This window comes from Varroa destructor, unplaced genomic scaffold (assembly GCF_002443255.2).
Source record: "Varroa destructor unplaced genomic scaffold, Vdes_3.0 BEIS01000002.1, whole genome shotgun sequence".
In the NCBI taxonomy this organism is placed as follows: Eukaryota; Metazoa; Arthropoda; class Arachnida; order Mesostigmata; family Varroidae; genus Varroa; species Varroa destructor.
The window spans coordinates 30,089,719-30,161,807 of record NW_019211455.1 but is presented as its reverse complement, the minus strand read 5'-3'; the positions used below and the strand labels follow the sequence as shown (position 1 = coordinate 30,161,807).

General features: G+C 41.3%; 1 protein-coding gene and 2 long non-coding RNA genes across 11 annotated transcripts; 1 reads left to right on the top strand and 2 right to left on the bottom strand.

Annotated features, from left to right (window-relative positions):
* Positions 1 to 17,093: 17,093 nt before the first annotated feature.
* LOC111245453 (uncharacterized) lies at positions 17,094 to 45,344 on the bottom strand. 5 transcript variants are annotated; one of them, XM_086979728.1, is made up of 3 exons: positions 44,859 to 45,344; positions 20,529 to 20,811; positions 17,094 to 19,448 (listed from the first exon to the last, which is right to left on the bottom strand). In XM_086979728.1, the coding sequence occupies exons 1-3, from the start codon at positions 44,897 to 44,899 to the stop codon at positions 18,411 to 18,413; spliced, it is 1,362 nt and encodes a 453-aa protein (XP_086835854.1). In that variant the 5' UTR covers positions 44,900 to 45,344; the 3' UTR covers positions 17,094 to 18,410. The 5 variants fall into 5 exon arrangements, with proteins under 5 accessions (XP_086835854.1, XP_086835856.1, XP_086835855.1 ...); XM_086979730.1 differs by lacking the exon at positions 44,859 to 45,344 and adding an exon at positions 27,024 to 27,138; XM_086979729.1 differs by lacking the exon at positions 44,859 to 45,344 and adding an exon at positions 26,843 to 26,975.
* A 13,847-nt stretch (positions 45,345 to 59,191) lies between these two features.
* On the bottom strand, positions 59,192 to 64,886 carry LOC147757648 (uncharacterized). 5 transcript variants are annotated; one of them, XR_015320711.1, is made up of 5 exons: positions 64,593 to 64,824; positions 64,235 to 64,325; positions 62,576 to 63,666; positions 60,032 to 60,242; positions 59,192 to 59,489 (listed from the first exon to the last, which is right to left on the bottom strand). It is a non-coding gene; the product is annotated as an uncharacterized LOC147757648 (long non-coding RNA). The 5 variants fall into 5 exon arrangements; XR_015320712.1 differs by lacking the exon at positions 60,032 to 60,242 and having other exon boundaries at positions 64,593 to 64,810; XR_015320709.1 differs by lacking the exons at positions 59,192 to 59,489; positions 60,032 to 60,242 and having other exon boundaries at positions 61,801 to 63,666; positions 64,593 to 64,879.
* Positions 64,745 to 71,034, top strand: LOC147757647 (uncharacterized). Its single transcript, XR_015320714.1, has 2 exons — positions 64,745 to 65,092; positions 70,391 to 71,034. It is a non-coding gene; the product is annotated as an uncharacterized LOC147757647 (long non-coding RNA).
* Positions 71,035 to 72,089: the final 1,055 nt, after the last annotated feature.

Sequence of the window (72,089 nt, the reverse complement as noted above, 5' to 3'; positions counted from 1 at the left end):
TACTAGCATAAATGCGTACGGCTGTTAAGCGATCTTTGCCACACAACTTCTTTCTCTAAGGTCTCTCTTAATTGACTTTAGAGAAAACCATGACGAATTTCCAGGAAAGGTCTTCGAAATCCAACGAGGTCTACAGATACGTGCGTAAATCATTTGCTGAAAAGGCCAGATTTTATGCAGGTCCGCTTTCGCACAATTTGAAATCATTTATTCGGTTGCCGCTAAATATAGTTACATAATTGGCAATGATTATCGAAGATCACTACGCGTATTGCAATGTCGCGTTGGGTCGAAACAACCTATATCAGTATTTGCTATTTTTCTTTTTGACTTTCGCTCAAAAGTATTAGCGCGTTGTTTTCACAATTGCTGTAGCTTATAGAATATGCGATTCGGATCAGAACAACGTATGTGGGCTAACCGGGTATTTGGATCCTTAGTTATACCTATAGCTATATGGACCTCGGATACCGAGGATACTTCTTCCATAACCGCCATAGCTGCCATAGCCTAGATGGTTTGCACAACCGCCATAGTGTCCGTATTCACCGTGACCCAGTCTTGGGCCATCAAGACCGATATTTAACAGGGCACTTCCTTTGGCCCGACGACTATTGGCTTCAGCCGAAAGTAGCGTTGTTGCAATGTGTGTAGGTGTTTGTAAGGCCAGTCGCGAAAGAATTGCCGCCATGGCTAGAACAACCAGCAACACGTACCCCTAGAAACAGAATAAGACGGTATAGGCTATAAACTCTATGCATGACCATATACATTGTGTTGTCGAAAACATATTGATGGTTTTAAGCCGAAACTCGAGTAGCATCTTTTACATTTCTAATAATATAGCACTACACTAAATATAAGCCATTTTGATCGATGACCTTCCGCCATTGTTCTGGTAACGCTTTAATCCTATCAGTGTAGAATTTGTGGGTTTTCTGGGCGAAAAAATTTTGACAAGTGATTATGGCATTTTCTATTCGCGAAATGAAATTCATGCCGTTAAGGGAGTGTTGACCAAAACGAGTAATAGTCTAATGGTGTAAATATCAGGCTAAACAGCCATTAGAATTTCCCATCGAAGCTATTTTAGCTTTTTCTGGGCAGCAAAAACGTATTTGGCCTGGCATTGTTACGATGTTCACGGATTTCAGTCAGCTTTTCTCAATGGTTTGTTGTAATGTTATTTGTTGCTGACGGCATAGGTCTGAACTAATCGGTTTACTCGACTGCGGTAATCCATAATACATGATTCCTTTTCAGTTTTCCCAGGCTCCTTTGGCGACAGTTTGGGCTCTGCCATTAGGTCGTGGAGCACCTTGGTTTTATACGAATTATTGTTTCATATGGTCGACATGCTCTTGTTCAACTTTCTCACTGACTGCATCAATTTTCCTGCAGACAGTGGACTATTGTAAAAAACGTCTTCCACGTTGAAATTTGCAGAACAAAAACGACCGATCCATCTTTCGATTGTTCTTTACGATAACGTATTTTGACGATAAACATCACGATTTTCACAGGCGTAGCCAGTGTAACAAAAAAGTAGCTCACCCTAAGGGCGCTGTCGAATTTCAGCTTTCAAACAACACCAACAACGCTACGCGAAGCGATCTAACCAAAATTTACCGGTGTATATATATGAACGCGAAACTGAATTTTATATTTTTTGATATCTGCAAATAGTTCTTCTCTATGGGCTATGGAAAATACAAACAGAGGTTTTTATACTCGTTTCCTGCCATTGCAAAAAAAAGGCTTGGCGCCGAGTATTTCGTGATTTTCGTAATCGTACTTTAACGCCTATTCCACACCTCAAAATATATATCTATCTTACTAGATGTACATGTGTACGTTTTTGTCAATCCGATTATCACACTTAGGGCAATGCATCTAGTAACCGTCTGGAATTGCACACCTTACACTGCACTTTTCGATTATTTGGCTTTCGATACGGACTGAGGCCAATACCGAATGAATTGAGGCTTTTTGGAAGCGTTGCCCCGGACGGATACGAGCTTCCACCGCTCTCGATAACGTCGTTGGCATTTCATATCTCCTAAGTAACGCTATTACCGAACTACACAGTTAGAACCACTTGACTGAATTGGCTTTGGTTTCTCTTAGCGGAAAATCACACATCTTTACAAAGATCTTACTCAGTGCTTGTCGTGTCGCATTCCATAGCGGCCCTTAATTATTGCCTCTTCGTAACGCGATGTAATTGCCCCACGTCGTATCGTTCTTCCGGGGGCTTGGCTAGTTACCGCGCTCAGAGGACAAATCGCGTGCCAGCATACACACACCAAAACGACAACCACATGGAATAAACCGCTGACAATAGAATTTCGTCGTCTTGAGCCCGCAACGAAATCATACTTATCATCTTGGAGATAGCAAAAGATAGCCCTTGGGTTCGTTTAGAGCTTTACTCATGGACATCATCACCGTGTGGAAAACATTTGGATACCTTTAAGTGTAACCTGTTTTTATCAAACTACAAGTGCATAGAACAGCTCAATGATCAACTGTTTGTATGTTTGCGTGTTTCTCACATCGGACAACGGAGTTTCAGCGCGAAGCGAAATGTGCCTATGTCAGGATTCGAAGCTAGAGAACGACGTGCCCTTTGGGTTGTCACCCGAACACGTAACCCAGTGAACATTTAGTATATTATTAATAATGAAAATATAATTAATAGTACGATAGCGCAGAGGCTCTTCAAAGCGCGTAAGCTAAATATATATGGCGTACGGCACAAATATCAATATAATATTATTGCCTATTTAATGTAACCACCATATTCTACTCAGCATAACAAAATAGACAGCTCTATTCGTGACATACCACTATACCCTGTAAATAACGAGACATTCAAGGTTGTTCAGGAACGAAAGATGATTTAAGGTAATCGCAATTTGTAAAAAATTATTCGTAGAAAAATACTGAACATTCAGTCATTCAGTCAAACGTCACATTTGAGCTTTCATCACGCCATTGGAAAGGGACATCGCTCTACAGGTACAGCTACATAATTGATCAACGCTGGAGTAAAAACCACTAGGGTACATCAGTCCTTTGGACCTTGAAAAAAGTATATCAACGGAGAGTATTGCTCCTGCAATTTCCTGTTCTAAAACACATCAATATAGATATGCGTATGTATGTAGTGTTGTATTTTAAAGTCTTATTTTTTTGTGTCATTTTAATCTGTGTACGAATGATCCCTAACACCCACTAAAAAAAATACAACTAAGAAAAAAAGATGACCAATACATAGAACGCTATGCAGGACAATGTATATTATATATTTGATGTGGCCAAGATGAATGCCCCTAGGTAGCTATAAATTCAGCGCCTCCTAAGCAAAATTGTTGCGTCAATCGTTATAGCAAACGCGTTATTGCTGCCCTATTGGGTTAAGCTAAATACGATATTGTAAGATGTAATGCTCCGAACCGGTCCAAAGCAGCTGGCCTACGCATTTGAGATAAAAGAAGATGATTTCACACCTTCTGCGATACTCGAATCTATTTTTTTTTTCTAATTTAATTTTATTCTCTAGATTTACTGCTTGTGCTAAGACTCATATAGATTTTCAAGTATACTATAAACGCGTAAGCATAACAGTACATTCTTTCTTTAGTTGAACGATGCAATTCGTTATAAGTCTTCTTTGAGGGCAACATATCTTCCTATGGTGAAAGATTCGAGTGAAAAGGGGTCTTAGAAGGAGGCCTAGTGTCTTACCTGGGAGGAGACGCCGCAAGATAAGTTTCTAAGTAGCGTGAATGAATAAATAAACAAAAAAAAACATCACAATGGCATGCACTGTTTAAGAAACATGTTTAGCATATATTTGAATTAGTACATGATGCGAGAAAGACAGAATGTGGCAATTTTGGTAAATCATTAACCGCGTACGAAGCTCCTTATAAGCTCTTGTCTTCAAAAGACTGGCCCTATTTATTCCGCACAATTGAGCACTTTATGTTCTTGAAGACATTTTCGAAACATATGTAAACTACGCTTGAGAATATCTGAGATGTCTAGATAATAGGACCCAGCTTTTGGGACCTAGCAAAACACCGGCAAATATCGGCCTTCGATGTGGCATCCGGCTCCGCAACCTACCAGAAAACATGTTTTCAACTACAAGAATTGGCAAACCATTATTATTACAATGAACAAGTAATTTGCAATCGGTTGCGTGTTCCACATACGTATATCGAGCTAAACAAGTGACATTTTGGCAGATATTATACACATTAAATAGTTTTCGTGAATTCAGTGATTTCGTAACCGACAACTCCCGATTATTCATTTAGATATTCGTAAACAATGTATTAACTGAGAAAAATGTCGCCTGCTAACCAATTCTGATAGGTTTCCAAGTAGCTTTTCCTGTTTACCATGTCTGACCGGAGAACAACAACCCCATTCTCCATGTCGTAGCTGTGGAAAGCTAACTCCCATAGGTGCCTATTTTCGATCGTAGCAAAGAGGAGTGACACGGGCAAAGCCGAAAGCATAAATTGTCTCGACCCTGTGAAATTAACCACATTCACAATAACGATCCACTTCTAGTACCGGAGGGCAAATTGCCCTCAGTAATATTTCTAATGGCAAATCAAGTGAAGTTCATTTCTGGGTTCGTATTGTAGCGTACGCGCTGCCGTGTTGTGCAGTAGCAAATCAAACATCTTTATTATTTATATTCATTTAGCTTGTTTTTGATTAGCGAGCCCAATCGATTTTTTCGTTCGTACACCCATGTTGCGGTCAGCAGGCACGTCGTTCATTAACTTAATTTAATTAACTAACTTAACTAAAATAAAATATATAATTTGACGCTCGCGGTGCGACCATAAGATGATGTAAGCAGTCTTCTTTGTCGATGCATGCACTCCTTCTGGCTGGAGCGAGCGTGGGGACGGTTGTAGCCATCGTGGAGAAACCCAGATCATGGACTATATGGTCGTAAAGGTTGGAACTGCTGTTGGTGCGGAACAATAGCGCTACCCCATTCTATTAGAGGAACTGGAAAAACGGCTCATAATGTAATTATGAGTCAAGACGCCTGTTTAAAGCGCTTGGCGTTTCGAACTTCGATGATGGAAGAAAAGACTAGTGACATTGTCGTAATGTATCTTACCTGAGATATTGAACTAGAGTTAAATGAAGCCAATGTACATTTTTCTATTGTTTGCCCTAAAAATGAGATTTTTGTGTTTCAGCCAAGTTTTTTTTTTTAGGCAAAATAACGGAAAATAGGCATTGTAGTTGTCCAGTGTTCAACCCGGGCTAACTGATATGATAAGGGCCGACATCGAACTCTATATTGTGCTTTCAACTAAGTAATTTTCATAGATTTAGCGTGTTATTTATTATAGAATTTCCTAATAGCTAGCGACTAAGTACAGTATCTATGATTGTCACTTCCGATCTTATACACAGTCATTCAACCCAACCTACAGCATTAACTTCAGTAATGAATACCAAAAATCAATCTCGTCAATATTAAAAACGGAAAATATAAACAAAATGTTGTTTATTATATCTTTCTAAAATGGTATAACGGCAATCTTCAAGCGTGCCGATAAAAGCTATTGAAAACTGTTCCTGTTATTGGCCAGAAGTTCTGATGGTCAAGTAGGACAACAAAGGAATTGTCGAGGAATATCACACTTGATTGGTGAGGTTTATAATAAAAGATCAATACAAGTGCAGCGGTCATCATAGACACGATGTCTTGCCCTGCGCCCTCGCCAGTTATAGTTCGTTTTGCCTACTCTGAGGTGTATTTTCAAATGAAAAACCGTAATGATATGCCGTCTTTTCGATATCAATTATTCGAAATGTGGTCAAATGTATCACGCTTAGCTACGAATCGTGTTTACGTACTACTACTACTACTACAGCAAGCAAAGTTTAATAAATCCAATTAGATAGACAAAATAACTAGTAAGATAGGACGCGGACTATTTAGAAACATAATCTGACTTTTTGGGTAAGGGACATGGCACGTATTTCTATTATCACCGTGCTGAAACAGGATCAAGGGTTATGACAATTTTATCAACAGCTGACTCCTATCGAAGTCGTCAGAATCAATGTAATGTTATGTTGCGAAAAAAATCAGCGGATATTCTAAAAAGGTCTAATAGAAACACTTGAAGATCATACGATATCACGAATGTTATATCAGATTCATAGACTTAGCGTGCTATAGCTGGTTTAATACACTGTAACACTGCTACAGGAGACGCGTCTGAATTTAAACCGAATATTATTACGTATTTAGTCAAAAAAAGTCTATAGAAAACCGATCTATATGGGGTAGAGTAAGTTTTATTTTGTTTATCATATAGTCCAAGATTTACCGTATGTCCTTGATCCTAAAAAAAGAACCCTCTACGGCAAGAAACGGATTGTTACGACCATGATATTAACGTACTGCCTGCGTATTTCCGAAGGAATATACCACGGGTGGACCCGGCTAGTCTTTGATGATGATCTATATAAGGTACATAGACATTATTATTTTTTTATACTATATTTTTATATTATAGAAGTTATTAAAGTACATACATGTCACAGGAATGCCACAGATTTAATAAAAGTTGCATTTCTAAATTCCGTAGAGTCATCATAAAAACATAAAATAAATAAATCGTTTGAAAAGTCCGTTGAACCTGTATACACAATCACATTTTATAAGACAATAATGTTGCATACGTATTTTAGCACATATTGTATGCTTACAATATGTGTACATAATACATACAATAGCACAAAACGTATAAAATACATCAATTCTAATGTATGTGTTATATTGGCGGTCGACTTTGTTACCCAGAACGTGGTACGGTCCTGTCCAGTTGGCTGTTGAATTTTTATAAAGTTTCATATGAAATTTCTTTGCTTTGCATGACAATGTTCGATAGAACACAAATTTTACTAAACTTCTGTTAAGGAAAGATAGACGAAGCGTCCGTCTCCGCCGATCAGCAACGCACACCTGCCACCTCGAGTCGCTGTGGCGGACCAATATGGCTACGGCCCAGGTGGAAACCGCTATCGCCACCACCGGAAGCCTTTACGTCTATATAAACTAAAGTTCTTCTTTGGCTGATCCATAATTGTCCCGGGCCTGAAACCGCTAAAATTAAATATAGTGGTAGCTAGCCTAGCGAATAATTTAGAAAAACCGATTATGTAAAATAAATTGAGTACACCAGCATAAAAGGGATCAATGACATCGGGAATCTTATAAATTTATGCTACACACTAAAAACTATAATGGTTAATAATAATAAAAAAGTAGTTAATGATTAACAAAGTGTTTGCTTTATAATGCAGAGCTTCTGTATATAGGTCTAGATCATCGCGGAATGACGAAAATCACGAAGCATTATTAGCGTTTATTAACTTCGGTAATGAAGAATCGCGTTTATATTACAATCATGCACAAATGACCTAATTTGGGTCGAAATAATAAATGCGCCACTTTTTTTCTTTGGAATAAGTTTCAGCGTGCCATACACTTGCATACATATCCTGATGCTGCATGACCGTCTATGGCAATTAACGAAGTACGTCGCACTCTATTGATTGAGACCTAAACTATGCCACTAGCGATGCCGTACAAATAATTGAGTGTTGATATATAAAGAAATGTACTGTTTTTAAATAAGTCACTTGACATATATATATGTCGAGATGAGTTATTTTATATAGTAACTCAGCTAAAAGGGATCGTCCTTTTATACAATGATAAAAAGAACCCCTTGATAGTATATAGAAGCTTAACCGGTCGCCATCTCATCGATCAGCTATTGATGGTCTTATCATGACAGATAGCAAGTGCCCTAGATACTTTTTAATGATAGGTACCAATGCGGCGGCGGCGGCAGCAACTTGCACCATGGCTCCAACGCCCCACTGCCAACTGGGTCGGCCTGCCGCTTCATATTTAACATGATGATACCGTTATGGACATAACCAGCCTACGTATAAGATATAGGCACGATCTTCCGTATTCAATGAGCGTTGCCTATAAAATCTATAGACGCACTCAAATGTTATTTTTCGATTAATAGTCAATTTATGCGTCATTAGCTTTATTGGCAGAAACATATTTTAGCATTGATATTTTGATTTCACCCTTTAGCGAGCCCTATTTTATTGCTTTATTTCCTTGTTAACCATTGAAGCACGCTGCCCTTCATCATTGCCGTCTCTCCCACCGAAATCATTCTCTGATTCAGTGTCATTGTTCCGCTACATTAGCTTCCCGCCTTTTTCCTCTTCGTTCCTCACCTTTTGCGAGATTGCCTGGCGCTTTGTTCGAAGTGCACCCATGACGGCCACGCTTCATTCGCACATTCAGTCGAACCAGTTACGAATTGTCAGTCTTTACCCCACTATCCCACCGCAGCGACAACGCATCGAGTAAAGCTTAAAGTAGTACGACTCAGCCAAAGTCCATGAAAATTGATTAAACATAGTTATGTTTTTTGACTCCCGCCGCGCGTCTCATCAACATATGTCAACAGAAAATAGTCCAATTACCGAGAGGGTTATGTAAGTCATAGCTAACGTTTTTATAGATCGTACTTTGATAGATCCTTTTTCCCTATTTTCCATTTGATGGTCAGTATTCATTATGCCTTAGTCTAGCTACTGGAGAAGAGGACTACTAGAAAACTTTCGACACGTACGGGTTGCTATCTCGACTGTTAGTCCGGCATTTTTTGGTTTTCCATCCGTTTGGTATCGAAACAACCACAGGGATTTCCGCTTCCACGTAGCTGCATGAAAAAGTCGATTTCACGGCTGGAAGCAGCCGGACCAGAGCCAATTATCCTTCTATGAAAGTGATGAAAAGCTACGGTCTGGCCTAATATTCAACTATAGGCGATTGATGCGAGATTCAAATACTAAGGAATGATACCATTAGTTCAAATATGAAAACGCTACAACGGGTAGAAATTTCAATGTTTCGGTAAATCGATTAATATGTGCATGAATTTTCGCTTAGATATTATGGCAACGGAATTGCATTCTAAGGGATTGTTTACGAAAGGCTGGCTGCCCCATTCCACGCGAATTATCTCAAAACGTTCATTGCTCTAACTTTGTGTTCGTTGAAGTAAAGAGGATGATGAGCTCTCATGAAGACTGATTCTGCTTTGAACAGGGTCTTCGGTAAAGTGAATATGTTAAATTTCCCTGAAACGTGTGAAACGGTGCATAGCAGGTGTGCTCATAATGCGTTTTACTCGACGCTTACGGAAAGGCCATAACAAAAGACATCAGCAACTATATGTCTTTAGACCTTGTTGTTCTATTTAGCCCACGCAAAATAGCTCTTTTATGAATGCCGTACAAGGGCTCTTCAAATCCTAGCCGAAAATAACGTCTGATTTTTCTGATCCCTAAAGCGCAAATACCTAACGTGATCAAATTTACGGATACAAATCAAATTCCATTGACGGCTGTGGTATAAGTGTCAATTCCGGCACATCCTGCCGCCATTAGCCGTACGCTTTTCACACACGATGCCGACTGAGAGAAATTGGATAGAGTTGATTACTATGTCTTCAATATTAAGGGATCAAAGGTCCACACTTAGCAAACATATAATTCAAAATATACGAGGACCTAAAAATATCATCAAGATGAAAATCTACTTTTAGACAAGTCTTCATAACGAGCCAACAGAAATTTTGCCTGAAGCACGCCCTAAAAAAGAAAAAAAGTTTATTACACCTAGTATTATTTTAGTTTGTTTGTTATACACGATCACTTGGGTATGATAGAAGGTCTTTACTGCTAGACCGGTACATCAAGCTCCCATGGATAAAACCGCTTCATCAATAATAGCCATTTCCCTTTCGGCGAGAAATCTCGTATTTTTACTTGCAACATACGACTAGTGCGGAAAGATTGCCTCTAATTCTTAATCCAGGTCGTTTAAGAATCAATTACTGAAAGTTACCCAAACGCACGTTATGAGGATTGTTTGCAATATGAGCTAGTCTGCAGGTCGGGTCTGATAGCGACACTTTGGTTTTCTGCCTAGTGCCACTGCTGCGTTTAGCTACAAATGTATCATTACGTAAAAAGGTATAGCCAACATGTAATCAACGAAGTAAATTATTTTCTCTAAGTTTGGTGTCGAAGTTATTTAATGCCGTCGGTGGCTTTCCACAGGAAACTGTTCCCATTTCAGGGAACGAATAAGCGCGTCGCGCGTAATGGAAACGCAACAGGAAGTGAGTAAAACGACGACGGAGACAATGGTATTCTCTTACCAAGTTAACCTCCAAACATGCGCGGTACACATAGATGCACATACAGACACGCAGGTCTATATACAGACGAATGCTAGGAGACAAGACCGATCGCCCCCGGACCAACTCAAGCACGCCTTCGGCTCGGAACGCCAGTAGCCCTTGTTTTGGCATGTCGCATTTGTTACAAGAACTTGTCCGTTTTTTGCTATAGGTGTCGATTCCGGTTACGCAAAAAGCAATTGGGTCTTGTGAGGGATTTTAATTATCTGCTTTTGTACCAACATGCATTGAACTCAGAGTGCTGCTAGTAGGATGGCTCCACGCATACGGTCTTTAGGGAAGTCTCCGCTGCTTCCGGTTTACCACAGCAGGGCGATGAAAAGAGCAACGAAGAGGTGCCTCGGCGGTTGGGTGGCAACGAGAACTCGAACCGGAAAGTGAGAAAGCGTGCACAGCAGACAATTTCGTAGTGGTATGCTTCTCAATTTCCTGTAGTGCTTGGCACACCAAAAGCTGTTCATAAAGCCATGATGGCAATATGGCACAATTTATCTCATTAACCGAGTAAATCAAGCCGAGTTACATTTGTTACAAGTCGGGAACGATCAAGATCATGAGGGAAAAGGAGAGAACTTACGCCAACACTGAGACGTGCGCACCAGCTAATTTTGGTTTAAAGGTCCGCTTGTATACTGAAACGTTCGAAATACTTCCTGGAGGTCATGGAAACGTGTGGTATTAAGAGCACAGTGGCTTCTTGCTAATCCCACTCTCTATATTATATCTCGTTGTGATAAGTGAGTATCTTTTCGTGGAAGCTCTAACGATTCTTTTAAGGAAATGTCCTGTGTATAGTAAGAGCTGGGCTTATGTAAATAGATATAATGGGTAATGAGATCCAACAGGGTTTACATATAAATACTTCGTTCGGGGCTAAGCAAAACTTACTTGAACTGTTGTTGTATTTTGCCGTATTTCTAAATAATTATTGTAAAATAAAGCACTTAATAGAGTCATATATGTTATGGAAGCAATGCATCCAATCGTTTTTAAAGTTTTTGAGATGCAATCGTACCAGAGTCCTCAACCTGTTACATTTATTGTCTGTTTATTTATTTCTTATTAATTGTATATATCGGCTTATATACAATTTTTACCTCCCCTCGTGTCCTGTGTACAGAAATAAGTGTCATTATTCGTCCTCTTCACCTCGGGGCCATTTTCGATTATTTGTATTTATATCGTTCAATTAATCTAGTTGTATACCTATAGTACATAATGTGTTTTTAGAATTGCAGATTAAGCAATACATTCTTATTTTTTACAGTTATTCACTGCAATTCTCGACTCCGATGCTATCGATAAGATCAGTCGCCAAAGTCTATTGAAACAGGTGGAAGGACTGGAGGGACTATTCTGGAAAAGCGTATTGTAATTTTCGATAGCTTAACCTTTAGCTATGTTCCGCCCACAGTTGCACCACTTGGGATCCATTGATGTGTTCGTCTGTGTGTTTTCGTGGGCTTCCTTCTTAGACGTAACTCGGAGAAGTGAGTTGGTTGGCCAGAGGCTGTTGCTGTTTGCAAGAAGCTATAACTCAATTCCTCTTCTTACCGCTTGCCCCCCACATCTCTGTCTTCCCCTTTTGTCCCGATTGCCAGCCACTCAGTAGCTCGATAGCCCCGATGGCGTGAGAGCTAAGAAAGCCGCGGTCATGCAGCTAGTGTTTGCTGATGCCTCTTGCTTCCTTAGGTCGGCAAGTCATGAGCCGTTTCTTCGGGATAGAAGAGCGTTCAGGATCAGGCGTGCATCCTGATTCTCCACTTTGATCTACCCTTCTCTACTGCTAAGCTCGTACCTTTCATTCTGTCTTACAAACACAAAGATCTTCTTTGGAGAGAAAAAGACCTCCGGGACCTCAACATCGAAAGCTAGCGAACTTCCCAGTCAGATTACTGAAGCGAACTCTTCCTGTGAGTTGGTACAATAGCAAGCCAACTAGCTAACGGGAGAACTCACTCATTGAGGGTGCGTCCCCAGAGATATTACACAAACTAACATCGAATTTAAACACAAACGCGACAATGACAACGCTTAGAATCAGCACCATTTCGTCTCATGTCGCCGACTAAACCGAAATAGCTATTTCTTACCCTAACCCCCAATTCCGACAGAGTGCAAACCCGATATAGTTGCTTATCCGATGAGACGAGACCGCATGACTGCGATAGATTGCAAGCTACTCCGGTGCACGTCGTCAACTCCCTGTCCCGCAATGCCTTTCTAGCTTTCCGTTTCACACAGACGAACAGTCGGCACCGTAGACGATTGAGTGAGTAAACTCACGAAAATAATATTACGACGAAATGCGATATCGAATGATCTGTGACTGCACCGATTTTCCGCTGAGTTTAGTCCTGTAGGCTGAAAAATCTCATGCCTGATATGCTATATATGACAGTAGGGCACATGATAAGTTTGAAATAAATTGAAATAATTTTTTCATTGAGGGAAACATGGCTTCCGTAGCCAAGTCTAGTATTTATTGAAAAGCAGTTTAAATTTAACGTTCAGGTTACGTACAAAAATAGTAATCTCAGCCATCGAAAATAAATGAAAATCATATTTGAGTCACTCTTTTAAAGCACTACATCAGATTCGAATAAGAAAGAACAGGAAGCTGTTTTTAGCTGCAAGCATACCAGAACGGCCGTTCGAACGTGAAAGCCATGCAAATACGGTAAGCCTGTGCTGATTCGTGGAAATGTGCCAGGACGGCTTCGCTACGAAGAGCCCAGGCCCGCTGCGACAATGATATTTGTTCGCGTGCAACCTGCACATTTCGAACGCAGGGGAAAATTTTGCCGCATTGAGCTTTTTTTTCCGGACAATGTCATTAGTCTTAAGTTTACGAGTACGTAATTGAACACGGTGTGTGTCTTTTCTCTACGAAGGCAAGAGGCGTCGGATCATTGCGTCCGCAAACGCAAGGCAATGGATATTTTATGCCGGAATAAAACAAACGCACATTTATCGATAAAACGTTATCTCACACATAACTTTTACTCATCCGTCCTAATTATGTAGGCCTATTGATCTAGCTATAAAACAGGAAATAGCTGTGCTTTAAACATAATACAAAAATGATATTAGGACGAAAATAAACACAGTTCGCAGACACCACCTGCTGTAAGGCTGTTTATGATCGAAAATATTTTCATTAATTTATATATACTTCTGCTAAATGAAATTGTATAGAAATTATACAAAATTCTTTATTCGAATGGCTAAAGACTACTAGTTTTTGCTCGACAGTTAACGTTCTTCAAAAAGTGTTCGCATTTGGTCGTACGGCCGCGTACTCCAGTAGTTCTTCGATAAGCTTCGATTTAGGTTAATCCGTCAGAAACACTTAGAAAACGTCTCTCTCCTTTCTTCTCTATGGGCATCGATATCGTTAAAAAAAAAAAAAAAAAAAAAAAAAAAAAGTCTTCTCCACTTAATTTCAATCAAAATGAAAGAGAAAAATGCACATGTGCTTGTTTGAGCCTTCCTCCTCAGCAGTTACGTATCGCCTTTGTCGTGTCGCAAACACTTGCAATAGGAACGGGCGAACTGGCCTACCTATATGCAACAATATCTATAGATAGCAGAGAATTTTTCTGACAGGAAACTTTAACATGTGTAGTTTGTCGTGGTTTCAGCAATGACATCATCTAAAGAGTTTTTGATCTCTGCTTGATTCTTAGTCTGGAATGCCTTTCAATTTTTGGCTCTGAAGGACATCACTATGGGCTGCGCGCAAGGTTTTCTAGGTGCGTAACATACGCGGGTGTTTCTCCTATTGTTGGTACGTATCCTTTTTCATACGACAGAGACGCTTCGCCTTCTCTGTTTTTCTGTCCGTTGCGGATGTTTTTGACGAGAATTTCTACGCTATTGTATCATAGCGTATGCGAACCAATGTTGGTTCTTACGACCCCGTCGTAACCATCTTTTTATTTCCCGTAGCTGCGCTGACAGGTGATTATGTTTATCACGGTAGAAATAACAAAGAATGATGGGGTTAAGAATAGTTGGCGTTGTAGTTTATATTTGAGTTTTGTGGTTGACTCTTGATTTAAAGTGGCTCAAAAATTTAAACTCTGTAGACTCTGAACACCAGAGAGCTATTGCGAGAGCCTTATAGCCACGCGTCTTATTTATGTGTGATTCTTGCTCTGTATCATAATAACCTTACTATTGTCCTTTCTATTTAAGGTACATCATTTCATAGTCTAGTAGACGCTGCCGAGTCATCGCCTCCACTTGTGTATATCGTCGACGGGCATGCGTATGGTGATTTATTGCCGCTTGTTGTTATTGCCGTCAAACGAAAGCCATATCCTTCTAGAATACTACGACAAACTCGACATGGCGAACATATGGCGTTGTTTTGTGTGAAGATGAGTTACGGCGTAATGTATTCATGTGGGTCAAACTTTCACCGAAATAAGAGAAAAAAATCTTTGTCAGAAATAGGCAATCTACGTTCTTGCTAGCCTTCATGCAGCTTCTATCGAAGAAAGAATTTCCTAATGCAAATCTAGAGGTCTTCAATGGAATCTAAATTTAAAGGGCTTGCAAGTTCAGACTGGCCCAAAAAGATTTCAGCAATCTGAATTTTTTATACAGGGATTAAGGTCGCTTTAAGAAGAAAGCATATTGTCTGTTGGGGTCGTTCATATAATCTCGAAGGATAAGACCGTGAAATGAGCCCTTGTATTGCCATCGATTATGTTCACAGTTCCTCTTGTTGAAAGAAAAAAAACAAAGCTATCGCTGAAAAATTCTATCATTCGACAAGTGACTTGCCGTATTTAGGCTATATAAAGCTCTTCAACACGGACGGTAATATGCAATAACGTTATAATCTACTTTTTGAATCAGTTAAGGAAGCATACAACACAATTTATTGGCTCGCCTATTGTGCGCACAGTTTCAAACAACTTCTACAAGGCCTGCGTATGGGTTCTGGTAAATTGTCATGTCCTTGTGGGGAGGTCGATGCTTCAAGGCTCGCTGAATAAGGTGCAGTATCGTCGTACAATACAGTAGCTAAGGGTCGGCTCTAAATGTTTTGAACACTACGAAACATCGCTGTTAAATCTTGACCTTATCTTGCCTATACCTTGTGAGACTTGTGGTTATGGCATCTTCACGACACGGGCATTGATGTCAGCAAATCTTAGACGTACGAGAATAAACACAAATCATAATCAACATCGGACGCCATAGCCAAAACTTTACTAACAATAGTTTTTTTGATCTAGCTACATTCAGTAGTACATTTCAGTTCCATTAGAATTATACTTTTAGCGCAATGCGATGGTTGGCTTATCGCATGTCGAGTGGTTACCTTTAAAGCAGTAACAAAAGTCTTGCGCACAAGTTCTGAACGATTGAAGTTACATCACAACTAGCTGAAGTGTTATACCCATTCGACTCTTGTCGTTTTCTGCTTCGGATGCCACTTGCATTATACGGTATGCGAATTCGTTGATATCTCTGTATCACTCAAAATACAGACATATACGTACAGGGTGAAACGTGACTTTAGTTTGATTAAATATAATATATAATTTGTCTGTCATGCTGACAGCGTAGCACTGCGTAACCGGTTACATAAACAGGTGCTTGTTTAGCTACTATTGGTGAACGTAAGCACAATGTCATAAGTACGTATGGGCTAGAATGGAGCAGGTAGTAGCACCGAAGGAGCTGTTAGGCAGAGGAACGTACCACATGCGATGATGTGACGTGGATCAAGACCGTTACGGTTGCATGTACTATGCACGAAAGTGAACCAAATTTTGAAGCTTACGCACGAAGAGTATGGACGCTGAAGATTATGAGATCGTGCACCATTTAATAGGCACGTTTTTATTGTCTGGAAAAGTAGTACACGTTCCGTCGAATCGGTCCGTAAAATAGCAGCTATCTTTAAGATGTGGATACTTGCGAGAAACACAGTTCTCTTGCGGCACAGCAGTTTCATTGTAGCAGCTCGTCCAACGCAGTCCGGGTTATCTCGCATCCACTGCGACCTATCTTTTACAAATCTACAAAACAGCTAAGCTCAGTCACAAAGGAAAATACCAGATAGTGCTCACGCATAGCTTCCGGCCAGCATCACCACTGCCTGACGATGGTTTACTTATATATACATCTATATTAATATATATACGTATTGGATATATATATATATATATAGTAGTACGAATAGGTGAATCGATAACTGTCTATGCAAGTAATACCAACCAAATACTGGTAGCGAGCATATCTATTATACGTTACTTAAACATGATGCGTCCCATTGGAGCCATTAGCCGTTATGAAGTTTAAATTTCGAGTTAAGTTGAGAGCTTGTGCCGGTTCTTTCGATGTAACAAAAATCTAATTATAATTTTACCGTCTAGATCCTTGAAAACTCTTTTACTCTAGAAGTTTGTCGTTTAGGATGCACCGTTCTCTATATCGCATTTAATTATGATTCTTCAACAAAGCTATCCCCAGAACATCTCTTCTTAGCTCAATGGTATTTGTTATAATGTGTGAAAAAAGTTTATTTCTACCATAAAATAAGGCCGTCACACTGATTCAGATGAGTCCTTGCTTTCGAAATATTTAAGTTATGCATACATAATTAATAATAATATGGCCACCTTCGCCCGGTGACTTTTCACTACTCTACAAGACGCTGATTCAAGCCTCACTAATAACATGTCATCAAATAAGGAAACAGACATTGACTCTATTACAGAGAGCTAACAAACAACCCTTTACTAAGCACATATACAATAACAGTGGTTTGTCAGTTGGATCTCATGGTCGTTCTGTGCGTACTTAATTACCGAAGTAAACTTCAACGATGTTAAATAACAGAGTGCACAATACGAAATGTTTTAGCTTTTATTCGGTTTGACAGGATTATATACTCATGTGATAAAATGGCATCATAATATATCCATACAGAGACCACTACGAGGCTTCGACGTATCCGAGGACTTCCAAACTTGAAAATTATTTTCCAACGAAGAAAACCAAATTATTTAATCTCTTGTTTGAATAATTTCTCATTGATTATTTTGGCCATCTTCTAAACGTTTTCCACGCGATCCACAAGTGTCGTCGATGAACTTCAAATTTTATATATATATATATATATGTATAATCATATGTTAACACTAATCAATCTTTTTCTATAACATTTAAAGCAAAAAAATGAATTTTTGAAATATTTTTTTTGGATTCGAAATATTATGAATTATTAGCGTTAAATATTCTTAGTTGAGTTTATATTTGTAGCATTCAATATGAAAAACCCTACATACCGCATCGCACTGGCACCCTCAAACACCAGCGTCGTTTAGGGTAGGCTCTGTTACTTTTCATTTAAAAGTGCCTCCCTTTACGCTGTGTCCTCTGGTAACTAGAACAATTTCGAATCGGTGAATGACGTCCACATATACAGCGTTCTATACATTATATTATATAGCGGCCGGATTCGCAGGTGCACCGAATATCTTAACCCTTATTATAATAGTCTGCGTGAACCACAACCGCGGCTACATGGCTTTTCAACATTAACGTATAGAATAATGTATTGAAGTATGTAGTCCTTGAACGTAGGCTTTCAGCTTTCCTTTGATAACTATCGTTTGTTCGATTAAATTCTCATCTTTTTCATTTACAGAACGAGGTAATTTAGGGACCCTAGGTCATAGGAACAAAGCAATGTCGAGTGGTTTCGGAGTCCGTCCGTTAAATCAGTCAGTTCTCAATCAGAGAAGTGAACGCCACGCAGGAGGATCCTGCGCGACTCGTCCTGCTCGACTCGGAACAACAATAGCATGTCCTTCTACTAATGCTATCGTATGTCCTTCCCAGTACTATAGTAGACCGCTTCGGAACGCTGTGGGGTATCTGTATATCGTCCTCTTCAAAACCCCATGAACCCCGGCAATATGTCAGTTTTAGTCTTCCTACTACGTCGATAACTTTGTAATCAAATCAGCCTAAATAGAATAATTTTTATTCAAACATCGAAGGACAAGCTAGCATCCCCAGTTAAGGATTCGTCTGGGTTGAGACGTCAGACTTCTCTGTGCTCTCGATGTTATCAGTACTATAAGGATAATCAGCATCGAAACAAGCAGAATCTGGCTGATCATAGAATGGTAACTCGTCGCCTTTACGCTTTTTTTTAACGAACTGTGTCACAGATGGTTTTGTCTTTCGTTTCTTAGAGCTAGTAAGAGCGCTCGATCCATCGACATCGGTATCGCTAGGATTACCATCGCCAGAATCAATGTCTTTTCCATTTTTGACGGAATGTATATCAGAACCTTTCGTCTTCTTTTGGCGGCTTTTCAGTTGGTTGGCCTCGTTAGGCTCATCATCGTTGGAAAAATCCGATGACGAGGAATCGCCCCCTTTATGACTTTCGATGAACTGCGTTACGAACGTTTTCAGCTTGCGCAAGCTGTACTTCTGACTGGCAAATTCGTAGCATCTTTGGTAATACCTGCAAACATCGTCGGTGGGCTTCTTCCACTTAACCTTTATTACAACTCCATATTGCACCTGAACGGACTCCTCAGCACTGATATCCTTCAGCGGTTCCCTCAGTTTGATTTCATATCGGCCTTTCTCATACGATGTCTCCTCTAACACTAGCGAAAAGTACTGCGATTCTCCGGTTTTGCTATCGGCTCGTCGCAGAGTCGCTGCGCTGGGCATTCCTGAGGTATCCCAATTCCAGTTAGACGACTTTGGGCAGAAGCTCTCCCCCAGGCTAAGACACGCAATATGTAGCGCTCTGCGTTCGCAATAAATATATAGGGAATACTCAGAGGCATCTTTGATATATATAGTTCTCCCTTGATATCGGTAGTTTAGTGATTTCCATTTAAAAGTATTATTCTCCACTACTGCTTGGAATACATCCATAATTTCTCCTACAGCTTGATCGTTTACTCTTTCTTTCGAGTTATAGAATTCGGTCAACGCTTCCACGTGCTCCTCGTTTTCTATAGTAAGCTTCTCAACATTCTCAATGTCTGTGTATTGTGCAATATGTCTGAAAAACCACTTCACCCATTTCGCCTGCAAAAACGAACGGTTATGATAATTAGAGGGCGTGCGGATTGGGAGAAGGGTAGTTTGTTTTACTGGTTTTTGCTTGTCTAACACACAACTCACTACCTGGACACCTAGAATCCAGAGAGACGTTGTCTGTGTGTGTGTGAACGAAATGCCATGCAACTTCCACGTGCTGGTGGTAGGTAAACTCACGCGCATCTACGCCTCCGTGAACTTCCGTAAATTAACTAATTATTATCATTAACTTACGTAATTTATAGTGATGTTACTTATATTAATCTATTATAATTATTTTTTATATAATCTATTCTCGTTTGCTTTTCCGACTCGAAAATGTAGTTTATGTCAAACAAAGTCGTTAGGTCGTCCCATTTTTTCCTCGGCTCGTCATTTGTTGCATGCATAACTGTTTGAACTGCTATGCGAATATGGGTACGAGGTGGAAAAGCTGCTGAGGCTTCCCAATTTGTCTAGTGTTATATACGCCGATAGCTCTACGGCTGCCCGATAATAATGGCTTGCTCGCTCGTCAAAGATGAGTTCTACAAGCGGGAGAACTTATTTCACTCCAGTCGCCCCCTAATAGAGGGGATGCCGTTAAATCGCCGACAACTGTACTGATAGGACGATCATGATCTGCCTATCAGATTTAGCCTAGAATTTTACAGTGCCAATTCTCGAGTTTTCTATAGTCCGTGTTTAGAAAAAGTGCACCAAGTTTTTCCCATCGAACCTAGAAGAGCGATCGAAGCGTGGTTCATTCCTCACGTTGAGGTTGCAGTTTTCTCCACTTTAAATTTGCAAATTGACAGAAAATGAAGGTTAGTAAATGAGAAGCGATTCAAAAGAGCCCTACAAGTTTCCCTCCTCTAATTGCCTGCCATGCCGTGGTGATCACCTAAGGAAAGAAGCGATCGCGTCATACAAAATAAACCATACAAAAATATCTATTACAAGCGACACCACGCAGTCAACAAATAAGCGGACCTTGTACCCTACTGTTGTATTGATACCCCCGTAAAATTGCCCACCGGCTGACCAAGTGATTATATTATAGATCAAGTGCTATGATGGCCTACGTACCGCTTTCCACTTCGATGAATAGATGAATCGAGAAAACGAAATAACGTGAGGTAGAGCTCGTTGGAAGAACTTCAAAAAAGCGTCTATCCTTTCCGGATTATGTCCTTCACTCTGAAGGAGTTCTATCTTGTGTTGAACATCTGGTACGAGAAGCTTCGTACCGCCTCTCAATGAGATGAGACGGCGCTGCGTCCGTTTCAAGTCCACCGTATCGCTTTCATTGTAGTATTGTCTACGTCGTATTCCGTTTCTAGGCTGTAATACGTCTTCAGGTAACATCATTCTTCCATAACAAATAAACACGTTGGAGGTTAGATAGAATACAGCTTAAAAGCCGACACAATCAACTTTCACCTATTAGAGCGGCAGCGCGGCAACTCTGCGCGCTGAATATAGTTTGATATCCAATGCATCGATTGAGATATGTTTAGCTTAGATATATAAATTCTGTGTATTTAAATGAATCACTAAAATTAGACAAATTTTACTATACCTTTCTTGTGGAAACTATTATGTAGAAAATATTTGTCGTATATATCCGACTGGCGAAAGACAGCTCATAGTATTTAAATGTTATATTCCATAATTATATTTGGTAATACATTGTTACTGCGTGGGCAAATCTTTAGCTTCGTCGCTGATCTGTTTTAAAAACGGAGGGAATTCTGCGTGTTGGGATATTGCAACGTACCAACGGTACTTCTTCGAAGGGGTACTAAGTGCGGTAACACAACGTAAATTGCAAGGAACTTGTCAACTGCATAGTCAAAAGGAAATCTATCTAAGGTATTCTTTGAAATAAAAGAAAAAAATGTTTTCATTAAAATCGCAGTTTACAGTACATAGTTCACTGAAGACAAGCCTCCGTGGTAACTATTTCCCACGAGAAGACGACGAACAATTATAAACTGCTGTGTACAGCAGACAACTTATAAGTGCAAGCGATTATTAGTGAAACGTAAGTTAGAAGCTATTTACAGGAGTTTCGGGTATGCTATCATTCCTGTAAGTAAGTTGAAAAGCATCGAAGCGCCGGAACTGCGCACTTGAATTTTCAAGTTGTATTAATAATTATTCATTTCAACTAATAGCGTCTGTCTGTATAAGATCCGATTTTGGAAATCTTTTTTTTCTTTGCAGTTTTCGTTCGTTACTTGTTATGGGTGAAAAAATCGCCACTGATTAAAGGAACTATGTCTTGACGCAAGTCTTTGATCCGGATCCATCCTCCTGATGGAACAGTATCGTGTTGACCGCGAAGGGATTTATGTAGGGGATCGATTTGGGTCCCAATCGACTGAATAAGTCTATATTACCCCTATAATTTTCACAGTTAAATTACGCCGAAAAGTAGCATAAAGGGTAATTGCGTTTTGTCCCTATTAATACCAATTGCTTCTAAAGACAGCGTCACCATGCCGTTGTTGAGCGGACAGCATTATGATAACAGCCACAGACGTTTTCTTACGTGCCTTAGTGTTTTGTCGTGTGATTTTTCCCATTAATCAGTGTTTTTAACAGCCAAACATCGTTCAGACATCATTAAGCTGTCTGACACTCGGCTGTTCGGCCAGGGTTCCTAGTGCAGAAATTAATTAGTAGTAATGGACGCCATTAACAGGCGTTGGGTATGAATATTTTTTACACAATTTCTCCTCCCATCCGGAAAACATTGTTTTGTCTTATACTCAAGACTACGCAGGGACACTGGCCAGCAGTGTTAGCGTAGGAGCCGTGTCATCATATCTGACCACAATTGATTATTACTATTTCAATGTACACAGATGTACAAGCCAAACAAAAATACCCAAAATTGACCTACCAGACATTTTGCTTTGTTTTCTTTCAGCTACAGCTTGTACCCAGAATCAGAAGAGTAGCTTATAATTATTGTGCCTGAACGAAAACACTATTTATTAATGAATCGGAGTGCCAGTATAGCAGTTATATATTTCACTAGTTGGCAGGAGCTATTTGCTCAAGCATTTGCGTCGTTTATTGAAAAACGATATTGTACAAAAATGAAGTGATGATGTGCTGTGAAGCGGTCGATTCGGCATGTGTTTATCAGTACATTTTTTCCTCATTTGTTAATTATGTTACACGGGCAGAATATAGAGGTAAAAAACAATGTATGTTCAAACTTGACGGAAAAACCTCCTTCGGATCAAATCCGAAGCATTCCGCCTACATTGTCAACTTCAGCTACATATCAACTGAACGGACAGAAAAAAGAGACGAACGGGAAGGTAGTCGTGCAGTATAGCGTGTGCTGCTATCGAGTCAGTTTACTATATAAACCACATAAATAGATTTTACACTTTTTTCCTGATACAAAAGGTCTTGCCGCCACAGGAGTACCGATTTAGAAAGTTCTGCACCTTGATAAGTTGTGTAAGGTAGGCGATGGATGTTGTACAGGCAATCAATTCTTATCAGTTATCTAGTTACCGAGCTTGCATAACATGTAACTTAACAACATACGCGCAAATAAACGCCTGGTGCTTTTATCACTGATGAAGTCATATTTAATTGTAACTTTTGCCATTACGAATCCATTCCTGGTGGCGATCGGTCGTAAATAAGAATATTTTTACTCCACCTAAGTCGTAATTAGACAATGTGTTGCATCTGCCAAGTCGAAGGTATTGAAATTGTTAAACTGGAATAGAGGACATTAGAACTTGTCTGAAGCAGGTGCGGATGGGTGTCGTTGCATCCTCATGGTAGAAAGTTTTTTGTGCCTCTTATCGACATTCCGTTAACAACGGCACTCAGTCTCAAAAACAGATATACCCACAGTGAGTTATACTCGGGCTTCTTGAGGTAACCCGTTTCATTAATTAATAATATTGAGTATCATACTATTAAATACGAGTATTTAATAGTATGATACTCAGCCATTTTTGCTGAACACAAGCCTCCTCGAGGCAGGTTTAATTGTAACAGGGTGACGTGCGGTGATTTCACAATTAACCTTCTAGGCGATCTGCCACAATACAAAAAGCAGAACGCGTTCTGTGTTGCCTTCTGGTGTCATGCTTTCCTTTGGACCTCCATCAGACCGTTGCGAGAGAATTTCCTGTGCTGCTTCTCAAATCTTAACGGGAAAAAACTATCTAGAGTTTTTTAATTTTTGTAGTCGTAAACTGGCTAATTTATTCATCATCAAATGCTTGCATGACTTAAATATTTGAGGATCTAAAAAGATTCTTCAGGATCCCAGAAGCGTCGCACTTTCATCATCTTTGCAATCAACGACTTGCGCGATTTTAGAAGGGGATTCATAGGGCTTTGCTTGTACAATCATATATTGATTGTTTTTTTTTTTTTATTGAACTTTTTACCCCAGGATAATTCACGAATGGACTACTACAGGCGACCCTGGCGGACTACAAAATTGGATTAACTCTCAAATTACGGATCGGTAGCGGCCGAAACTTAGTTCGTGAATATCCAATCTCTTAAAAACTTTGAGTGAAAACCAGTTGAGTTCGCTCCGGAAAACATAAGAGTAGAAGGACATTTTTTAGCCTTGAAAATTAACGATCAGTGGTTAAGTTTTTGTTCCTCGTAGGTTAAAGCGTTGCATAAGTTTGTCGAAGATCGGTGAAGCCGTCAGGCAAAAAGGCCTTAAGCGAAGGCACAGTGTTTAAATGGTACAAACGTCTCAAGAACGGTGACTGGAGCACTGAGGACCAGCGAAAAGGTGGGTGGATGTCAGGAGCCTCAGGACAAACGTGCATCGCCGAATTTGAGGAGGTTTTTACGACAGCTGAGCTAGAAGCTCAAAGGCTCTGTTGGCCAACATTGGCGTTCCACACGTGTTACATAAGTATAACTTGAATGCTGAAAATGAGGAAACTGCGTAAAAAATGGGTCTCCCGTGAGCTAACTTCAGGCCAGTTGTGGATGCCAGCAATGCATTCCAGGTGCAATTTGAAGAACTTAATCAGAACTTGAAGAACCCGCCAGGAGCATACGGTCGCCATGGACGAGGCATGATTCAATTACCGGGTGAGAGAATGGCGTAGCCCTGTAGAGAAATGGAGTTCGGTGCTAAGTGTTGAGTAGGTTGAAACGCAAGGTGATTATAGTACCTGCAGTGGATATAAAAAGCACTTGCTATTATGAGATACTTATGATCAATGAAATAATGAATGCAATCTTGAATTTCTCAAAACATTTATGAACAAAAACACGTAATCTGGTTGCTTAACGACGCCAAACCTCATCGCCATGTCCTAATTACTTCTTGGCTCGAGCAAAGACATATAGAATCTTGGCTTTAATGGGCTTCTTCTCTCGGTCACAGCCTATGTAGTTTGGGGCTTTCAATACTCCAAAAAAAGCAACTGGTGAAACAACATACTCGACTGTGAATTTAGTTGGAAAACATGAACAGGTAGGTACATGGTTGTTTCGAAGCTGCCAGAGCACTTCAAGTGTCTAAAAGTAAATGAGGCCTCTAATACATTAAAAATCATCGCTCTAGCTGGGCTAATTCAAGTTATTCAATTTCAAAATGTGCCAGGTTCACTTTTAACAGCTCAATAGATTATACTTGCTCTTGAGTTCTCTGCCATGACAACTGACATGAGGCTTTCGCGATATGAAAGCCGTCTATCTGTCCTTCTCATCATTAATCAATGTGTATATAAATTTATTTATTGTAGCAACGCCTCAGAGAAACGATTATAGGAGTATTGGGCCGCTTATCGGAGAACAGCGAAATTGGAAGCGAACGGGTCAGCGGTTATGATCAGAAACGAAAATCATCTGAGGATGTTTTTTGGGCGAAAACTCACAAACAAAGAACAAGTTTCGCATTGAACAAGCAGATATAATGCGAACTATTTCCAATAGAGAACTCTGAACAGCGTTTGAATAAGCTTAAGGAACGATCTAACATGACGTTTGTTCCCTTGAACATAAAGGATAAATATTACAGAGCTCCTAAAATGAAACAGTGGCTATGGGAGGCCAGGCATAGAGGACCTCAGACGCCCGACTTCCTGAATTTTTTTGAGGTTTAACGGCCGATACTGCTTTTAAACGGCTGACTCGCAGAAAGAAACGAGATATGTCCAGTTTTGAATTTAGACCACCTCGAGTTTTATTAAGTTTAGTAAGTATATACGTTCCCCTGTACTGTCACAAGGACACGTATAACTTGCCGATGTTTCACATGGATGTGAAAATGAAGAACCATATTATCGGAAAACGAAGATCATGCGTGCTGTCTCAATTTTTTTTACCTGACGGTGGTTTTTACCTAACAAGGGTTAACTGTTGAACCAGCGATGAAAGAATAAAGCGTGGCACTAAATGGAGTAAACGAAATAGTGGGGTATCTGGATGGACAACTTCCTGTGTGTCTCTCAAGAAAGGAAAGTAGACAAATGATAGACGGATTTCCTAAAATAGCCTCTAAGATTTTATTTCCAATGAAGAAATTGTGAAGGCAAGATGCGTTCGATTCTAAAATTTCCGTACATACCAAGGAGAAAAACACACATGCTGGCTAGGCCAGCATTGCTCCCTTGTTCTGTACGATAATGGAAACTGAAGGATGAAAAACATAATACAAAAACACCCCTTAGCTCTGCAACATTAAAATCTTCTTAGATTTTAGTAGGCAAATTAGACAAATTGTTTTAAGTAAAACAATTTAAGGTGCCTTTAGGTCAACATTGAAGAATCCCCATTTATTGATACTAGTGTGTTACCGCCCATTATGGATGGAGTCACGCAGGCTCCATAGCAGATAGATATAGATATAATGTGAAACTGTGCATTCAGCGCAGTAAAACCGCAACAGAAACATCATTTTCTAATTCACACCGGTTGAAATATTTTTTATTTTCCTTATCGATAAGAAAATTTTCGCTTTAATTCAGCATAGTTTGAAACGGTGTTTGGACTCTTAAGTATCTAATGGATATTGCAAAAATGACATACCGTTATCACTCTAGTGAGAAATCCAGTTAATTACTTTCTTATCTTTGCATACCTGGATACCTTTCAGTCGCCTAAATCAACGATGTAGTCGAAATAAGATCACGCAGACTTGGGCATACGCTCAGAGAACAAAACAGACACTTTTTGAGGAGACGATAGAAATTACTACAGTTTTTATAAATGAAGTGAAAAAGACAGCAGCTTCACATCAGCAGACCCTATGTTGTATGTTCCAAGCTAATTATGTTACGCGTTTCGAACGTAAGCTTCCAAAGGTCCCTAATACAACAAGTGCATCTATGTACATCTATAGGTATTCATCATAAAAAAAAAATAAGTATAATAGTACACACGTTTGAAAGATGCTTTGAAGTGCATCGGCAAGTTGCCGTTGAAAGGCTCAGGTAACAACAATTTAAATATGGAATTACGCACTCGATAATACGTTAATATTAGTAATGAATGTTATGATAAATTACCGGTCACGTCTGCAACAAATTAGGGCGTCATTATTATCTATTGCTTTGGACCTACCTATTTGCTTTCTTCTATCATGCCGATGCAAGGATGATTACCATTGGCGGTCTGCATGATGTGCAGGAAGCACATGTATACCTGCGCATGTCATTTAGATTAGTTCTTGATTGCCAACTGTCGCACATCATTTATGTGGCATACGTTGCGTACACATGTCAGCTGACCGTCTCTTCTGATAGAAATAAGGCGAACTTTAATCGTCAGAGAGTAGAGAACCATCAAGTAGCATCTCATAAACAACATTCGTAAACACTCATCATCATAATGTCGTTCGGTGTACACTAGTTCTAGTTCTAGTTTCTGTGGTCAATGCTCTTTTCTTATATGTAACACGTTCTGAGCACACCCCATCTAGATCTTTCGGACCTACGTGCGATTATTCTTGTGCGAACGATTACCCACGTCCTGCACAACAAATTACGACCAACTATCTTCTGTGAGTTTCTGTATTTAGCTATATTACGTATGTCAACTGCGACCACTTCGGACCATTGTATAAGTTCGTACGGTTGATCAGTTCTGATCTCCGTTACGTTCAGTTCCATAAGGGAGGGTATCTTTCAGCGCCCATGTCACTATCGACGGTTCACGCCTCCAGGAGAGGCGTCCGTAATCTTGCCTGCGGATAGACCCACGATTATACAGACAAACTCATATCCAACCATTTTGTATGATTCCCATCCAGAGAGTGTTTGATACTGCCTGTTGTTTAGTGGAAGCGAAGACGATGCGTTGTACTTTGTATGCAATGCAGTTCTCATCGCCCGGATCTCATCGACAGATGCCGATTGTTGAGTCGAAGGTGTCCGTTGGGTACCGTCGGGGAGTTGCCGACAGATGGGCTAGACAGCTATAACGCAACGAATGTGTATGCGATGGGATGACAATCTCAGAACAGTGTGCTCAGTGTTGAATATGGCAGTTTCGTCCACGCACAGAAAAGGAATCCATGCTGTCCTGCTGTGCGAGTCCTTTCGAAATACAACGCGATACTGGCTGAACGTATAGATTAGGCTGCATATCGAACAAATTTGATCTCGCTGACAAGCGGCTCATAAGGGGTATCTCAGAACGTAAGTGGGGAGGGTACATCCTGCCCGACGTACATGAGCCTATGCTTTATTCTCCCAAGGCGGTGGGTTGCATATTGTTGAAAGGCAGTGGGTACATGATGTCTGCACGATATCCAAATGTAAATCTACTTTCCCAGGCTACAGCTCCCATTCGACTAATGATCCCCGTCCAATCATACGTACGAGCGTTTGGGAGCCGTTCTTTGCACGCCTTTAACTCTTGTACATATTTACCAAAATCGTAGTTTCTAGCAATGGTCTACTATCAGAAGCGGTAGTGACATAAATATCGCCAATTGGGATCCTCTTATATTGTCTATATGTACCCATACGGTCATTTGAGTGTGTCTTAGTGCAGCAGAATGCTCTATGTACGCTGGATTGACGTAGCGCCTGTCTGAAATTAAGCAGAACCATGTTATCCAAGAAACACGCCTGGGGTTAGTGCTGAATTAAATAATGCAGTACGTCGTATACAACCCTTAAAGTTACTATTGTGTTTGAACCCATTAAGATAAAAATTGTTTTGTTATCAATCGTTGTCAACGTGTGCATTGATAAAAACGTTGTGCTTTACGAGCACAGATTCATTTAGAGGGACTAGATCGAACTCGATTGACAAACTGTGTTCTCTGTCAAATATGTTGAAGAACTGAAACAGTGTAATTATTCCAATTCTTTCTACCAAGTAACATTTCCGATTCTACTATAATAATAAATCGTTTTATTCACTTAATAAGAAAGAGTACCGTTTTTTGCATACGGGAGCATTTTTAAATTATCTAAACAAGTTAGATAGCATATTTACCGGCGGCGACTTTTCACCCGAGCGCCGCTGTGCGATACATAGCGCAACGTGAGTCATCTTGCGCTACAAATGTAAATTTATCGAGAAAACGCTTGTTAACAACTTACCCTCTTGGTTAATCTTGTTTTGAAACTATAAGTGGCAGCTAATCGTTAACGGCTTACTTGTCTGAATCGCACTTTGAGCCAAGCTACGTATCTCAACTGTATCCTGCCGCTATTTCAAACAGACTCCTTTTTTCCTCATTCAGATTTACGTATTGGCGTCGATTCACTCTCCTTCTTCGAGGTGGTTTGGTTTCAGCATAGGCTGCATCCATCCTCTTTACTAAACACAGCATCGCTTTTCACCTCGAGTATGCCTTGATCTAAAATCGTTTTTTAGTTACGACAGACAAGCCCACCTCTTCGCAGAAAACCAAGCAAGTGTTTTTACGCAAGTATCCATCCGCCTGCGTACCGTGCTGCTTATTTGCACACTCGCTATGTCTGGGATCGAATGTATACATGCTACTTTGCTCTCAGAAGCGCGACTAACTCCGTTTGGCGACCAGACGGACATTAGCGCTAGAAGCAGAAGATCTTATCCTATGTTTGTTGATCATTTGCCTGCGCTGTCTTCCTCTCCCCCAACCTCCCTCTAGCGCCTTGCCATTCCGTCTAGAGGTTCTCGTGAAACGACGAGTCGTTGGTTTACTCCCGACGCGACGACTGCCGGTACTACTCGCCGTCTTCAAAGCAAACACTACCTCTGAGTCTACTACTTCGTCCGTCCAAGCACTGGTATTCGAACGATCGGCCGTCCTGTCCAGTCTCAAAAGCCTCAGGCTTCGAACGTCGACTCGCCCCAAATCGAGTCTTGCCGCAACTTCGCACTTCTCTTAGCCTTAACTGATAAAAGTCTGTCTTTACCGGTCAACTGAAACCCTTATTTCCACACTTTTGCCGATGCCGTTTTCATTCGGGCCCACGCCGCACCGCGACGGGAATCCTCAAGAGTCCCCTAAACACTTCAGGCACTTTTCCTTATATTCGCCTTTGATCAAAAGGGAGACTGGAGCAAGTAGGTTCACCAATTGGCTCAGGCCAGCTCTTCTGTATTGCGAGAGACCGATACTAGTCCCCATCAACAACGCTACTATCAACGTACAGCTTTTTCGTTTTTGTGGTCTCGTACTACGGCAAATTCACCTCGACGACCGTTTAAAATCGAGTTGAACAGAGAGCAGACATGAGCTGAACCACTCGCAAGTTCGTCGACAAAAATTCAACTCTTTTCCAGACTAGAAGAACGCAGACATACGAATATAAGGCCTTCCATATGCACGGATTGCATGAATCACACAATGCTGACTTGTTTCTCTATACTCACGGCAAGAGTGCGATCGGCGTTGGTAGGACAGGATACGGGGCGTGTGTCTTGTCATTTGAAAGACACAAAATGGACAACATTCATAAGAGGAGAGGTTTTTTGGGAAAGAGAACTTCGTTCCAGCTCGTTATCATTTGACTTCGTCAAACCCTTCTCCATCCCCTCGAAACCTGTAAGGGTCCTCCAGATAAGGTCTTTCCCTTGTCGGCTCCATTATAGCATAGTTCGTAGATTTGATTTCACATAACGCGGTAGTTCTCTAAGACTGCCACCGACCGCTTTAGCTGACAATTCACAGCGACTTTTACACCAGTACGAGTTAAACTAGCCTCTAATTCAGTACGAGTTTCGGGAATGGTTTGATAAGAATGACGCACGTAACAATTTAGTGTACATATATACACAATTGAGCGCATCTTGATAGCAGGAAAAGTGACGGCTTTTACGGTTTTAGCTTACACTTTAGCAGATTTGTCCTATGTTTAATATATCCCATACCCCCAAACAAAATTTTCTACCAATACATCATTTCTCAGCTTCTAAATCGCTAATCTAGTAAGAGATAATATTTGTGGCAATGTTAATAAGTTATTTCCGAGCTCAGTCACAAAACAGATATGTCTAACTTCCGTACGCTAGGCGTGAATTAGTGTTCACGCTGAAATAGACTAGTTATTCAATTCAAGGAGTTTAATGGGCCTGCTTTTAACTGGATAAATTTAAAAAGTACGTATCGTGCGAATACTTTTCGAACAACATTTAAACGTTTGGCGTGATAAGGCAATACTGTGGAATAAAACTGTAAAGAGGTGTTGCCGTTTCCTTGAGTAAATTCGCAAGCATGCTTATACAGACAATACCTAAGTGTCCAAGATGATCATCGACCGACACTCGCACTATGGTGATAATGTGTAACTAGCTCGTCCAAACGACAACACTGATTAAATCCCGGCAAAGGCAAGTACGTCACTATATAAAGTATCCTCTATTTTATGAAATCGCTCGAAGCGGGGTGGTCATTTCGTGGCGGAAATGGAAGAGGAAGTGGTTTCCGCACAAAGATCATGGAGCACACCAACTTAGGCCAATTTGAACTGACGGAACATTTGTGTGGAGTTCACCTGTGCTCCTTAAAGTATCCTAGCATGAGTTTTTTTTCTACATTTTAATTCTACATCAATTCGACGGCTATCTCTGTTATATGCAATCATATTATTTCGTACACCTACGAATCTTCAATCTAACTCATACAATACTAAATTTCCTTTAAGTTGATTTACCATGTGGATTCCTTAGCCTCAATTAGCCGCTATTTGGACGATTAATTATTTCACGCTAATTTAGCTGATTGTTAGCTGGTGAGTAGTAAACATAATCTGAGGGCAAAGTCATTCCAAAATGGCTTGCGTTTTCACAGGCAAGCTCCAACTGGGAGATGGTGTTGTTTAGGTACTGGCCGACTTCGTAGCACTGCTTGTTAGCAGCATCACGCATTCTTACGCAATGCGCATCGCCGTAGGTCACGGTCAGATGCTTTGGACTAAGGTTCTGTCGTCGGGAATTGTGCTCACGTCGGCGGTTTTTTTCTATCCGACAGGCGTTGCTTTTGTCGCTTCTGTATTTCTATGGAACGGGGGGTCGAGCCAAGCTTGAAATGGGTAATGTTCTGTGAACGGGCAAAGAGCGAACGAGGTGATATCATGTCTCATCTAGCCCCGGCCGTAGCCGGGACCTGTGTGCCTGCTCAACCGGTCAAACTTTGACCCAAAATTGGCCCAACGTATGTACCTACATACACAAGAGAGCTCTGCTATTGATGGCTGCCCTTTCTGCTTAATAACAAAGAATGCTATTGGGATCGAGACCACCTGCTGTTTCGCTGCTGTTCTCGACCCTCATTCGTCTGTCGTTCAGGGACGTCGTCCTAGCCATCCTCTATGGTCACAGGCCAGGGTCCTGCCTTGCGGCCGTGGTTGCCGCTAGCGGCTAGCAGCTGCTAGCGGTTATCCCTGCCTGACAGAAACCTCTCGGTCATCCCCCGGTAGATCTAGCAACGGTCCACCTGCAAGAGCCCTTTACGTCCTTTAGTCCATTCGTCGCTTCGCTTGCTCGTCGTTCGTTCGTTGACTATCACCGATGTCCCTCTGCTGTTGTTCCCGCTGTAGTCGCGGGCCCTGCGGCTGTTGCGTTATTTAATAGCCGCGTGCCTCTGGGCAGCCGTAGGTGAGGCGTAAGCTTAGACATTCAGCCGCATTGCAGACACTGCTGCTGCACCCGCTGCTGTCGACCGGTACCACCTAGCAGAAGATGGCATGAAGGGTCAAACTGGTTGAACCGGCCAGGATACGGCGTCTACTGCTGATGCTGCCTGTGCGGCGAGAGAAACGGTCTGCTGATTTCGTCTCTGTGAATGCCCAAGGCATTGTCCACGGAGCCACATGGAATACTTGTCCACATACGCCCAACTAAACGACACGGACGATGACAGGATGAAAAAGAAAGAGGACATAGACAGCGGCACGACTTAGTAGTATATGCGGACAGAAAGCTTGGACACTTGTTGGCCGGAATTGCTGTTAGAGAATCGCGCTGCGAGCGACTGACTTCCCTCCACAGACGTTCAGCCAGAAAACAGTAAGAGAATCTCTACTGACGTAGAATGCGAGCACAACCGAAGACAGCTGAAATTGTGTAGGTAGCGAGTTGAAACGTATGATTAATATGAAATGCCAGAATGTCGAAAAATGCTTATGGAATGAAAGTCCCCTTGTTGTTCCGCATTCATCTCATGCAAAGCCTATTCCTATACGTTTTTAAACTAGCGTCGCGCTCTTCGTTTCCTCTCGGTGAGTGGAGAAGTCCGCTTAAACTAGCGAACAATATATTCTTCGGAACAATGAGCCTCTTAATTCTTGTCACAAGATTTATGTAAAGGTATCATGTATCCGCACTCAGGTATGTCACAAGACTGCTTTCATATGAAGGCAGTCGTTCTACCATCAACTGAGAATAGTGCTTCAACTCCTTATTATACGAGAATCCTGCCAAGTCTTGCGTTACAGGCGTTTTGCTGGAGTTCCGATGCTTCGTTACGTATTAAAGTGCTTTTCGTCGTCCATTAAGTTTTTACATAAACATTATCCGCTTCTCTTTTACGATTTTGAAAAACGCTTTCTTTAAGGCCGTTATTTTAGTTTTTGGTAGATCACAGGATTTCATCCTTATTTCGAACCCCAAAGAGATTGGTATATCGAATACCCAAAAACAGCATTTTCGGCAGCATTTTTCGGTTATTCACTCAAGTCATAAATCCTGGTAACTTGGGACCAGTGTATGTATAAAATGAAGACTATAGCTGCCACCACTACATACATGTAGTTTTAAAATGGCGTCTCAAGCAAAGCTTTTTTCTCGCCTTTTGATTTTTCTAGTTCACCGAAAAGCCAAAGGCAAAATGTTTTTTGGAATGTAGAATATGCTTCGCCACACAGTCCTTGCCGCATACGAAGCACAAATATCTCACGTAAGTTTTAGGGTTCCTCGACAAAGGGGAAATGTAAAATTATGCACGCGTCAAAAATGCTATTTTGGTCATTCTGTATACCCGTAAATGCACCTCATAAAAAAGAAAACTTTGTGATATCTGGCTGAACCGGCTAGACCAAAAGCAAAATAGGTTCAGCATTTTAGAACAGCTCACTATTAGGGATTTAGAAGGCAGACAATAAGAAAAACAAAAACTTGAAGTTCTTGTGCACCCACCTCGGCAAAAAATAACTTCCTTATTATACCTCATAAACAGCTTTAGTAAAAGGAATACTAGTAACCCCACACTTTCTTACAGTAAAATTAGTCTTATGCTTAGCTTTCTCCAGCATAGTCGACCAGCGCTCCCCCTTTTCGTTGTTTTGGATGGACAACTCGAACTACACAAAGTATATATCCATTGACATCCGTCGAAACTGCTTAATTTGTTTTAGTCGTGTTCGTTTGAGTAATCAGCCTTTGTTTTTATTCTATTTTTAGTGATTTATGGGTATTGGTTTAGTCTGCACAAATGACACACGGCCGCCTTAGTGCTACATCATCTTCAATTTTAAACTATTTAAGAAGCCGTCATTTAAATAGTAGAAGCATAATCATGCGTATTATTTTTACACACTATGACATACGCTCCTGATTTTTCGATGATGCGTTTGCGATATAACGCCAATGAGCGTTCTATTTATGAGAGGTACCTTGTAGGGCGCTTCGGCCATATTTGGTCATGTTAGCTCTATCGGCCGTGGTCAGTTACCTTAAACCGTTGCCGCGTAAATATTACTACGACTGTTATGCCGATTAGCACCTGTATGTTCTTCTTCCCCATTTTGGTACGCTGGAAGGTGGCTGCGGCAACCGGGCTTTCGGGTATGTCCCGAAAGCGAAACACGCCACCCCCACTTGAAACAGGCAGAAAGAGGCATCTGTTCCACCGTCACTTCGAACCACCCACCGCCTCCTAAACGTTGTTTTCTCTCGCCATTTCTCTCGGGTACCCTCTACTCCGGCTTTCGCTGGTAAATCGGCCAAATACACTGTTTGACCCAAACAGCTTCCTCCCGGGCCTTTCAGACAACTACGCGAACGACCAACGACAACAGACAACTAGGGGACGCGGTCGGCTAGGAATAGTTTCCCTCCTACAGCTTGACCCCGTGGCATTGCGCCGCTACCGACAGCCGTGTTTGTTGCCTGTTGGTCGATTCTTCCGCTTGGCCGTCCCACTTCTCTATATCCGCTTGCTTTCCTACTCGTCCTCGGTGTGTAGTAATGTCCTCACGGTAGTTCCGCGTGACGGCAACACTCCGCCATTACGTGCTTCACGGGCGACACAACACGCCGCCCGGATCTACTTGCCTTATCTTCTCTGGGTTCCACTCCCTCGCCTTTCTTGCTAGCCTTGCGCAGACCTTTCTGCTATGCCCAGGGGCCCTCAGGCAACCTCCCATTCTGCGACAGGCTTTCCGTCGCAACTGCTGGACTCCTACAGTATGCTTAGTGCGGTGGGCTTTTCTACAACAAATGACAACTGGGGCACGGAAAGCATCGACACTGTGAAACAACTGCTATTAGAACAGCGTTAGCAGTAATAGCTACATTTGTAATGTAACTCAGTTCATTTGCGAACAAAAGCGTAATGTACACAGATATAGGCAAGGTAGACACTCCCTAGGGGGTTAGACAGACAAAGCTGCTAGTGTTCAACGCTAAGGGAGACTAATCGCAGTTTAGTGGTAAGCAAGGTGACCTTACGTGTAGTATTTTTCGTTTCTTTTTTTTTGCGTATACAGATTGATATAGAGTATCTTACGGAAAAGGAAGGAAATAGCCCACAAATAATAAGTTATTTACTCTGTGTCTTAACCCATAAAAATATTTTAATCAAACCTTACATTCTGTAAAATACCCTTTAAGACTGGATGTTTAGGTTATATATCTAATTCTATACTATCTTGGATCTCCAATGAAGTTGTGGGACCTTTAAATACATTGTAGCATAATGGCGCACGAGGCAAGCTATGAAAATGAAAGAAATTCCATTTAGAATGTGACTTTAAGGTAGGTCTACGAATCGCCTTTCGTTGCTTGGTTACAAAAGCAGGAGATAAAAGGAGTTACGGTTGCAAAGAACATTGTGGCGACGGTGCGACTGTGTACGGCAATAAGCGGGGTTTACCCTTTCTATTCGAGGATCTGGTGACAGAAGACAAAGGGATATAAGACGGTTACTACAACGGAAACGCAGGCGGAAGGGCAGGTAGTAGTCGCCCAGAGGGCGTGCCCTGCAGTAACAACAGCATCTCCAACAAGAACGCACGTTGTTACATTCATTTGTTTGAAATACTGCTTTAGTTATTATGAAATACAAAAGTGTATAAAATGTATTTCCGTAATATGCCCTCTACCTATGCCTATAGCATACTCGTTAAAACTCTGGATTCAAATAACATTGCGTTTGAGATTTGTCGCATTTTTTTAGCCTCGTCATTGATATTTCCACACTATTAAAGCTGTCTCTTCAAAAACTCTGTTGAATAAAAACAACTCTACGTTTTGAGATCATTAAGTTCTGTATTGTATCACTGTCAACATCTATGCTGCATAGGACTAAATAACCTCAACTAGTTAGCTCCATAGGCAAGGATTCAAAGATCGGTTACTGCCCAGTGCTTGACAATGTCTTGAATACATGGTTTTAGGCAAGGTTACTTATTGAAATTAATTTAGGCCAGCGAAGGCCAAGAAAAGGCCGATTTCCATTATTTCGAACGACTTGCTAACGATTTTCCTCTAAATACTACGCGGGACAGCACTGCAATATCACAAGAAAGACTTCAAAAGACATCAGCGTTGTGGAGACGGAACAAAGTAGATGCAATGCCTTTTTGGCTTTGTGCTTCTTTGAAAAACCGTCTCATACCCCACTTCACAGCTTTCTGTTGCAGTAGATCGAAAATTAGTGACAACATGAAAGCTTCACTCTATCGGTATCGGCATATGACCTAGCTAGCTAAAAAGTAACTAAAGCTAAAAAGTTGACATTAAGCATTTAGAATGGAGTACCTAGTTCTGTAACATGACATAGACCATTAATGTTATTGATATACATTGATTAGAAGACGAATCATTGTCCACGTCGGGATGAGTAAGTACTGTTGACAGAACGCTACACTGCAACGATGCGGAGGCCTCGGGAACCTCGAAGAAGATGCCATCAACGGCGTCATCACAGTACGATAAATGATTTTTCTTAATTGAGAGATGAGTCGGTGGATCCGGATCGTAGAAGTCTATTATTTAAGCTTACTGAAAAAGCGAACTCTTTTCGTAAAAATCCTCCATTCCCCACACGTTTTATGCGCTTTGTCACGAGCATTCTTCGATTCAGCGTTGACTTCTTTCACAAACGCCTGAAGATCAGTTCTCGAATAAGGTGGTTATCATTTTCTGTTTTTTTTTTTTATGTTTTAGATATATATGTATTTCGAAGTACAGCAGTTTGTTTGTGGCTCTTACAATTGGCGAATTTCTTAAACCTGTCGAATAACTATGTTTTCAATGCGGCAAACGTAATATACGCCAGAATAAGGCACGCTATCGTTTTTTGTAGCGCATTTATGATTAATGTAATACAATGTTCAGGGACAGTGGGCTAGGCTAGCGGGAAGTGCTTTGTAAACACCAGTCGTCCATGGCCATAGCATAAATAATAATAATAATAATAATAGGTATTCTTATGTTCATTACCGCGGGGATTAGATGCAATCAGCAAATCGTTCTACTCAGAGAAATTCGTTGCGTCGTTAGCTAGTTGAAACTGGTCGACGATAGGCGCATACTGTATCTGCTTGCGATAAATTAAGCTTGAACGCTTCTGCAAACGCTCTATGTACTGCCCACCATAACTTTCGGCGATTTAACTTCAGGCAGCCCTCCAGACACCTTGTCTCAGCCCACTAACGCCGAGCACCTAACAGGAACCAACATGATTTGGTGGTACACAATAGAATGTGTGGCGCCGCTGATTCTAGGGTGGCCAGCGGCTGATGCAACATTTCCTGCTATGAAAGTCCCTACAATTAGATTTGCGTTAACAAACCAGTTTACCATCAGGCTGTACCTATGCAAGAGCTAGCTCCAAATTATAGGTTCAGCGCGATCGTGTTATTTCCCAAATATCAAAGCTTAAAAAAAAAAGCCCAAGGCACGGATGTTTGACTATAACTGCTTGTTTATATAGGAAAATGCGTTCTTCTCACGATGAACTTTCTCTTCGGTAGATATAGATATCTTCATATTGATTACCGAAATTGTCTTGTACAACACAGTTAGCCACTACTGCATTACTCTGCCTAAACGTAAGCAGCCATCGTTTACCATAGCAAAACTGTTTCCAGCATAGAAATTCTATAGTAGAAAAAAAAGAGCAACCAAGAACCGTTCATCCAGAAGGTAACCATCGATATATGCTGTGCTACATGTACAATTAAATGAAAGGAACAGCGACGTAAGTGTAATTGAAAGCATGCACTGTGTAACAAAACACAATAGCTCCTTCGTGATCCGCAGTGTTTTGTAGCATTTCAGAATCGGTCCATATTCGGTAGTTTCATACCGTCGAAGTAGGATTATTAAGCAACGGAAAAACAATCATCGGACCTTGAAATGGAACAAATTTGGTGTTCGGCGTAGTCTATTCCATCGGTATGGGCTAATTTGCATGGGTATCTCGGAATGTGTGTGTGAAGAAACAAAGGCCTTCTCAACAATATAGCGTGCAACAAATAATTATTTAGGCTTTTGACTCTGTTGCCCACTGTAATCTGCAAACGTAGAATTAGCCTGATCTAGGAGAAAGGCTCTTACGCAAGACCGAACCAGCAGATTATTAGAGAATGAGTTATGTGTTAGCAATTCTGTCTACATTCTAACCCAGGTCACGGCCTAAAGCAACATTAAATCTTTTGCTCACGCTCCCACCGGCACCACAAGATACTATGTTTATTTAATGTACATTTATTCTTTGCTTCAGTATTTATTAATTCATTTCGGTTGAAGGACACAGGCGTGTACAGTACATATTTTAGATTTGGATGCACAGGGGGCAACGAGATAGTGAAGAGATGTACACAGTTGCTATAGTTAATGAAAAGCAGGAATTGTGCAGAAATCCAGTACACCTGTCATCCGGCTGAAGTAAAAATAGCATAGACATTTCATGTGTGAGCTGCGCAGACCATCACGAAAAATATGTAAAGCAATCAGTAGATGTACATTATACCTGTGGGCAACCTCCAGATTGTACAGAAGCTTCGGTTGTGCAAGGATGTGCGTGCAGTGCTCCAATATACAGAGCTAATCAAGAATAGATTGACTTAGTCGATGAGCCTTATCTGAGTTGATAACCCTGAAATAGTACTATGAGATTGTAACGCAAAGCCATGACGTTGCTCCGCTCGCCACAAATACGTTTGGACTTCTTACATGATCGCTACCGCACAGTCCTTCATTAGGACGCGGAAAAGCAGATGATCGCATAGTCTGTTCTCCGTTAACTTCTTTTCGTGTTGAACTTGACAAATGCAACATTAAATATAAACAACATAAACGAGCAAAAATAATATTGCATTGTCGTCTCTTTATCATTACTAGAAGAAATTGATGTACGTATGCTTATCACTTGTTATTAAATATGCCTAAATTTACATAATCTCGCCTTTTAACATGTAATATTAAATATAAAAAGAACATTAAACATAAGAAGAAGAGCATGATCAGGAAGGGTACGTGCACATACGCAGCTAGATTTAATCCATATGCGATCAGGAAATCGTCATCCGCTTTGGAAGATTTGGTATGCGTGTTGATCCAGGATAGCATGACAGGATGTGGAATACCTAAGACAATTATGGGCGTATATTGCTCAGCATGTACCTGTCACTTATTGTCGGTCTCTGCCAAACTGTGGGCTCACTCGTGAGGTGACAACCCAGAAGGTTGATAAAAAAACCCCGCGTCTCTTGTGAACTATCCTGGTCTTATACCGCTGACCAAAAGGGTTATTGCATAGGACTAACAATGGCTGCAGGTTACACTGCTCACGAAAAAGGTTCTTATTGAATGAATGGTCGGTAGACTAAAGCTACGAGATAATTCCACTCGTGATAACTAGCTTTTTTCCTGGTTTTCATCAGGTTATATTTTTATTTGTAGGCACCTGTAGGATAATGCAGTAAAAGGAAAGCAATGCATATAACTTTGTATAGCATAAAACCTAGCGCGATGTGTACGGTTTCATATTTTTCCTAACATTGTTTATTTTAGAGGATAGTAGAAGATCTACAAACGGTAATATATTATAACTAACTAAAACAGGGAAAAATGAGCTGGATTTTGGCTTAGATATAGACTTTTTCTATTACTTTTTTTAGCGTGAGCTTTTCTTTCCGATACAGGCTTAGGCATAGACAGGTTTTCGCTTAGCTTCAGAATTTTCAGCCAGTTTTGCTGGATTACTCGATATCAACTCCAATGGTAGCGCTACTCACAGCAGTAAATACTGTAGTGATAGAAGACTACAGTGCCAAGGCAATTTTTACTTGACCCATCCTTTTTCATGCTTAGGAGGGAAAATGAAGTTTTAGTCGGACCAACATTCAAATTTACGCGCCAATAATAAGAAGGGATCAAAAAGTGATAGTTAGATATCAAGATTGATTCGGCTTACAGCAAAAATGCTTCATTAGGGCCAAACGTAGCAAATAAGAGGCGGATCGCGGTCAATCTGTGTCGTATATAAAATTTAATACACGAAAATGACCCGTAAATTTTTTCAAGTTCATCATACAGGTTTTATTTTCGAATAGGATCCGTTCGCTTAAATGCTAAATTAAATTCTTCCTGTAATAGCCATTTCGGAAGGATGTGCCGTTTAAAAGCGTTTATTCTCGCAGCACTAATGGCGTAGCTGGTACTTGTTTTCCTTTCCGGCGCGATAAAACTAGACTAAGCGAACAGTCTGGGCTTAAGCAAAATCAATGCCTGATTCAGTCGCGTTCCACGAAAAAAAGTGTTATCGTCTTCAGTATCGACTTATCGAAAATAGCATATAATAATAGAGCTGGGCACATAACATCGTCAAATCTACTTTTCCACCGGATTTGGTCAGTTAAGTAATAAGAAAATATAGATTTCCGTGTAGAGACCTCTCAATTGAATATTAAATAGATACGTACGTTCGCCTAGTTGGGTTGAAACCGAATTATGCACTGCGACCGACTAACCTTGGAGTCTACTTATTGGACTGGATCGCTCGCATTCTCCATCGAGACATTGAAAAAGCTAGCTGTTTAGATCGACCATAATTCTTTCTTTGTAAGGCCAAGAAGTGGGTACCGAAAGAAATGGCGAACGCAGGTTTACAAAGAAATGTCATGTAAATTTACACTTAAGAGAAATTCGGCTAAAAAAATGTTTTGCTAACATTAGTTTCGCGTTTTTCTGCCCCGTTCTATGTACTACAGCCTATTTCTTCTATCAAAAGATACGACTAAGTGTATCACGAGAGATAACAAGTATTTCTATGTAGGAGGATAAGTTTGATTTTTCATTTCGTAGATTAACGCTGGCTTTATTTGTTCTAGTTTTTTCGACTACATGGCGGGTTTCACATACTCTTCACATGATACATTCTTCGTAACAATAATTCAAAGGCAAAACCCTCCATAAAATCGATTCGCCTTAAGCGTCTCATACTTTACTGATATTCATATAAACGTAGCTCAACCCTCTTAAGATTCGCCCATACATACCCGTTTGGGTATGAGATGAGGACGAAATAAAAAGGAAGTGGTATTCCGTCAAACGACCGAACGAAAAGATCATCCTTCTTTCCTTCAACGAGCCAACTGTCGCCAAGTGCTCGACGCGTCTAAGTCGAAAACACATACTCGAACACGTTCGTTTGGCAAAGAGTCTTCTTATTCCTTTCGGGGCAGCGTGCGTATAATACCAGCCCACGTCCTCCCGGCCCCCGATCAGGGCACGATGTCTTTCCCGGGATCCCAATTTCCCATCAGTAACTCCCATCCAACTTTCACGTAGTGCGCAGCAGTAGTGAACGATATCGCAGCTACATAGCTTCCAATACCTTACAAGTACGGTAGAAGCACAGGCGGTTGCAGCAACGGCAGTAGCGGAATGGAAAGAGCACAGGGCCACGATGAGCCTCCTAGACAGGGAAGCACGCGTCTCGCTAGTTTGCCAGTGCTACTGGTGCTGCTGCCAAACCGATAGCCAGCTGACGCTTGTAAATGGGTATTTAGCCCCCGTTGGCAGAGGGGCATACTAGGATAGGAATCCTTATGGCTTATGGCTGAGCTGGAAAGGACCAGGGGCAAATGGGTAAATGAGTTCCTAGCCGTGACAAGCTTGCCAGGTTTACTTTCGCTGAATCCTCTGATCAGAGCAACGAACCGCGGCTACTACCGCTACTACCACTGGCGCTTGTGGGTCCCATATGGCCCACATGCCGCCCCTCCCTTGTACAAACGCCAGTAGTACTTTTGGCAGGCGCAAGCCCAGATGCCTCTTCTCTTCTCTCCTAGCCCTAACCTAGTTCGTATTCAGATATAGCCGGGGTAGAATGAAGGCTAGGTGACTTAGACAGGGCGAGTAGGGTAAAACTCGCGAGCTGACATAACACCGCCGAAGGGGGCAAGATCGTTTAGAAACGCTAGAGGGGGCAGCAGCAGGAACGAAAGCTACCGGGTCGTCGTGGTAGTACTTGGTATGGAAAGGAATATAGGTGGGCAAACGGTTGTGTATGCCAAGGGTAGAAAGTGCACGCCATAGCCGGGTAGAAGAGGCGGCAAAGAAAGGGAATAGTAAGAAGCAGGGGGCATGTGGTGGGTGCTGGAGGATGGGCAAAGAGCAGAGGAGAACAGGAGCAGATGAGGACGGGATCGGATGGGCATCTCTCGAGAGTCTGTCGAGAAGAGCAGGGGGCCAAGGAAAGGACCGACTGCCAGGTTGAAGTAAAGAGAAGGTAGAGACGGAAACTCTTAGCTGATCTCAATCCAATTTGGACTGCAGAACAGTACAATGCCCCTGTAGTGCAGCGTATATCGCACTCTGACACGCTCACACACACCTAGCGTGAAAGAGGTGGAGAGAGTTAGGAAGAAACCAAAACCGAATGCTCTCTAGAAAGACTTTACAGTACGCAGCAGTGCCAGCACATCAGCAGTAGTGTTGAAGGTATGATGCCCTAGTCTTAGAGAGATGGAACTGGCCTGCTTACACAGGGAACGAAAGACTGATAGAAAGAAAAGGCCTAGAGTAGCCGAGCTCGTGTATTGCCGAACAACCAAGAGGAGACTGGTTTCATGGCCACAAAAAGGATTTGTGGTGGAAGACACTATGGGATCGTTGGGCGGTCGCTAGCACCCGTTCCACAGCTGAATCGGGTTAGGTCTGTAAAGGATTGCATTGGCAGGGGTTCCAACTCGTTCATCGTAACCCGAGGGCCGAGGAGAAGCTGCGCTCGTGCGAGAATGCGGCAACGAACCGGAGGAACTGAGAATCGGCCACTCATGAGGACCGCAAGTTATGGGATTTACACTGCACAGTGACTTGCCGCATTTCACTACCGTTTTGCCTGAACTAGCTAAGCTGCTTGCCTGCGTCAAGTAACCCGTTCACCCAGTGCGGAGCTTCTGTATAAGTGCTGACCCGGTTTCGAGTCGTCACACAGAGGCCCTTGCCTTTGAGCAAAATATTGGCAGCGACTGAATTACAAGCACAACTGATCGCTAACTTAATTTTACTTCGAGAAGCAAGCTCAAACTGCGACGTATGCACAAACGGTCATTGTAGTGCATACGGGTACTCAGGGTTTGTCAAGTGGTTGATGGAAGTCACGATGAGTTGGATCTTGCCCCGTTAACGTCGTATTCTATTATTAGTAACAATTCCGTATTATTGGAAAAAGCTTCCTGATTGCTTACAGGAATTCGAAAACTCGAATTCAGCATTAGCTCTCAATTAAAGTAAGACTAGTGGGATAATGGGCTATTATAAAGCAACGCTACTGCTGAAGAAGTACGTATACGTGCAGTAAAAATCTAAATACAGACAACTTCCATTAAAAGAAGTATATGCTGGCACCTCTCGGGAATTCTGTTTAACTTATTATATGAGGAGTCGATAAGAAAAAATAATGTATTTTGTTCCAATACGGGCATATTTAGTAGGTTAGATCGTCTCTAGTTCGTGTTGAAGACTTAAAATTGGCAAATACAATTCAGGAGTCCTACTAGGCAGAGCAGCTAAAACTGGGTACATCATCCGATTTTTGTAAAACTGAGATATATATTTGTATACGAATTGCGCTTGTAATATATCTACTACCCAATGACCCTAGACAGTGTTATCTAACAATTTATAATACTTTTCAACATCACTCTGCATCGACCCCCCCCCCCCCCTCCCCCCCCCCTCTCCCCCCTGGTAATTGTAGTGAGCATGACGGTTTACCAGTTTATCTAACATCAGAACTCGCAAGGAGGACCTGGTCTCAGTATGCCGTATACCTCTTAACCTTAAGGCGGCCTGATAATACATGCAATTATGTACAGTCAACTAGCGTTGATTCATGTTCGCGATACGCGACATTGTGGAACGTGCTTTATCTATTGTAAACGTATTCCACATCATAAGATCATCGCGGACACTTAACGACTTTCCTGTGACAAACTTTGATTAGTTTCTCATAGCCGTTCTCAGCTAAATCGTTTCGTTTTTCAAGTTGTTTTGACTAACAGGGTATATCTTGTCGATATTGTTTGTACCCATAATTTTTCTATGCAGCTAAGAGTAGGCCTTCTTGAATATTTCCGAGTAAACGTAACGTGCTTTCACCGCTTGAAATAGCTGCGATTTTTCCAAAACCAGTTTGGAATAATAAACTGGGAAAGCAACAGTGATACTAGTTAAAAAGGGTCTTATATAAAGGCTTCACTATAATGGTGTACAAACCGAGATGCAGCAGCCGGCGCGTTGAACCACCTTCTCGCCATTGTTGACGGCCCACTACGGAACCGACCTCAAGATGCGGGTTCAAGAAAGCCATTGTTCGAGCCAGGGCGACGCAAGGTCCCGATGCAATCCGGAGTGCCGAGCACGTACGGGTGTCTAGAGGCACAAATCAGCGTATGGACAAGGCGAATGGAGCTCGATTCCAATGTCCAGCGGTCATGGTGATTTATCTTTGCCCACTATTGTGAACGGCGCGCTGTCCCCGTCGCCGGACCTAGCCACACCGCCGAGTTGGCAGCAGCGTTGGCGGTGACGGCAATGTGAAACGATGGAACTGTACCCCCTCTCGTTCCGGTCACTCAACGGTACTCTTCGTCTTTCTTTACAGTCAGCCATTCTTCTATTCCACCTTTATCCTGATTGTGATCGCATCGGATCTGAAAAAAGCTCATAATTGTTCCATGGAACTTGATCATACAGCTGATCAACTATACTTATACGAGTGTGAGGTTCATTTAGTTCAGTTAAAAAAAAAATTACGGTATTCTCATTTGTACGTGCAGTCTCGGCGATACAAATACAACTAACTAGCTTTGGATTCGTGTTCATACGTGACGTTTGAACGTCACATATTCGAAATGAAATCTTACACTAAGGCCTTTTGGACAGATCGGCCTAGCTGGGGCTGGATGCTTCTCCTGTGTGCACCGTTTGTGGTAGCGATTTTGCCGGTGGCGGCCATCACGGCAAACGATCTTCTATGTGGAGTGAGAGGCCAGCCGAATCCAGCACACGAGCGCACTCACTTGCGCGCACATATAGGAGAAAAAGTGCGGTAGTCATTAATAAACTGTCCCGTCCGTTCATTCCTTTTTCCCATTTCTAACGCGCTTCCTCCTTTTTCCGTTCAAGCTTCCCTGGGCTCCCGGTGTCTAAGCTCGCCCTTTCTCCATTCCATCCCGTCCCATTGGGCTTTTGCCAACTGATTCCTGTCCCAATCCGACCATGCAAGAAACCAAGCCCAGCTGCCACGCAAACCATTTTCGTTCTATCTCGTTCTCAGCAAACACACTAGTGATACGATCACAGCAACTTACCATACACTTCAATTGGAAGAAGCAGCTACCAGAGGCTAATCCTCTTTCGCAGTGCTTGCTCCCCCTTTCCTCTAAGATAAAGAATAAAAAGAAACTCTAGTCAGGCGAATGGTGTGTATCCTTTCGGACAATGCATGTCTAAATGAACTATAGATAGATGGCCGATATGGCTAATACCGTCAACGGTTTCTTTGACTCGACTATGTTCTTTCGGGTGTGCCTATGACTCCTTGCTGGAGCACACATATGAATAGCTCAGCCGATGTCAATATTCGATAGTCCTTGACTGCAATGCAAAACTTTCTCTAGTAAAAAGACTAGTCGCCACCTGTCATGGTAGCGGATAAAAAAGGAGTCTTAGCTTTTTTCGCGGCTTTGCCTGTCTAGCCGAATAGGTCCCACCGTAGGGACCAGCGTAAGATTGGTTCACAAGGGAACGCGTAAAATACGTTGACAACCTTAACACATATACCATACTACATGTAGTTAAACCGTACGTATAGGCACGGACAAAACGGTGGAACTGCCAATGTAAGTTATTCTTCACTAAAAGAACCTCTACAAACAAGCAAATGTAAATTCGCGTACAATGAACTGAGTAATTGACATGATGGGCAGATGGCTACGTACGGACCAGATTAACGTCATAGTTACATGCCAGCCATATCGAATGATCATAATATTTTTGTCGCCTCCTTAGCCCTTGCTACGGTTACATAATGTTCATGACATTTAATAATATTGTGAAATTAGGTGCAGATATTTTTCCAGAAAAAAAAGTATCCCTTCAGCTGCTTCCTACAACAGCTTAATATATATTCTGAATTACACAGCTCCTTTCATTTCCTTTCTTAACTAATACTTGTGCATGTAATGGAGCATAGCTACACTGAAACCAGTGGTTCGAGTAACTAACAAAGGTAGTAACTATTCTTTAAAGTTTTTATCAAGTGGAATGTTACTCACTTTGCCTTTAAACATGTTTGCGCCTGCAGAAATCAAGGCAGTGTGGTGAAACCGTATTGGAACTACGGCTACCGCAATGCCCTCAGGTACTAAACTGAAACCCTTTACGGGTCGAGGTTTGAAAATAACGCTTCAGGCTAAGACAGCCTGCAGAAGGTTCAGAGGAAGCCTTATCACGATGCAAAAGGGCGACGAAGTGAAAAGCACTTACACTGTATAAAAAAAATAAGGTGGTGGTAAAATCCATGCGATTGCTGCTGCGATGCCGCAGTCCTCCAGAGACATCTGCAAATAGGCAAAAAATCATACAAAAAGTTTCTGCATGGTCATAGAAAAAGATAAACTGTTTGTATTTTATTTAGAAGGACATAGTATAGTCTAAGGAAAAGCTAGAAGCAGCTGTAGCCACGAGACAATATATTAAGGTAGCTTAGTCATGATGCCGCGTTATCCTGCTGTATAATTAAACCTGATTTACTATGAGTTCGATAACATTCTGAATAGCCGTATCTGTGTTCCAACTTTAGCGTTCGATTATCCGGAATGCTCATATGTAAAACTGTTACTACTTGATTTATTGTTTTAAATAGCGCAGTAGTGTATACAAAATTTTAGAACACTTAGAACAAGCTTTGGGGCTTGATGTAATTAAGCCAGCAAACAGGAACTTTTCTGCCAACTGTGTAACGTATAGACATTTTCAGGCTAACCGTTATCTGTTTTGCTTGCCGTCTTTTCCACTTTTTCAGCAGGTCAATTTAGGTAAAATGGGCGAAAAAGCATTCGTCACCATCCGGTTTACTCCAGGCCTTATTCTTTTTAAGCTATTTCCTTCCATTTCCTGCTCTCTTCTGCTATGCACATTTTGGCGCCAACCGTCCCTCCACCTCCCCTTTATCCCGCCTACTGAATATAGACGGGCCTCGAAGTAGAAGTCGCATGGGAGTGGCGGTAAGGCCACCACTCAAAAATTCCCTAAGGGCGCGGGAAAGCTTTAAACTAGGCGACGGCTTGGAATCCACGAGGGTAGTTGGCGAGGTCTACCGCACCTCAACACGTTGCAAGTAGCACCTGTTTCGCCGACCAAGGCGCTCTCCTTTCATTAGGTAGAGTTGTCGGCTATTGACAGCGGTAACTTAAACGTCTTTTCAAATACGTCTAACATGTCTATAATACATAGTTTCATGTAAACGTTTTTCTTACGAATAAATTTATCATTCTCATGTTAGTATTTCAACGAATGAAAAATCAACACTCAAATGGAGTTTTTGCTTTTCTTTGGTAGACAATAATTTCTCAAAATGTTGACGTACTTATACAGGGAGCTTGAACGGCCAGGCAGGCAGGCCGCTTGTTCCCGTGTTCGCTGCTGGGTAACGGTAGGCAGGTGGGTACATCATTGCTTCTTTGCAACGCTTTAGAAGACCTGTGTTCAAAAGAGGTTTTGCTTCCTTCGCCCTGGGGCGAGTGAAACGAACTCGAGTTCCCTAGCCGGAAGCGAACTTCGCGACCTAACCTAACCGGCTCCTTGCCGTGGCCACTTCGACTTTATATTTTCAGAACCTTCTTTGAGCGTAGCTTGCAAGAGCTTAGTCCGGACTAGTGCCTTGCCTACAGTCCCCACCAACAGCAGCGTTCGCTATCGTTTGTCTGCCAGTGATTGCTAATGTTTTAAGTTTACTCACATTTTGCGCACAATAGGTCCCGACGACTAAATCGTAAAAACAACACTTGAAGAAAAACTAGCGGAAAGACAAATATATTTTAACAGCAAGAATTCATGATTTTTATTAGAATATCTATAATATTTTTTAAATATACGAATGAGAACCGAGTCAGTCTATGTGCGCGAACCCGATGTACTTTAAAATTGCATAACTTTTGAATTAGTTAGGAGTGAATGATCATTCATTTTTTATATGTTTTAGCAGTATTTGTCTATATTTTTTTATCATACTTTTCTCAACGCTCTGGCAGCTTCTGAATGGCCATATACCTACCTATTCTGTCGCGTTGAGAAACCCGAGATAACGGTGCTCTTAACGTCCATTGCAGGTACTACCATCGCCTTATGTCCAAACCTACCCGATTTCTCTCCAGGGCGACGCCATTCTTTCATCTGGTCTCTTTCCGGCTGGCAATAGAGACTGAATCATGGTCCGTCTATGGCAGCCGTATGCTCTAGCCAGGCTGTTCGTCGATTAAAGCTCCGCAAGTGGCACGTGGAGTACACGGCACGCATTTTCAGTACAAAAACATCTAGTCCTTTAAAGATGATCTAGGGGGAAAATACCATTATGAGCTGTTTGTCTCTTGTGAAATGCTACGGCCTTTTTCTTTTTTCGCTAAATAAACGAATAAGTAAACATGCCAGACATATTAGCTGGCTGTATATATTCATTTCGAAATTAGGACGAGAGAATTGATTAGAGGGTCTTGTCATTCGAAAAGTATGTAGAGTAAACTTGCGACTTTTCTAGAGTAAACCCGTTATTTTTGCGTTGCCTCTTTGAACTTGAACGAAGTCGATCCGCGAAAAGTGAATTAGAAGACCCATAGCAATCTATGCAATAGGATGGGTCTCATCTCGAAATGCCACAAACCGCTCGTTTCGTTTCGTAGTTAGTTAGCTCTTCTCAAAGGCCACAACGCGTTAAAAAAGATGCTAGACACACTTTTCCTTCTTATTTATTCAGAATAAGCCTTCAACATTTTGTTATTTAAGAAACAGTTATGAGCATATTGAATGAAGGTAAAACGGGTACGCGCCGTATTGTCCAGCCATTAATGAGATAGAAATTAAAACGGCCGTCATCGACGGTTGGTTGACACCGCGCAGAATTACCATAGTTTCACATATGTTTCTGCATGGCAGACCTTGTACTAACGGGCGCATAGACTGATTAGAGTTTGATTATCGGCTATAGGCAGGGAAAAGCTGGCACCGTCAGGACATTTGAATTTATTCTTTTCTTTCTTGCTTGCCTGCCATAAGGGAAAACTTCGCCATGGTAGGACCGAACCTTTGCAACAACACGAACTATCGAGCGAAACGGTGTTGAAGCGCTGGCGAGTCGCTGAATAAATTGTTAAATCGATTGGGTCGTACTGAGGGAGCTGTAAAGCGAAGTTGGGTCTTTGTGCGTACTTCGACGTTACGGAACTCTCCTACGAGCTATCTTCCAAATAATAGCAGTTTCAGAAGAAATAACTTCAGCGACCAACGGGAAAATTGTGCTCGGAGCCCGGAATCAACAGAACGTGTCGGACAATTGAAGCTGGCAGTGTAAGTGGACATATAGGAAAGAGACTCACTCAACAGGGGCTCGGACGAGTAAAATCCAGGATATATTCAGGCGACGGGTGAGGACAGGATTCACTTTATTCAGTCGAATAAGGCCGAATTACGCAAATTGCCCTGTAATTATTTTGATGCTCAGCGAACGACCGGTAGCCAACAAATAAATTGTCCATTTTCTATAATGATGTGAAACTACCAACGTCTTCAATATGAGCTAGCAAACGTGGTCAGAAATGGCTAGAACGAACAGCCTGTGGCATAGCATTAAGTTCGTCTGCACAGCTACAAGGTATACCGCTCACTTCATTGAGAAGAACGGTCAACGATTATGGCTCTCAGTACAAAAATATATTCCTTCACCAATCCCTATAGCAGAAATCAGTTTCTGCTGCTAAATATTGCATGCGGATTCTGCTTTGATAATTGAGAAAAAGGATGAGTCGCAGAACGAGCATTTTTAACGTTGAAATCTTCAAAGCTGTCCATTTGATTAAGCCATTCCATGTCTTCTTTTGTTTTTTTTTTCTATTTTATAATGTATATAGGAGGATGGCGAAACTAATATCCGGGAAAATTTAACAGAACTTTCGCAATGATACCACTTGCGTTTCATCGAAGAATTTATTTAGCAATGCGATAGCACTTGAAGGCAAGGTTCTTTATAACTAAATTTATCGACTCTCGAGTCTATATGTACCGTTTAAATGAATTTCTTTGCAGATAAAGATTTTACTCTATGTAAACAAAGCGATCTTCAGGGCGGATTCTGCCACAGCGAAATTTGCCTTATCTACTCCGTGAGCCTTGTCCTCTTTCTCTAGGTATCGTGAGGCACCATAATGTTCATTTACAATCACAGTCAATTAAGGTCAACAATAACAGCAAGCAGGCGGAACAGAAGATTTTACCTGAAAGTGTTCCTTTATTTGTCCTTAAACTTCCATTATTTGATCACACAAGCAGAATACTATGTGTCAGTAATTCGGCCCAATCGTGATAGTAGGTTTTAACGCTGCCCGAGCGTCGAGTATCATTTCGCGTTACTGCATAGATGCGGCTCCTAGACGAAAAGACATTTTGACTACATGGCAGAGATGATTGTCGCTTGAAAATGTAGGTTTTTTTTTTATTTGGCTTGTTTTGAGATATGTTACCAGCAAACCTGAATTTTAAAAAATAGAGAACTTTTCAAAAAGCTCAAAAGTGATAACACCTGGATGGACAAGTCAAACGTTTAACATGAATATATAGCTATGCTCAAATTTCTTTTAATTGTATTTTAGCTTCTTTAAGATTTTGCGCATTTACGTCTTCACGCAATCTATTCCATCGACTTAACCGGCTCAACACTAGCGCTGGTTTACCTCAACAGTGTAAGTCTTGCATATCAACTTCACCTTCTGCCACTCAACTTCCCTTGGACCCTGCTAAAATCGGTGGGCCAATGGCATAGCGGCATACCTTCTTATCCTCCCAATTGCTCTACGAATGGAAGAAGTCAAGTTGTTGAACTCTATTCCAATCTCCCAAACACAGCGGGAACAGTAGCATCCATCTCCAAACGAGGTTCATCTTACCTTTACCAACCAGTAGAGCACAACGCGAAGCAGCCAAGTTGAAATGCCGGAGGGAATCCGGGAGGTGAACGGACCGAACGCCACATGGTACACGCTGTTCAGTCCCTTCGAGCTTGAACACGCGACAGCTTGAACCAGGTTGCTAGGAGATTCCGTAACCCCACGTAGAGTCAAATTCACCAATGCCATCTTTTTTCATGTTAAAGAGCATATGTGGACCGCTTTCAAATGCATGTATCGTAGCCGATCATGTTCGCCACACGAGTGAACGTTTGTGCGTGCCTGGGCTCATGAAGAACGAAGGCCAAAATAAACGCGCCCCTGCTATGTTCTTGCTCCAGCGGAGTAGTGAGGCTGCACCATTCATTGGCCATGGCCTCGAAAACATTCTTTCTCCTTTGTCAATCAAGATCATCCTGCTTAGCGGCACCCAGTTACGTCCCGATGCGTCTTTTCCTTTAACCTTTCTCTACCCTAAAGCCTATATACCCATCCCAATGGGCCTTTTCTCCAAAAGCGCTTTCGACGCCCCCTGCGCTACCGCTATCGTGAGCTATCCGCTCTTTTCGATATAACCCATCATGGCCCGATAGACTCTACCACTACTGCTACAAGCACCACAGTATCTCAGCAGTACTGACCTAGCCTCGATCAGACGGCATTCCGAGTGATGCAGCTGTACCTGTTTGCTCCGTAGTTGTCGTATAACTTCCCCTCGTCGTTGCCTAGGCGTCGGGTGGTGGCAAACTCAATGCTAACTTCCCGCAGTTGCTTTGTGGATGTTCGCAAGGCACAGCACCCGCAGACACAGCAGTGACTCGCCCACATACAACCGCCGTTATTCCCCCACCTGAGTACCTGACTTTGCCCTTGTGTTGCCCCAGGGCGACTGAGCCTGAGAAGGCGCCCATCCCGCCAATGCTTATGCCAAAATGGAACCCTTCTTCTATCTGCCTCTTTTCACTCGACTGTCAGTGCCTAGTCGCTTTTATTTTTGCAAATAAGAAATAATCAAAATATATAACACTGCACATTGTCCAATAATCTTACGTATTGTTAAGCAAACACGAATTTCTTATTTCTTGTACAACGTAATCTTCTAGGTAACTATTCAACTGAGCATGATTAAATTGAAACCGTTAATCATAAATAAAAAAAACCTAAATCTTACAAATAAACAATAACGGGTATAAGAAATTTCTTTCGATAGTAAATTGCTCATATGAAAGTCCATACGTCAGTGCTTACCTTCGTGACCGCTCATGTGCTCTATGCTCTCGATCCATATATGCCCTACATTCTCTCGCATGTCCGCATTGTAGCTTGCCATTGTATTATCATATAGTAAGTATAAGTGTATAAGTCGGCTGGTGCGACGCAACGTTGCATAAGCCACTAGAATCGTACCCATTACATCGAAGCCACCCGCGTGGCAATGCAAGAGAGCCACAGGGCTATGACGCCGTTGGGTGTAATGAGGGGCGTCAAGCGAGTTGGTGAGAGGGAGAGAGGGTAACGAGGCAAGTATCGGTTCCAGCGGCGAATTACGCAGCACGGCAGAGGCTATGACAAAGGGCTAAAAATGGGCGATTCCTGAGGTGACTCAGCACCTCTCCGTCTTGTATTCAACTTTGTCCGGTCGTCTTCCGTCCTGTCGCCGCCAGCCCGTTGCCCCTAGCTCGCCGCTGGATAAAACGAGGCTGCTTTTTATCGACGTTGAAGTAAAAGAAAGTGCCTACAGGACAGGACGGCAACTAGCTCGAATCTCGGGGGGCAAGTTGCGATAATAACGACGACCGCCGTCTTCAAACTGCTGCTATGCTTTCATTTCTACCATTTATTTTCATGAGAGTGGAACAGGTATCAGTGCGGTTTAGTGCGGCGGTATCCTGCTATCAGACGTGTTGGTGACTGGACCTCGATGCTGGAATGGCAGGACCAGCAAGAGTGGAGCACCCGCCATAGAGCTCGCTCGTTCACTATCTATTGCTGTCAGCGCTAGTTATTCATAGCGCAACAATAACTGCGAACAGCAGACGACACCAAAAGACTCGGCGTCTTTTTATTGTTGTGGTAAGCTGTTGGCTGCCTTGCGCTACGCGGACAGGTAACAACGCAGTATTACCACTATTCTTACCGCGGACAACCGCATATCAATTGTTCTTGCCTATCGCGCCTTTTAGGCTTTTTACTAGTATTGTTTTCCGCTGCTTATATACTATGTGAAGGCAAAGACAAGAATCCATAGGAGAGTGAGCGCGTCATCGGGGCATAATGACGGCCCTTTCGACTAAATTAGCTCGTAAGCATATACCGTACTTGGTAATGGTGGCAAGATACGCCTTTGCTGAAAGGACTTAATCTAAACTAATTAATTAGCACGCCTTTGAAGAGAACTGAATCGAACGAAAACCGAACTCAGACGCAGATCTCTCCAAGTCGGGTCGCCTAATTTATCCATACGACGTCAAACAACATAATGTCAGCCTCGATATCCATATCCGACCAAATCTCCTATATCTCTAAATTACGATCTATTGTTACCTATCATATAATAAAGTGTTTATTTTTATTGGTTAGCTTTAATATCTTGGGATTGGCCTACTCGACTGTTTTACTGGTCATTGAATTGATGATATTGTTGGTGCCTTCACCGAAAGCATCTGAATGATCTATCATGTTGAAGAACTACGATGTAGTAAATGCTGAAAACTTGACCAGATAACTGAGGCGATAATATCAAATAATATTTTTCTATTTGTTTAATTCCTCCAGCTGTCCTTTCTACCTGAATGGGTCTGTGTGAAGCTAGACACACATATTACTGTGCACCATTTATATTCCAGTACCTATTTCTTAGTCGAATAAACGCATACGTAAGGCCAACTGGCCAGCTGCTCTTCCTTCAGGCCAGCAAAACTCTACACAAAGCGGTTCATAAGCATTCGTTGCTGGGTGTCTCACATGCGCGCCGCAAAGATGCACTACAGAAGCCTCTACCCTTCTTAGGCCTATGTTGTATCGTGCCAAATAATTGTGTACCTCTTTACGCAAGTATCAATGGCCAGTATGCTGTAACTTAAACAAATTAAGTAACTATTCGATAACATGTACCCCGACTTCATTCATCTATGCCAAGGATACCATTCGATTTTCCTCACTCAAAAGTTACTTGCATAAAATTAGATATTATTTCCACTTTCTCACGGATAGCTGAAACCGTTCGGTTCAACCTTGATGTCCCCTAGACTTACGTATGTTAGAGAAGGCTTTTTTCGGCCAACAGAGTCGGACAACGTGCGCCGACAAACGGAAAGTAGTAACGTTTTAAAGAGGAACTAACGAGGTGACTAAATTATATTAAGGCGGAACCTCTTAGGTTACGAGCTGTACGACCGTGGTAACGACGTCAAATAGTGCCTCGTCGTCACGTGAAGTGGCCGTCGTTGGGCAACGTTAAGTCTTTGCCTTAAAAGGCGACGCCTGCATTATGCTAGATACGATGCTGATCTTATATCAGGAACGATGGCGAGGTAGCTTGTTTTACTGATCGTTTTCAAACATGCGTATGCAAAATTGTACGGCTCAGACATTATTTTTGGCTTACTGATGTCTCGGTAACTGGATCAAAAGGAATATAATAACAAGAAAGTAGTTGATTACTTGCAACTGTGAATGTCTAGCATCGAAACACCGTTAAAAGGTCAGTGAGTACGCATTACAGTACGATTACGGGCTCGAGCATTTAAAGGCAAGCACCACGCGATCGTTGACATTCATTAAAACACAGGCTTTTTAGGTCTGCTTGCAGGCAGGAACCCAGATGATTTATATCCGCCAGGCGGTAAACAACAGTGTAAAGAGGCTTCGCTGGAAAACAGTATCATGTATCTATATTAATATCATAATATTCATTTCAATCTTCGTATAAATACATCAGCTTGTTCTATATACGCTAAATATAGTACAAGTCACTTTGTCTTTCAACTGTAAAGGTAACTTTTTTTTACTTGCACAACTTACGTATTCGTAAGCCCGTGGGGCTTGAAGCGGGACCAAAGGCTTTCACGTCGATCTTGATTGTCGAATAGACTGACTACGGCACGACCTATACGTTCTCACCGTTTGAATCATACCGTTATCTAAACACATCCGATTGGCCATTTGCCATAAATTATGAATCTTAATCCATTAACATACCGCCAGACTCGATGCATTTTAATGTTATACATATATATGTATATATATAAACTTGCTATATCATGGCTTTGTTCCTTTTTGAAGCTTGCAAGCGCTAACAAAATTTACATTGGTACAGAGAGAAATTGTATTTTTTATACAGTTGTATGTAGGATTTTGAATACCGTTTGAATTGTTTGTCTAGTTTTCTTTGTGACTACAGGTACCATATAGGTTAGATGAGTTAGAAAAGTAACGATAGGCACGCTTATTACACATCTTTTATAACGTCGTTCGGTTGAATAATTTCTTCGTCAAGGCGTTGACCGAAGCTGATATTTTGTAACAGGGCGCATTTTGGCAGGAGAAAATGAAAAACAAAGTTAAGATACTGCTACGAAAAGCGTTCTAATGGTTCTAATGGTTTTAAAGCAGTCGTCTGCTGATCGGCTTTAATTACTATGAGAATTTACATATCACCAGTGTGCATCTTAGCAGATATATACTGTCTGGCAATATACGGGTAGGCCGATATGACCTTGTAATTAGGAGGTAGACCGCCGTGTGCTTGCACTAAAAATTCCGAGCGACAAAAGCGGAACGACAAAAGTTCCAAGTCATTCGTTCAAGTGTCATATATTTCAGTAAAATTTGGAGAAGTTACCTTGTAAAATTGAGTTTCAATTGAGAATGTACGCAATGAAAAGGTTCTTCATTGTCCGTTTCGCGTACGAACCCAGCCACTGTGTATCCCAGAGAGATTTTTTTTTCGGAGGTTAAGGGCAAATGCATTATGCAGACCGGACATCATTGACTGTGCTTTGTCCGGTACTGTGGGACTCTCACCCACTAAACCCTGGACCCCTTTATCAGCTTGGGCCATGGTTCGGTAGTATCTCAGAGAGCTACATTACAGCGAACTGTTCCTTATAAACTGAGCAATATTTGTAGAAGGTGCTTCGAAATTTACATACGTTTTTCATCACGCTCATGACGATGCCGGCTCGTGTGTCAAATTTTGCTATTGGCTCTAGTGGTCGATTGAAGACCCATTGACTTTGCTGCCAGTGACTTAGAACTTCGATAGTGGGGTATGGATTGCCTATTTTAGGTACTGAATATGAGGCAGTAAAGACGACATTAAAATATCGCTATTACCCCATACGGTCGTCCAGCAAAATCGACACCATATTTTATTTATTACTTAACGTCTTGTGGATTGCCAGCGAACTTAGACTCTGACCAGCATTTTCTCAGTACATCACTACGTTCTGCTCTGCGAGTAGTGCTTACAGTACGATAAGCGAATGAGTCCCACCCCAAACTGATAAGTGTCCGTCTAATCCTATTAATTGAGTTCGTTTAACGTAACCGTGTAATCCAATTAAGCGGTTAAAAATTATAGAATTAGTATCAAGTTGACGCTCGAAAAATGCGCCTATTAAGCATCGCAAAACAAACAAGATTTTAAGGAAAAATCTAATAGGTAACGTCATATTTCAACAAAATCTACATCTAGTAGATAGAAGGTAATTGAAACCTGTGTAGCGCTTTAAAACAACATGACATCAACCGAAAATAGATATATAATCGTTCACTTTTACACACCCCCATTTCTATTTATTTTAAGGCACTTATAAAATCGTAAGCCTGTAGTTCCGGCTTGTAGGAGCCTGTATAAGGAGACGTTTTAAAAAACGCTAAAGAAACATTAGAGATAAAGCAATATTCCAAATACTCTAGGGCCATTGTTCTATTTCCATTTTTAATTCTAACTTTACTTTCATTTAACATTTATCTCGACAGTGATGCTGGCCTTCATAATTAATTATTTAGTAGCAGAGAGCGATTTGGAAGCGATCGATGTACCCTTACGTTTAAAAATGCATGGATTTTACCTTTGAAACAGCTACGCATGAGCGGGTCTCTGAGAAGAATATAAAGAAGTGAGAGTGTTTCCGGCGGAAAGTTTGACGACAACTGAAGGGGAAAATTAGTTGGCAAATTCAAGAAGTTATCACAAATTTTATGGCCCCTCCAGTTTCTCGATGCGCCACTCATTTTCGTTCAGTCTGATAGGCAACTCAGCTGTCCAACGTTCCATAAAAGTCGTTCTACGCTCGCATGGTTTTCACTGGGAAACGCTATGCGAAATGATTTTCTCTACGTAACTGGCAACGCAAATTCTGCTGAACTGAGTTATACAGCTTTCCCTCGCTTAACTGTCGCGCTATCTACGGAGCACCACTGCTCGTAATCAATCATGCGAAGGTAGAATTCATATGTCTCACCTTTACGTGCCTGGGTATTACGACAAATCTACGGATTCAGCTAAGCTCTTTGGGAGATGAACACCAGGTGAATGATTGAGGATAATTGCTATTTTGTTTTTCGAGATATTCTTTATAGACAAAGACGGTCTTATTGACCAGGGACATGCGTAAATGTTCCGATACGGTTTTATTATATCTATGGTTCCTCAAAACGAGTGGCCATTTCATATCTGCTATTCCATGTTCGGTCGATAAACCATGGAACTTTTTATCGTATTGTGAAAACTTTGTTAGATGGAAACTTGAAAGGCCACTACCGTAACGAATTAAAATCACGTAGTAACCGTGGTATAGCCGACTTTCTTGGCTTTGTTTGTAAAGTTTAGGTTTGGGGTCATACGATTTCGCTGCTCGTCAATCTGAGAAGTTGACTGATGTTGTCTGATGACCTGCAGAAAATTACATATATCTGTCCTACTTTGTGCCAGTGCGTCAGCCTCTGACAGTGTACCCTTGCACATCAGCAGCGTACGGTGAACTACTATTCCGTTACTACGTTCTTGCTCAGCCTCTAATAATTCAGTGGTATGATTTGTTTCATTACGTATCCAAACGGTAACAACGGTTTCGATAGGTGCCACGGCGTTATCGAGCCATCGTCCCGTTTGTTGGGAAAGTGTCCAGGTGACGGCCCCTTAGCCAGAGCGGCCTGGCTAAGATGCAGCATTGTTAAAGGAATGCTCCAACAGAGCGTCGCCTCAATCAATCCTTTTGTCATATTCATTAATAATCACGAGATCTGTGCATGGTATTTTGTAGAAGTTCAACATGATTGCTTGAAACAATGACATACATGAGCATACAATAATATATAGGGAACAAAACACAATTGTGTGAGCTTGGCTTTAATATTATCTAAAAGAGAAAAGTATTGAACAACTGGTCATTGCAGAGAGCAAGCCTAAAGTTTATTCCGTTCAAATGTTCCTATGACTTTTTAACTAACTGTACATTGCATCCAAGCAATATTACCATTAAACAATTAACTAAATGTATCTAATGTAGAAAAACATCTTAAACAATTCTCTTATGTCTACAGTTACTCATTTCCGAAACATTCCGCTGTAGAATATAGTGATTCGCACATGCTGTGAGCTCCGTCTATTGATATCGTTGACGGTTCGGTGTCCGACATGTCCGTGTCGGTCCTAGCAATCAAGCTACCGACATCATTCACGCTGGAATATCCAAGTGTTCAACTTATAGTCAATATACTAATCAACACAACTCGAAGGCCCTTACTAGGCATCATTTCTTAACTTATGTTGAACTGCTGAACGTATTAAAATGACTTAAACGAAAATAAATTGAGATCGCACCCAATAACTCGGCGGTCAGTTGTGCTCAAATAAAATACTACGCGCATATATATACAACCGTCCTCTTCTGCTGATCGCCTATAGTTGTTCCTGAAGTTAAACTTTACGCCTGCTATTGGAATATTTCGGTATTGCACTGACAAGATATGAAGTGCCAGTCCGTGTTAATGAACTGACACGCGTAGCTTAGATGTTTTCCACAAGAGCCACTTTCCTTAACGACAACCTGAGAAAACTAAACTTTTTACGACTAAACCCTAGTATAAGTCAGATATGGGAAAAAAACAAAGCATAGGCTCGTAAATGGAAAGACAGACCCAGGTTCCGCCGGCCCTTTGCACCCCCCACTTCTGCGATAGTTTTTCTCTCTCTATGTAAAGCTGAACCGAGCGGATCCTTACCAAGGCGCTGTCGATAGATACTGGCGAATTTCCACCTCATTGAAGCCGACACTAGCGAACGCCGCGCTGTCTAAACCCTTAAGAACTTCCTACCACCGACCGACCTTCAAAAAGCGGAGTGGCGGGCACTTGTGTTTTCCTTCAGCTCCGTGCAATTCGTACGATTCAGGCACGTTGAGTTAACCGTTAAATAAGGTACATTAAAAACATACTAAAAAGCTTATTCTTTAATCGTATCAAACTACTTGAAATTTTTGAGGTATATCGAGCGAGACATGTATGGGTAGTAGGCCACTAATGCGATTTCGAAATACTGCGCGTAAACTGGAGTTTCATAAATTACTTTACCCAGCTTTAAAATGGACATGTACAGAAAGCTGAAACCGTGGCCATCATATTGAACACCGAAAATTACATTTCGGTAATAAGACTTTTGATCAAGATAAGACTATGAATGTACTACATATGGCGTTAGCGAAAATATTGTATGCAAGCAGTTCAAGTGCTATATCTAAACGACTGCTACCATACTGAAGTCTGTTTTCTCTAACTGCCAGCTAATCCAAGATGGTCTTCCTATGGGGTTGACCAGCTTACCTATACCACTCCGGCTATTTAAGCTTTCCGTTGGCTTCTACCCCGAAGATTGTTAACCTGCGTAAGCGCAGCGCATAGGAATTATTTTTTCATAATAGAATAATATACAGATCTAAATTTTTTTATCCATTTGATCACACGTATGGTGTAATATATCTGAATCAATTCAGAACTGAATTTTCAGGTATTGTAACGTTGGGGTTTCACCGATATTACCGAAGATATGGCGAGAAGTTTAATACGTACGTAACGATATTGTAATAAACATGGAAATTAATATTTTAACGCAGATGTACATTTGTGCGTACTAGGTTAAACATGTTTCGCTAGGGGCAACGTGCACATCCTGTCGTTTTTCCGTCAAGACGTCCTAGCTCCAAGGTGCTCTCTATTTCACCAGTGCTAACCCTGACAGTGTTGAGTGCTGCGATATCGTTTCGGTGGGAGCTAGGAGAAACGCGTCCGTGGAACGCCGACAAGGATTATGAATGGAAAGAAGGGAACAGTTTGTCATGAGAGAAGCGTGTGCCCTTTTGCACCTAGGTCCAACCGCTCCTTATATCGCATCGCTGAATATTCCTAGCGTTATTCTCCCCTATTATTATTATTAGAGTGTAAGGCTTTTCTTTAGGTGAACGCTTTTCGAAATAGTACCTCCAATAAGCATACATATAGTGAATATTTGATGATAGTATGGGCATATGGACAAAAAGTTATAAAAAGCTGAACTTAAATATATTCCTAATCGAATATCGTATGCATAATACCGTGTAAAAACACCAAACAAACATTCGTATACATAATTCCCTGGAGTAAAACAGATGCCCGCTTTCTTAGCATCGGTCAACGACGGTAGTCTTAGGTATGTGGCCACAACACTGATCAGAAACAAATTAAAAGTCCTTTAGTAAAGTAGAATCTATTTTCCCTTACAAACAATGACATAGACAAGCATTTTACTCATGCGCACTAGACGATTAAATATAAACATACTGTTTTTAATATTCTTTTACCCAATCTTTTCTAAGCAAACAGTATCATCATATTTATTGACGATCCGCTTAAGTTCATGTTAGTCGGGTAGATATCTCTGATGAATTTCGCACGAGCCCGTATACATTCCTGTTTTTTTTTCCTGTTTACTTTTATTTATTTCAAATAAAGCAAGGTAGTTCGAAAAACAAACAAATATCTTTATTTTGCCATAGCAACAAAAGGCTAATGCGGACGTTTTGTCCAAGGTCAGCAGCAAGCACGCTGAGAGGACATAGAAGAAATGCTGGACAACTCAAATCTAGGCCTAAATCTAAGGTCTAAATATACAATGACCAGACTTTCCGGTATAGTTTTAAAAATAGTAGACAACTCAAGTTTTGATCGAATTATCTATCCGTTGGACATCCTATAAGATCTAGAGCGCAGAGCAAACACGTCCGATCGCCGGACAGTGATGCGAATCCACTCTTATCACTAGAGAAATAGTTTACTCTAAGTGCTAATTTTGTATTACGGTGCCTAGATAAATTGCTTTTAAACGGAACACTAATTAGTTGCTATAACATCGTCGCTGGCCCTTAATGCAGCTGAGTGACACTTCCACTGTTGCGGCGCAAATTTATAATATATACCATATACTTCACCTTAAGATCAACTGAGTCACTGTCCTTCACAATCAAATGTGCTTCTTACTTTGAGTTTGTCAGAATCAGAGAGAGAGAGAGAGATAATGTTGTGTTATCGGCGACGCAAAAGGTAACAAGTCGTTACGGATTACGAAATTTACGTGTCATTTAGTACTTTGCAGGTTCCGCCATTACAGAATATCGATAGAGCTCCCGCACAATTTCACGTTACAAAACAGCGTAGGCACAAATGCGTCATATACCCAAAGTCATTACTAATCGAATTATACATCGTCTTTTTATTATAACCTATTGCTTTTCTTACCTGGTTCTTAATACATCGTTCTCTGTCTTTCACAATTTGTTATATATTTTCTCGTTCGCTCACGCGCTGCAACCCGTCTATCAGACCCCTATTTTCTTCTACGAAATGGCGGCCCTAACTTCGACCTTAATCCGATCATGTCGCTAGGGGCCCGCCTGGTGGCTATTTATCGACGTAAAAGCTGAGCCCGGCGAATGGCATGTTGGCGTCGTGTGGCAAAATCTGTTGGGTACATAAACGTCCTCGTTCCTGGCGGGCGTCTCCCGATTTCACAGCTAGCTGCCAGCTACTGTTGAAGCCCGTTCTGCGCCCTGAAAGGTCCGAAGGAGTTCACCCTATTGAGAGGCTTCTTCTTCTTTTGCTGCCGACTTTGGCCACGTCCCTGCACACGCCTAGGACGCCTCCTTATCTTCGCTCCCCGCCTGCTATGACATCGGCTTGAACCGGCGCTGGCGTTACCGCCAGTGCCGGTGACGCCCCCGCCTATACTGCCACCGAAGAGGAGGTCGCTTCCCTAGCAGTGTCAGTGGTCCTAAATCAACGGGGATTAGCCGCAGCCTGTCAGGTTAGCTGCTCTAACTGGGCTGACATGCCTCTGCCCAACGCCGTTCCCTGTGCAAAATCCGCTGGCCATCATGACACCACCAACGTTTACCGCCACTGCCGTAATTTTCCTAACCTATCCACTAGCCATTCTCTTACATCACTTGCGTTCTTTTGCTTACTTCTCGTATTTTTCCTACCACGCCGCCGCTGCTGCTGCCGCTTCATCAGATGAGAGATTCTTGCTAAGCAACTACCGCATCGATCTCGACAGCAACAGCGACAAAAGATACTACGACAGAAATATAAACAATTTCCTCCACAATCTTCGCCTGTTGGGTAATATTTAGAAGCGAAGCGAGTGGGCAAGCTCCGTTGAGGCTAACTTGAATACCGCTGGTTGCTGTTAAAGCACACACTGTATTCTGTATTGTTAGATTTCTGTAGTCGGGGGTCTGTTTACTAGTTGATAACATTTACTAATTGAGATACCGTTTCAATTAACTTATCTTGATATTTCCTGTGAAAGATCCAACCAGGTCACTTACCTGTTAAAAAAAATGTATAGCTTAATAGTAATCTGTAGAATCTACGAAGATTAGTTTGAATTATCACATGAGGTGCGATTACCGTGTGAAGTGCTTCTGTGAAACAGAGCCTAAGTCTACTTCGAACTTTTTACCCGAGGCGTATATATATATATATATATAATAATAATAATAATAATTAAGTTAACTAGTATTCCCGGTACAAGAATTACTAATGAATTTACGACCTATTTCTAGGTCGAAAGTATCAAATCTTGCGTCTACAGTTTCTACGGTAGTAATATGTATTCAAATCGAGTTGAAAATTCAACGTTTACTAAAAGGAAATATTTTTTTTGTTGTGATATTAATTTTACTAGCATATCAGGTATAATAATTAAATTTTTTTACTGAGCTAAATAATTATAATAATAATAAAGTCTAGTCTAATCGGATATTTCGTCATCCGATATATCCCCGCTTGTCGCATTCATTTCGCTACGAGCTCTCTGATAAAATGACTTTCGGAAATGCAAATTTCACCGAGAAGGTGCATCGTGCTTCAGGTTTACTTCGGTTCTATACTTACACAAATGAGGAAGGGCAAACGTGTCTGCTGCTTTCCACCACACATACTTCGATAAACCAATCATCTAGGTCAAACGAGCTAAGGGTCATCTCTTATCCATTCAAACGCGCCGAACATAAATATGCAAAGATATTTACTTGCTAGCCAATACGTCTTCTAAAAAGGTCTGCTTTTAAAAGATATGTCTAGTAGCAGAATATTCTTTAGGCATTCCTATAAAAGCGGAATTTAACATAGCAAGTTTGCTAGATACCGCTTCTGTCAGGAATATAAAGGTCTCATAACAGGAAAAATTGAGAACTACGCATTTTATACATTTGCAGACAAAGTGAACAGTATCGTTAAATTGATGAAATACCTGTTTTGATTGAGGAAGACGTCGCTAATAAACTGCCGTTGGAAAGTAGTTTTTCTACGTAACAAAGGGGCGTGCTTTTCATTTTGTTTGTTCAAGCCCACGTTGATGTTCCACGCTGTAGGTTCAAACGTCTTTTTGCAGCTGATTAAAGCCGAACGCACATGGACGCAATTTGGTACGAATGCAGGGACGAATATACATCCGATGCTCAACGTACAAGCTGTTTTTGGTTAAGAAACCATACAAGTTACATGAATGCAAGTATTATACGTGCTGGTGATGTGTTTGACGGGTAACGCATTGCCTGCTAACATTAGGGATACGGGCATAGAGTTCGGCTGTCTAATAGAATGTCTAACGGTATAACCGGACGTAAAACTTGAAACTTAGAGCGAATATATGAGCCATCGCTATCGCCACTAATTGGATCCATTTCTTAAAGAGTGTTTGCCGGCATCTCAAGTCAAGATTTAAGCTTACGGAAACGAGGCTCATCTTCGGTTAGTTATAATTTGTTAAGTAGTTGTACATTTGCCTCGTAAAAACCGTTCGAGTTAACATCTCTAGAGATGGTAGAAGCAATATGTCGGTAAGCAAAGCTGGGCTTTACGATCAATTAGAACAATCAGCTATTTAGAGAATTAGGAATCGATTTGGCGGGGATTATTGATATATATGTATATATATATATATATATATCACTGCAACTGTGAACGAGAGGTCTGGACGAAAACTAGGACTTCAAACTTACGTTACGAAATGCGTCAGTATATTGTCCAATTGTCAAGAGTATCAAAAGGATTCGTAAAATGTGCACTATTAATCATTGAACATAAATGACTCGTCCATCTGCACAGAGAAATTTTAGATGTTCAATAGTAAAAACAACGGTTTCGGTACACAGACGGATGCGAAAGTAAGCTTCCAGTAGGTTTACAAATATCTAGATCAAAGAGGAACACGCGCAGATTACGATTATTGAAATGTGCTTTTTTACACTAAAACTTTTTTTAATAAACGTATCATTATAACATTAATTATTCGGGATGGATCATGTGTTGACAAATTGCACACAGGCACCTTTGGTGGGCAGTTAAACTTTTTTCAGGTTGGGTTGGAAGGAGCTGATTTTGCTAAACCCCAGGTTGCCTCGGAACTTCCATTGAGATGGATTTCTCCCAGCTCCGCCAAACATCACATAGATAGATGCTCTCAGGTCATTGTTAATCAGCTTTGAGAGTCTTGTTGACAAACAGAAGCATGACAGATATTTTAGCATCATCATGATGTCCAAGCTTCACACTAATTAACACTTCTTGTATAGATAATGCCATCGTCATCATCACCATCATCAAACCTCAAGTTTTGTCTGTATGAAACTTCCTGCGAGGCCTAGTGTAAAAAATCAGTGTGCCTGCAATATATGTTGCCTTTTAAAAACAAACCGTTTAAGAATTATAATTCAATTGAAAGAATGTCTTTGTCCTTCTTTCCTTATTTGAATAATCAACTATGTGTTTTATTAATCAAGGCAATGTACTCGGTAATACGGTATGATTAGCGCAGTATTATACGGTTGAAAGAAAGTATGAGTATGCCCGAACGTGTATACGCGGAAAGAATCCATGAGCCGGAAGAAATCCGGGAGCCTTAAGCTTACACTGCAATCTTCGTGAGGACTGGTTGTTAATTTAGTAGCACGAACTCCTGTGCCTGTTCAATACTATTGTCTTCATTTAGACCACTATCGATAAAGTTGGATCCATCTTGTAATGGAGCGCTCAGTCTTCTAAGGTAACATATAGTTTTCTCGTAAAGTGTGCGACGCAAGCGTGCCGCAATGCTTACCAAGATCGCTGGCCGACCACCTACCGATTAACTGAAAACGCCAGCTTGTTAGCTGAAGACGCGGGAATCAGACTTGTCACGATTGTCTCACGTAGTATAGCTGTAAGACTGGCCTTACTTTGCCCCTGTGTATCGAGTTCTTGCACAACCGAGGGCTCTCGAAATAAATTATTCGTCTCCTGGCAAAACGGGATCCAAGGGCAAGCGTGAACCATGTGTTACGATATCCTGATCAGCCCAAAACGTTCACAGAGCAGGGAGGAGCAAAGGGCATCTCAGAAGAATGTGAGTCATCCTTCTTTATGGCGCGTGGCAGGAAGAAACGCAATGTCCCCCAGGGGCTAAGGAAGCTCCAACAGGGCGAACAAGATAGACTGTAGATATAATACACACACACACACACAAGAAGTCTAGGTCACTGTAAATGTCTCAGTTATAGCAGGAGTAGCAGATGGAGCTCATCTCACCCATCGAAAGCTTTTTCGGTCCTGTTGTGGCTTACAGTCCTACGCAGGTGCCACCCGCTCAAGAGCAGTATCCCGCAAATGCGTACTGGAAACAATATTTATGAAGCTTCACCCCGACGGTTCCATTCGTTTTATCTCATCGTGGGGTTCGGTTTCAGCAGACTCTATATGAAACAGGGAGCAGAACTCAAGAGAATAGAAAATTCGCAAAATATCGAAAGCTGTACATAGCCTTTTTGTACATGAGCGCTTGGACGGTGTGTAATACGCCGAGAGTAGGTATGAGACGGAGCAGAAGAAAAGACGGCACAGCACGTTGCAGAAAACTGAATCAATCCATCTTTCTTTTTATTTCGATTACTCTTGCTTAGTTTTACCTTTCTCCGTCTGCGTTTTACCCGTCCACGTATTTATCTCAAGTCGTCCCTAAATAATACCTCGAGTCTAATTCTAACTCTGGCTGTTGGTATAGCTAGATCATAGCGGTATAGCTATGCAGAAAGAACAAATCACCATTAAGGATTACAATTTATAATAAAATCAAGTGGTGAAATTAGTTCATGGAATCCGGGTAAACGTATTTAGCAACTTCTGGTAAGCATTTTTTTTTTTAATGAAGAACAACCGACTTATTCGCCGGTTAGCATAAACCCGACGCGTTTGGCTTATGCATAATAACAGTGCCAGTACGTACTGTTCATCTATATTTGTTTGCATTTCATCCAATTTCCGTTCGTACCGTCTCGCTGTGTGCGAAACAAATGTAGGAATATGTCGTATGTCAATCATACGGCCTCACCTCTTCCAATTCACAAAATACCAGCAACTCGGGTGGCTGTCTTTACGTCAGCACACAGCTTTGATGCCATCGTTCGAATCGACGTCGTTGTACACGCGTGCACACGCAAACCCTCTACCAACCTGCGAACCTCGACCCCATGACGTTGAACCCATGAAGTACGCTATTGGAACAAAACCGCTCAGGCGAGTCCATACAACCTCGACACTATCCGAAACGCAGTTACGAATTCAAAATACACTCCGATCTTGGCTGCTCGTCAGATCACCTAATGCTAGCGCTTTTTAGAGGGAAAAGCTGGATCTAACAGCTGAGAGTTGGGTTTGCGTAAGATTCGCTAGCCAGCTTTGTCTACCGATACTAAGCAAAGGCATCGGAAAAGAATCGACGAAAAGGGGCGGAGAAACCCTGAGATTCCATGCCTATACAGTTCGTGCGTATTGCGTATATGCATAGAGATTTGTCTGTGTGTTTATGCCAAAGGACCATGAAAATGGCCGATGATGACGGTCGGGGCACAAATACAGAATATGGAAAAGAGGAACAGGAAAAATAGGAGCCAAATGGGCAGCGCAAGGGTATAGAGACGTGCGAGAATATGATAAACGTATTTGAATAGACGTCTGACTCGGAGCTTGTGTGCTCCAGTTTCTGCCAAAGGCACCATCACAAATTATTTTTTGTGTAGACGAATACATTTCGTTGGCACAGGTGAGTGAATATGGCTGGCTATAGGCTTTGACAGATAGGGTATCACGACAAGATTTTCATACGCTCGTCGATTTCGGTTTTTGGTTTATGTGGCAGATTTGCGGGTTCTCTGAGATAAGTACAGGCGCGAAGAGAAGCAGAAAGAGAAAATAGCCAAGTTAGGAGTCTAGGGCAGCAGTACGCGTAGCATAAGCAATACAGGAAGCGTAAGCAAAGATCGACTGACAGCAACGTCTAAGCGGATATGTATTCAAAGTGTATTCATATCGGATCATAGTTTTCCATGATCGGTAGGCGCGGAGCCGCTTGCGTCTTCTCTAGCTGCCTCGTTGTTGGTGTTCACCGGCCGCATACGTACGAAAGAATAGTATTGGCCGGCCGGCTGGAGGCCGAATTGTCTAAGTGGAAGGATCGCCCTGCATAGCAGCCTGTGCCCTAGGCACGAGTACGATTCCGCATGATGGACTGTGAAAATTTTAGACCGTCATAGGTGGCGCTCAATCGCCTTTTCTTATCGATTCTTTGTTCTGGATAAAAGATAATCGGATAGGTCCCACGATTTGAAAATGTGATCTGTATTGCAGTAGGAAACATAAAATTTCAAACAAATGGTGCCAACAAGAACATGAGTATTTTGTATTGTCAGGTACGAACCGTAAAGACACAGATTTTCAGGTCTTGGCCGTTCAAGGTTTTGTTTGTTTCCATCAGAAACCGCAGTTTTTGCTTGAAGTCCTGAGATGCTCTCTTACCGTATATTATTAAACTCTAATTGCATATTACTGTATGCTTATGTACACTATATGTATACTATGTATTTATATGTACTAATTCTACTGTATATTACTAATATTAACACAAGTTACCAAAATAAAGTTAATAAATATCTTTTATTAATTTTTGTTAAATTTACGACTATTATTAAATTTAGAGTTATAGTAATATTGCGTTGAATGATTTTTTCAAAGGAACGTACTGTGCAAAAAACGATAATTACGAAGAAGCGATAAATCTGTAGAAAGCAATTACAGCAAAAATGTAACCTGTTTACATTGAATTTAATACGATTACGGCTAGAGAAATGCCCTCTATGTACTCTTTTAGGCTTTTTCATTTAAAATCATTTGCGGGCAAATAGTTCCTAAAAGTATCAGCCTGTTTAAGGTCAACACGACTTGATTCAGGATTCATCATCACTGAGTCGAGACGATTCAACCCTACCTTATTATATATATATATATATATTTTATCTAGTTATATCTGAGACAAAATACCATACAGTATAAATGATCGGATGATATAAATGAAATTTTACAATTAATATTTCCAGTTATCGGCACCAATATGTATTCTTCAAGGAACTGCCAAATATATGCGATAGGCTCTACAACCGTGGGTCTTTTGACATCTACATCAAGTACTTCACTAGTTGTCGTATTTTCAAAAGTCGAGCCAACGATCAATGCCCTTTCAGTAAACGTTCAACAAGCAATTCATGCCCAGCTTAAATTGATATACTTTTCCATTATCGGGGTTCCTTTTGGTTCACTGTGAAACCTAACAAAAACAGTATAATATAACACGTGTCGTTTTTTTCAACAGGCAAAACTAAATAGGAATATCTATTAAATGTCCGTTGTAATTACTACGCTGACCTAAGTCAATTTTAAACAATTTATCACAATCACAATATATGAATGCATAAAAAGCACCCATCAACAAAATCTCTGGCTAGTGTTTGTGACGATCCATCAGAGTGCGTCGCCTGAATTGAATCTTCCGATTCAAAACTTTATGATCCCTTAAACTTCCTACTCATACTATACGTCCAATATCGAATACCTCCATTTTTACCTCGAGTTCGTGGACTAGTTCTATTTAGGCAAGAATACAATCTTGTTTAACATTGGGCCTGCCCGGTCGCTAATCTATTTTACATTTATATCCATTCGGTGTTCTGCCCTCGTAACTAGGTCGAGGCCGCGTTTAGCAAATGGCTGACAACTACCCGCGCTGGATTCGTGCATTGACCATCAAGACGTATGGATGAGCACCTTTTGAACATGCGTCAACAGGACAACCCGAGGATCCAATACTGGTTTAAATCTACCACGTGTATCAGCTCGACACGTGGGGATTTTCAAGCCGATATGCCGGATTGTGCCAGCTTTTCACGCCACTATTTCTGTTTGATGTACGACTGCCTATATTCCGGACCCGTGTATACAGCCATTGTGCCCCATACACATTCAGTACATAGTTATAACTTACATGAGCGCCTTAGAAAACACTGCGGCATGCATGGAAATGTTCTCTTGATAGACCTCGCTACCTAATAAGTATAACATTTATGAACGCGTATGTGAAGGTGGTTGCAAACAAGTAGAGAGCTGGGTGTAGGCGTAAGCAAAAGGTCGCCTAAATGATTTCGGTCAGAATAATGACTCTGGCCTCTTCAAGATATTAATTGTGATACTGTAGCAAAGTAAATATAATCGGTATCAGGCGCTGGGTATAATGAACATTGTACCGATGTAACTAAAATTTAACTTTATTGAACCAAGAAAAATGCCTATTAATAAATGTACAATATTAGAGCAGTCGACTCAGCCCTGTCTGTAGCTGCTTTTTTTTTTCTCTTTTTTTTACTGCGATTACCGTAAAAATCACTGAACTTACATTTTTGCATAGTAACGTTTCAGAACAATTTTCTACGAGAACATGATTGAAAACAATTTATTAAAGTTCGCTATTGGAATGCGTCGCAGTCTGCCTTAGAATGCAGTTACCATAGAGGCTAAAGAAAACGTAAGTTCACAAACAGACTAGCTCTACGTACTGTCATTAGTGGGTACGCATCTCCTCACTATAATGTTGGCAATTTGAAAGTAATATAAACATTCGGAAACCATGAGATGTCTATGAAAATTAGTATAGGGTCCGAATTGTATTTATCATAAGGCGTCTAAAAATGAGACAGCGGTGATCTCACTATCTGGTTTGTATAGAGACCGAAGTAAAGCTCCAGCCTGGTTCAAACTGCTAGCGTTTCGATGGAAATGAAAATAAGAATGGCCGCAGTTATAAAAAGTAGCGTACTATTGGGCTTACTTTAATCGATGTTTTATTCTTCGCTAACCTGTGATACCTTATGTTTTCATTATAAAAAGGAGAAGACTTGGACAGATTACTCCGACGATTATATGGAAACAATCTACATCCACATCGCTTTAGGGGTGGCGCTAAATAGAGCGCCTATTGGTCTAATTAATCTAATGAAATGTGTATTCTTCGACGGGCTTTGGCCTATTCGAAAACGCAAATAGAGTTCACCTTGCGCGTCCTTCCAGGACATTTAATCCTCAAAAAAGGAAAAACTGTTACGGTTATTTTATAATTTTACTTCGATTTATCAATGTGCATCGATTTAGCATGAGGCACATTGGTTCGTCCTGGTGCGTAACGCGCGGTGACCTAAATGCAATGACAATGCTATATATCTTCAATAATGAGACGCTATGCCGATACGGGGATATCGGTTACTCTGACTTTGCTGAAAGGCTAAGATGACCTTTTGCAGACCCCAGTCATCAATCATCACACGGAGACCAGCAAAATCGTCTAGATAACTGTCGGCTGCTTCTGAACCAAGCTTAAATTTCTGTTGTATAC

Bases quoted from the DNA above. Each gene is read 5' to 3' on its own strand.
- LOC111245453 (XM_086979728.1), bottom strand. From the start codon at position 44,899: ATGGCGAGAAGGTGGTTCAACGCGCCGGCTGCTGCATCTCG. The intron at 20,812-44,858 runs GTTTGTACACCA...TTGTTATGGAAG, and splicing joins GCGCCGGCTGCTGCATCTCG to AATGATGTTACCTGAAGACG. The intron at 19,449-20,528 runs GTACGTAGGCCA...TCGTTTTTGCAG, and splicing joins ATTCATCGAAGTGGAAAGCG to GCGAAATGGGTGAAGTGGTT.